This window comes from Amblyomma mixtum, chromosome 1 (genome assembly GCF_055824585.1).
Source record: "Amblyomma mixtum isolate Tamu chromosome 1, ASM5582458v1, whole genome shotgun sequence".
NCBI classification, from domain to species: Eukaryota; Metazoa; Arthropoda; class Arachnida; order Ixodida; family Ixodidae; genus Amblyomma; species Amblyomma mixtum.
The window spans coordinates 205538140-205595457 of NC_143012.1; the positions used below are offsets into that span (position 1 = coordinate 205538140).

Consider the following 57318-nt stretch of genomic DNA (forward strand, 5'->3'; position numbering starts at 1 on the left):
GCAGTACCAACAGGCCAAAACTGCCACGTTAGTGTATTCCGTAACGTGTACTGGCATAGACAAGCACACAAGCTCCCTTTGCATTTCCCCTCCATCTAGGCACGGCCGTCGCGATCGGGATTTCGTTACGCGCCACCAAGGCATGTTGGTAAAGTACTCGGCTACTGAGCCGGGGGATCCGAATTGAACCTCGGCCACGGCGGCCGCGTTTCGATGGGGGTGCAGCGGAAAAGATGCCAGTGTGCTGCGTCATGTCAGCATCATCAGCAGCAGCCCGACTAAGCACATTGCGCGTCAAGGGCCTCTCTACATATTTCCGATTAACCCTGTCGTGTGCCAGCTGTGGTCTCCCAATTCAGTCAAACCAGAATAATTAATTCTATAAAGTGTCAACGTGAAATGCAGGCCGAACTCACCTGAAATCGTGGATCTCGATGGGGAAATAAGGGAACGTATCATAATACCACCCCTCCCAAAAAACATGCATCCCTCTCACAACATCAGGAGAAGGAAAGCCCGCGCGGCAAATATGCACAATAAACTTAAAGACGACAGGTCAGCGCTGTATGTCGACGCTGCCGAGTACAGGCACAAAGAGGCATATGCTGTGGCTAAAGCTGACCACAAAGGAGACTGCATAGCAGCTGCGACCATACCAGCGAAAAGTCCGAAAAAAGCAGAAGAAGCAGCAATAGTATACGCCATATTCATAAACGTATCGCAGGAAAAGACCAAATAAGCGACTCAAAAACTGCGATAAATAACTTCATAAGAGGCAGAGTACATCCCCCGGCCGCAAAACTAATTAGCAAACACCGCCCAGAAACTCATATCAAAATAATATGGCCCCACGCACACTCAGGCCTCCCAGGAAACGAAAAGGTCAACAACATAGCCCGAGAACTAACCGGGCAGGATCACACGTGTTCCCAAACCACGGGGCCAGCTCAGCGAGGGACCATCTACTCACTTTTAGTGAAATCACGACTTTCTATCAAAGAAGCAGGTTGTAATATCCCACTCCCAACCCCACGCTCACGCAAGAACAAGCAACCACTCTAAGGCAGCTCCAACCGCACACATTCCCATGCCTGCAATACTAGCCAAAATTCATACAGATATATACTCTGCAAAATGCAAAAGCTGTGGAGAGTACGCTAAACTTAATCACATCATATGGGCCTGCAGTAAGAACCTTTTCAGCGGAATAACCACAGAGGAGCAGTGGGAGACCGCGCTGCGCAGCTCGGACCTGTGGCAGCATAAGTTGCTCACAGAGAGAGCTGACCAGGTCGCCGAGATCCAAGAGATCAAGGCCACCAAGCGACAGTAGCCCGCCTGCGCCAGAAGGGAGCCTTCCTCTTCAAAGACTCTATAAATAAAGTTTATTCTCTCTCTCTCTCTCTCTCTCTCTGCATAAGAGCCTTTCTCCATTCTGAATGATGTAGGCGTCGCATGACCAACCCGTCGCAGTGCATTAGTAGCTATGTCATTCGGCTGCTGATGCCAAGGACGCGGCATCCAATTCCGGCTACGGCGGCCGCGTTTCGATGCAGGTGAACCGCTAATACTCCCGTCGGCTGGGCGAGGACGACATTGATCTCGAGCCTTCCACTACGTTTCAACAAGACCTACGTTCAATTTTTGCTACGAGACATCTGCATAAATGCAAAGCGGCGCATTGAACGAGTATGAAAAACTGAAAAGGTGCTCGCGCTGTCTCTTGTGTTATCGACCTGGTTTCCTCGCACCCGCAAACATTTCTGCGTATGCCTCCTGTACGGCTTCTTTCACAGCCCATGTGCCGCTTTTGGAATTTCTCCTGCACAAACCACGCCGCCGCTATCCTATAACTCACCGCGGTAACTTAGGGCTGTGTACTTATGTTAGTGAGCCCAAGATCGTGGAATCAAGTCACGGCCACCTTGGCATCACTTCGGTGGCGAGGAACTGCAAAAACTTCCGTGTGGATTTTGATGTGAGTGCGCGGTAGAGAAACCGGGTGATCAAATTAACCTGAAGGAGTTAGCACTAGGTTCCTCAAGCAACCAGACATTTTATTTACATTCTTTCTATGAATTTATTAATCTTTCTAGTAATCTTTCCATTAACAAAACCCTACCTTCGTAATCAATAAATCAATCAATCAATTTTTATAGCATTATCGTGTTGTTTCCGAGCACACTAAGCAAGCCAAGAGAAGGGTTGGGGAGGCATGTGTCTCCTGTACAAGGCGTAAATGGTTGCAACGGTGGGATGCAATCAAAATGGGAAAAATTTATGCATTTCTTCTTTCAGCACCACAAAGATCATCAAGGCTGAACCACGCTAAAGTGATAAGGCCACACAATGCCAGGCCTAAGCATTTCCAAAAATCTTTTTTCCCACGCACAATCGAACAATGGAATCGCCTACCTGCTTCGGTTATTGAATGTGCTATAACAATAATACCTTTGAGCGTTCTTTGCAAACTTCCCTTTTGTAAGCCTCTCCTGCCTGGGCAACACTGCTGCCTGCGTATTTGGGAACAAATAAATAACTAAATTTCAAAATTAAGACAATATAAATAAAAAAATCACCATGGAGCATTTCCTACTACAAAAATACATCGCAAAAAAGTATTATGTAGGCAGATTGATAAACATTAAAAAAAATTGAAATGCAGTGAGATCCCTTCAAGCTCATCTTGTCATTTAAGCAACGCAAAGGTTTGCACTCGAAGCATCTTACGTAACTAATTAGTACGGGAACGAGGTATGAACCAGTTGCACAGTACAAAGTGTAGTGCAAGGTTTACCTTTCGAAGTCAAGTAAGCCGGTATGTCAAAAAATGGTTCTTGTTACTTCGGTTGTTTTTAAAACGACAAACTAATAAGGTGTCGTCGAGTTCACTGACAGGTGTCAGTTGTAATGCGGCGAACTTTCTTTCTGCAGGCAGGTTATATGCAGTCGCTCTTTTCCTGTCAATTCTGTAGCCTTCCTTAGTGTAGCAAAGCCTAGCTGTGCATTGTCGCGCCTTCATTAACCATAATCGCACATATCTGTCATGCAGATCAGGAAATTTATTTATGAATTTTCCCCAGAATACACCGACTGCTGCCTCGGTCAGAGAAAATCTAAAAAATTATCTCGGCCTAACTACCCGCTCTTTAGGGCTCAAATTTTCCACATAGCTGGCATTTGGAGGTGAGTTTTGTTTTATGTTATGTTTGTGTGGAGTGCCTGCCTGAATAGGTCAAAATTAATTGGAAATCTCCACCATCTATGGCGACGGCGAACCAGAACAGCAAACTTTCGCAACAGTGATACTGGTAGCGCCATCACGCGCCTTCCGGACGAATAAACACTCTACCGTACAGGAAAGCAGCAGAGAACCCATGGGAAAACTGATGGGAGAAACGCGAGCTGCCGAGAGTGGGCACTTGCATGTAAACAATGTTTCTTGCGCCCGATCTTGATACAGTACAGCCGATCATGATACTTTCAAACCAAACGTCCAACCGTTTCTCCCCTTTGCGTTCCGCCGCACGGTAAAGCGCTCGTTCCTCCGGTGGGCGTAGATGGCGCTACCATTGCAGTGAACGCTTGCTGTTTTCTTCCGCCCTCACAGCGGACGGTGCAGATTTTGATTTATTCTGGCCGAATCAGGCAATACCCCACTCAATGTAATATAAAATAAAACTGACCACCAAATGCCACTTTAGCGCAAAATTTGAACCCCAGCAAGTGGGTGGTTAGGCCGAAATAATTTTTTTTAGATTTTCTCTGAACAACATAATAATCGGTATGCACATTCAGAGCTCCAGCTAAAGTCTTGAAAACATTGTAATATGCATCTAAAACCATGATACATGAATGTCACATAATGCGACAGTAGCACATCGCAATTCCTAGTGCGTCGCGGGTAATGTGATGCACAACCATTTACATGCTGCGCATGTTCTTTGGCTCAATGTTGGCGGTACACGGTGCCGCATATCGAAGTCGCATACCGAGCGCTAAAAAGTTGCTGTTTTGTTTTGTTTTAGTTTATGTTTTGCCTGTCTCCTCGACTGCTGTGTTCTTGTATTCTCGATTCTGCGCAACGTTTCTTTTTTTTTCTAATGCAACATCACATTTGCACGTCCTACTGGTCAGCAAGCGTGGTAGAGGTGCGGCAGATTCTCTTCTCATAGTTTCTAATGCGATCCCATCCCGTTTACATGCACTGGGAAAGTCGACTTAGACGTCTAGATCCAACCCCGCCTGTAAACACTGCTTGAAGTAAAGGAGTTACATCCTTTACGCACGCTTTTGATAGCTGAAAATGTGCCTCTGAGCAAAATCTGCAATTTTTGTCTACTGCAGATTTTTATGCAAGCAGCAACATTACGGCCGCTGATTTCAGGAAGTACTACAGCAGACCGTGCGCATAGCTTTTCCGCAAGGCATTACCTACGCAATGGTTCGCTATGCCACATTTTACCGGTTTGGAATGTGATTTTTAAACGCCGGCTAAATTCTCTGCTCTTCATTAAAGAGTCTCTCTCTCTCTCTCTTGGAATGTGACTAGGTGTAGGGCCACAGCAGGTGGCCCTCGGAGTGTTCATGAATAACAAACATTAGTCCCACGTGCGAGCTGCAGCAGCTATGCCTGCGCGTAAGAGCAGTATATTTCAATGATTGCTTTGAATGATGCACTCTGTGCGCTCGGACCAGGCTTCCGATGCGCCCAGTTGGTCTCAGGAAGGTTAAGATCACCCCTTGATGTTAGCTACTTCGTTCGCCCATTCTTAAGTGCCTCACTTAGCTCATGCAGGGCATTAACTGCACTACCGGGTGGACAGTAAAGCGTGCACAAAGAAACTGTTTCGCCGTTTAGAAGTCTAATGAAATGTTCGATTGCCTCGCAGTGGTCAACGCCCATTTTAAGTGCTCAAACTTTAATCACCTTGTCGATGAGTCCGAAGATGCCTTTTCCACAACAGTTTCGATCCTTCCCCTAGCAAACATAGCTGTACGGGAATATTTCATAATAACGGTTTTATCAAGACGAGTTTCCGACGCAAGCACCACATAAGGCCAACTGATGTCAAAGAGGGCAGAGAATGTTTATATTTTATTCCTAATAACTCTACACATATTTTTTTAAATAAGACGTAAAGAAGATAGCGCTACCACGGTGGCTAAGTGGTTATGGTAACCGGCTGCTGACCCGAAACATGCGGGTCCGATCCCGGCCGCAGCAGTCATATTTTGATAGAGGTGAAATGCTAGAAGCCCGTGTACTGTCAAAGAACCCCATGTGGTCGAAACTGTTCGGAGCCGTCTCCTACGGCCTCCCTCATAGCACGAGTCACTTTGGGACGCTAAACGGCATAAACCAAACCACATAGAAGGGAGCGATCCGTTTAGCTATGTTCGTCAGCGTGCATTACCTGGCCAAGCGGTTCATAAAATACACACTTCAAACATATAGATTAAGGACAGTGTATAGTAGATGAATTTTATCAGGCTTGTTTATTTTATTACTCTCTTTACCGTATTTCAACTGCTTTGTTTTCATTCCTAAAGTCGCGTAAAAAAATGATACACTTCTCTTCGATTTTTCCAGTTTCTTTGCGTTTGACATAGCGCGTTGTTTATCTTTAAAGGAACCGAAGTTAGCAATAATTGGCTGAAGTGGTTCTTCATTAAGCTTCCTTGGGAGATGTGGCCATTTGATTGCAATATTGTCACACTTCCGAGTGAATGAGCGTACATCGAACAACTTTTCTTCGTGTGCGTGATATAATTCCAGAGCATATATTTTTATCTTTAATGCCATGAAAAAGATAAAGTAGATAGTCTGCTGCGGTTTTTTAATGTCTACACTACGGAGTGCTTCATAGCCTGAGTTGCTTTTGGACGTTATAACCCAAAAAACCAACCAATCAACCAAACTTTTTATTTAAGAAAGTATCCTACGCTACTGAGTTCAACAACATTTTTTTGCAGTGTAACACAGTGCTGCGCATTTCTTCTACCTTGGTTATTGCCTAGTTTTTTTTTTATACGTGCATTGACGCAGGGCATTGAGAATGTATTGTTTCAGCTACATATTATTTCATTGGCGGTCAGTTTTCTCTGTATCTGCTTTTATCACTTAAAAGTTGTTTTGGGACATTCATCAGCGCCGGAATTCAGTTCTACGTCCCCGCATAAAAGCAACAGTACAAAATTAATTGCAAAGCGGCGAATGATAAGTGCTGCCGTTCTAGGCCCAAGCGTCCACTTGGAAACAATGAAATCTGTGACTTGAAAAACCGCATGCTTTTGTATAGCGAATTACTCCATACCATAAACATTTTGAACTTTGGGATTTTATTAACGTGGAGAAGAAGCTGAGATGTTTCTCTCCGAGGAACCTGCCTATATAGCATGACCTTTGGCAGGAAACACGTACATGCTGTAACATACGGACGGTATGATCATAACATTCATTGTCTTTTAAAGTGTACAATATTTTTCGTAATAGCTTAAAATCCCAAACGTAAATAGCGCGCGGGCGTGAAATAGTAATAGCGCGATGGGCTAGAACGCCTTTTTCGCTGTAGTCATCTTCCGAAATTTGAAAAATAATGCGTCATTTTTTTGTGCAATAAAATGTGTGCACATGTTTTTTTTACAACACTGAGATATGCCTCTTTTTGTAAACTAAGTAGCAGTGGGCACGACTCGAAGAAAATAACTCTAACGAACGATGCTTCTGCTGAGCTCGCCCTCATAATTATACCACAGTTTATTTGGCAAAAATTATGTTCAAAGGTTTTTGTCATGCTGAAACAGGTTATAGTTACTTGGCTTCGAAGTTCAACACACGAATCTGCACAACTGATAGTTAGCGCCTTTTGTTTTCCTCTCGTTCCTCGTCGTTTCTCGCATTCTGCGTCAGTTCGTTCAAAGGTGCGAAAGTCACATTTGACATATGTCAGAAGGTAGACCTATAACGTTGGATAACGACAGGGCTTCCCACCTGCACACAAGTTACCAAGAGTACCCTGCCTTTCGCAAGTCGCAAAAAAGTGGGAGAGTCCCGATCACTCTACAGCGTTCTATTCTGTCGCCTAAACGCCCGCGGAAAGCAGCTCGGATAAATTTCTCTTATCTACGCTCTTGAGAGACGGCGTGTTGTTTTGACGACGCCGCTGCTGGTGCAGAATCCTGCAGGCGTCCACGTACTGGATTGGTACAGGTAGACCGCATTTAGAAATAGAAACCCCTCGGAGGTCTGAAGCAGCTGTGCGCTGCTCCTTCGTTCTCTCGCTGTGAAGACATGACGTCATTGCGATCAGCGCCCTTAGTGGAGAGAAAAGCAAGTAGTGTCTTTGAAGCATAGCCTCCGAGATAATCTTTAACGTGTTGGTAATCTCAGAGGACATGCTTGGAGCAAGATCGGACTGAATGTAGCGGCGCGTACTCTGGCGCGCCTGTCACGAGACCGGCCGTGCTGGGCGCGACTGGCGCGGCGGAGAGCGGAGAGTTCATTGCATCCGCCACGCGCTCGTTTATTTCCCCTCAGGCTTGTGTTGACTGCGTTCGAGCGCGCCGACTTGCAACGTTGTTTTCTACTCCGGCTCAAAGGAAATGTGGAAGGCGTGGCGGCAGTCCTGCACGCACAGCGAGCGCAGCGTATACCGCGAAGTGTAAAGGCGTGTGTTGTTCACGCAAGCTTGGCGTAGCACATCGTGTGATCGCTTCATCTATTCTTTTTTTTCGCCACCAATCCTCCCCGAGGAGTCGTCTCCGTTTCCTGCACGCAGGCATCGTCGGCTCCGTAGTGCTGCTTGCATCATGGCTGTCCTGTCGGAAAGCTGCCGAACTGTGTTTGTGGAGCTCGCCGTGTATGTGTGGTGCTACGCGACCAGATTACTCTTTCACCTGTGGTTTTTCTGGAGGAAGCCTCGGCGACTGCCAACTGCGAGTGATCCCCTTCTTCTGCGTTCTGCCACATCTCTTGCTGCTGACATCAGGACTGGGAAGGTGAATAGATCTATTTGAACTATTATCGGGCACTATCTGTTGAAAAAACGGCTTTCTTTAAAAATAAGGTGAGTACTGGACGATGATAGCGAATATCCGGTGCATCACATCGTGTCTAAACGAGCATAAATTCGTCCAAAATTATACGTTGGTGTGCCCACTAGCAAATAAAAGTAAAATACTACAACTTTTAGTTTGCAAGCCACGGATTATCAAGTGATGCGGAATATACATATATTTTGTTCTCGAAATTGCCCATTTGAAGTTTGAAGTTTGAAGTTTGTTTTATTTACATCATAGATGTGGGTAGGTCCGGGTAAAATGTGATCGCAGATCACTTGAGGGACCCCCGACCCCCCTTTACATGGCATACAGCAACAAACATCCGAAGATCGGTCAAACGCAAAACTTTTTACACAGACACAGTTATACCTACAAAATATTTCATACATCATAAAAAAAGAATATACTTAACAACGTTTTGTTGCTTATTTAAAGGCAATTTTAATTTCGCGCAAGCTGCTTTTGGAAATATCGATATTCATGGACTGGAATTGGTTTAATAAGTATGGCATATTGTATCGTAGCATCTGATTGCCGTAGTTGGTGCGACAAAAAGGAATAGACCATTTTTCTGTATTGCGTAGGGTATAAGCCGGTACAGTTTGAGTGAGGCAGGTCAAGTCTAGAAACGCTCGATTATTATATTGCAGAGATTTCTTGTATCTGGTTGCTAAGTAATATCGGTACAAGCTATGGACTGGTATAATTTCAGTATGCCCAGTCCAGCAAGCTTTCGTCGTAATGTTTTGTTTCTTTTTCCTTCGTGCTAAAATTTTCACTGTATGGAGCTGAATCTCACGCGCGCTGACTGCCCAGTTGAGTAATTATTGTATTTACGATTTAGGCTCCGAGGGAAAAGTACGTTTTAGGTGTAGATTCATTTATATTTTGTATGAACTTGTAGAACGGCTTTCTAGGCAGTGCTTGAGTTTGCTCCCTGATATACTTTACCTTTGCAGCGATAATGTGTGAAGGACCATTCCAGACTGATTACGAACCATCTTGTATTTATTTATTTATTTAAGCACACTGTAAGCCTAATTAGTCTCTTACAGCACTGGGCAAAATAATGGGACGGTTATACAAAACATTAGCATATCCAGTATAACATACACAAGATACAAAATATGCAAAAAAAGATGAAAAAGCTACCGAAACTTTGCGCACGTGTTGCTTAACTTTAACTCTTTGGTGCTAATATGCCAGCATTCGAAAACTGTACGTCGCGTGCTTGTAAGGGAGCAGTGCACACAAGCAGTCCCTTTACATTACTGCAAACGAAAAATGACATCTCACTCAGCTTGAAAGGACTCTTGGCAGGTAGGCTTATCAGCGCAAAGCAAAGAAGAAATTCGTCATGATGCAACCAACATTCAAGCTAGTTTCTCAGTTATTAAAATATCGCAGCATTCGACGATACGTCGTTGTGCATACCATTTCAGGCAGTGAATGTCCAGACATTTCGTTTTAATTCGTGACATGCGGTTGGAAATGGACATCTAGAAAGTAGTAGTACAAAAGTATAAACTTGGGCGTGTTGGTGCAGTTGGAACGTGGACAGTGCGTTCATCTTTCATAAAGAAACAAGAAATCTTGAGCCCGGGATTCACGTGAAGCAATCCTACGACTCGTGAACGTCACCGATATGGGAGGTCAGAAGTGAATTTAAAAGAAGGTTCCATTACATTCCGTGTTCCACATTGTCTGCTGGTCCAAACAAAGAATAAAGAGAAGGAAACGCGTTGAAAACCAATCCATGCATTGTCCTTTCGTCCTTGCAGATTACCAGCGTCGACGTGGTCTCGGCGTACATCAGACGCATCCGTGAAGTGCAACCGATCATCAACGCCGTAGTCGAGGCGAGGTTCGAAGAAGCGCTCCGAGATGCCGAAGTGGCCGATCGGCTCGTGGCCTCTGGCAGCATGAGCGTACATCAACTGAAGCAGGAGAAGCCATTACTTGGACTGCCGTTTACAAACAAGAACAGCATTGCCGTGAAAGGTGCTGTATCATTGTGCTCTCTCATGAGAATTCAACGATTATGCATCTCTCTGTCCGCCATGTGTCTGATTGTCAAGCCCCAAAGAGCATTTATTGCACACGTTATAAACTTCTAATTTTATTAATAAGACGTTTAGTTAATTACTGTGTAATATAGTTCTCCAAGCTTTTACCGGCACAAGCATATTCAGTTTTTTCAGTTTATTGGCCTTATACGCAACGTACGGTATGAGAGGTTCAACTAAAGCAATCACGCGATACGGCGTCTTTAATGATTTTTTGTGTATTTTAACATACGTGGCACCATATTCATTAACCGACGGTAACTGGTGGCGTGAAAACAATGACGCCGTCCAATCTGTACTTGTCTATATGAACCAAATTTTTACATCTCGGTGTGTTTATTGTTCGCTAACCTCTACAACATCTGAATTCGCACCAATTGCACTGAAACTTTCCTGGCCTTATGCAAGGTGACATTCCTCTCACGCCTGGTGTTCCACAGGCTACACAACTAAGATGCGCAGCTCGCAGCTGTTAAAACTGCACAGGACTTTAACCTGAAGAACAACTTGGCATTTAGTGACACGATAAATCTACACTCACGTTCAGTAGGCAACAACTACCTTCAAAATCAGCGGCTTCTCTCCTTCGACCCTCTGTTCCGTGCAGGGCTGCGCCAGGACGCCGGCTCCCTGGTGTGGAAAGGGCACCGCGCCGCAGAGGATGCCCCCAGCGTGGCGCTACTGCGCGCGGCGGGCGCCATCCCGCTGGCGCTGACCAACGTTCCCGAGCTGTGCATGTGGGACGACGCGACGAACCTGCTCGATGGGTGCACACTCAACCCGTACGACACGCGCCGGAGTCCCGGTGGAAGCAGCGGTGAGGGCATCTGTTGGAAAGAAACGACACCGGACTGTATTTTTGTTTTGTGCGTGTGTGTGACGTGACAAAAGATCTATGCTACTGGCAGATAATTAAAAAAGAGAGGAAGGGGGCATACCAGCACATTTCTTTTGTACTTCCAGCTACTCTATTGCGAATCGATGTACAGGGTGAATCACACTTAAAGGGAATACGGCTCCGCGTGGCTGCGCACACGTGGAGCACTATTACGACCAAGCTGGTGGCAAACCCGTGCAAAGGAACAGATTACCCGAAGCGCCACGTCGAGGTCCCTCTTCTCGTGCGCCACTCTGCACTGATTCATTAACGAGTTAGAGGTAATGGCACTCCGTAGGTCCGTGGCCACGCGGAGCCGTGTTTCCTCTAAGTGTGATTGACCCTGTACATGGAGCATCTATGCAGTTTTTACTATTTTTATTTATGCATACTGGAGCCTTGATTAGGCTGCGGATCGGTCTGTGCTGGGGCCACCTTTTAGTTGTATTGTCTATTCCGGACGTTCTGGAACATTCAAAGGATCCAAGCAACCGGTTTAGCAGAGGGCAAGAAAAGCCGAGCCGCAAAAGAGATCAATACTGAATCGGTCATCAGCCTCCGAAAAATTTTCGATCTAGCTTATCTAAAACCAAAGATATCGGCAATTAAAAATGGCCATCTGCATTTTCCCTCTAAACTCATAAACTGCAGTGAATCCCACGAAGAAATAATGACAAGCCGAGACCCCGCTCCGCCCACAACAGTGTCACACCGTCAACCCGGCTCGGCTATTTACTTTCTTTGCCGGTTGCACCTTCGCGTGGCAGGACAATATAAGGGAGAGTGGAAGGAAGGTGCTCACTGCCGTCTTCAGCCGGCCGTGGGCCTGCCTCATTCGCGTGCTTCGCCTGCGAACATCGTTGCAGTTTTTGGCTAGCCAATGACAACCCCTTGCCACGGACGTCACACGTGCCTTAAGAATTTTAAAGGGAGACTGCACGAGAGACCGGCCCCGGAATTCCTATTCCGTTGCCTCAAGGCACGGAATAGGAATTCATATTATTTGTAAATTATCGGCTTGCTTTTGAGGGCTTCTACTCGGGATACTCCCTCAATATCCTTTGCTCTAGGTAATAGACGTATTTTATAGCAACTTTTGAAAACGGTTACATGAACCATTTAACGCAGCTACGTATATTGTGAGGTGACACGGGCGGTACACCTGTTATCCACAGGTGGCCTAACACTAAGGTAACCTTTGAGTTTTCGCCCAGTATGAACCATGAAGTTCGCTGCATGGGTCTGTGAAGATTCTCGCTGACGGTTTTAAACACGGCCTTTGGTTTTGCAGGTCTACAGTGATGCATCGGATGTTTGATTTCCACTGCACAGCACGTTTCTCTCTGAAGCTGAAATCATGCCTTCAGGCAAATCAGAAAATAATGCTGCCATAGCTTATAAAGCGTCCGTAGTGGTGGCACCGGCAACGCCAGCTTTGCAGAAAACCAGACTTGAAAACTTTGTGTAATGCATGGTATGATATGATATACATAATGATATAGGATACGATATATTATATGGGGTTTGGTATGGTATGGTATGGTATGGTATGGTATGGTATGGTATGGTATGGTATGGTATGGTATGGTATGGTATGGTATGGTATGGTATGGTATGGTATGGTATGGTATGGTATGGCATGGTATGGTATGGTATGGTATGGTATGGTATGTGTCCCAAACCTACACATAGGGTCATCGTAAACGCGGTAGTGGAGGGTTCCGTATTAATTTAGACTACCTCCAGTGATGACCCTGCACTGACATGGCACAGCTGTCAGCTAGCACAGTTGTTTTCCGCTTCCAATAAAGCATATTATTATGCAGTATCGGGCCCTCCAGCCACCACAGAGGCTCGAGAGACAAATTTTAAACTAGCAAAGGTGTAGTTGACCACCAAAAAGTAAAAATGAGTCAGAAAAGACGACTGGATCAGTTAATGGAATCGCGAAAGAAGTGTAGCCAGATGCAACAAAATCGACATTATGATTTCTAAGAAGCGTTGCAGCTCATACTCACTAGCTAGGTGACAAACTCCTGTGGTCTCAATACCAACGTATAGCTGTTTTGTATTTTCTGCACTGCACCTGACCACAGTCTGGCACTTATGTGCGTTGTACAAGGACTACTACTCCTCTTCATTTCCACGGTGCTCAACAGAATTACAGAGTAGGCATTTTTTAGAGAGGTAAATACTACAGCAGGATTCCTGTAGACTGCACCCGAAATGAGCCTATACAGCCAGAAAGGGCTTGTTCGCGTCTATTTCCTCTCCTAATGATTAAATGCTAAGCTTTCGATTAGAATTGGAGTGGAGGGACTGACCAGGTGCGTTGAACTATATAGCCGATTGTCCATTTATCAGAGGAAGATAAAACTGGGGCTTAACTGGCTGTAATTCCAGTGCAGCGCACGCATTATCGCTTGTCTCTGGAAGGTTGTTTTTGGTAACATAGAGCGGGAGTCCACAAGACGGGAGTACAATGGCAACGAACTAACGAGTGAACAAGAGGGACTTCAGTGCTTCACAACCGACTGACAGACTGACACAAGCATGAAACCTCGGGAACGGAGTCTTCAGCGTTGACGACGTCAACGACGGTATCCAGTCGGCGTTAGCACGCAGTAGCCACTCTGATGGAAAAACTGGTGTTTGAGGAAAGCTAATGGCGCAGTATCTGTCTCGCATATCTCGGTGGAGACCTGAACCGCGCCGTAAAGGAAGGGATAAAGAAGGGAGTGAGAGAAGAAAGGAAGGAAGAGATGCCGTAGTGGAGAGCTCCGGAATAATTTCGACCACCTGGGCATCTTTAACGTGCACTGACATCGCACAGCACACGGACGCCGATAAATCGTTGCATTTGCAAATTTCGCCTGATGACTGTTTCTTCTCAGCCAGCTTGGCGTAAAGTTATGCTGTCGCGCGTTTCACTGCCCTACCTATCACTGATAATGCTCATGATGCCCTTTCCACTGTCACAAACCGCAGGCGGGGAAGCAAGCCTCCTGGCAGCGGCTGGCTCCCTCTTGGGCCTGGGCACGGACCTCGGCGGAAGCGTTCGAGTACCTGCCATGTACTGTGGAGTTTTCGGCCACAAACCGACATCAGGTGACAGTCACCAATTGTTCCTCTCCGCAGTTTTTTAAAGCACTGACTGAATTGGCCCTTTTCTCCCGGTTTCCTGTCGTTGTCGTCCCGTCGGCACGCCCTTTACTCCCAGCATAGGAATGTATCAGCTTTAGGAATACCCGAAGAGACGAAAAAAAGATTTCCCGAGCCCGCAGTAGGTCCTTTAACATCACTATCGGTCCTAGCATTGTAGCTCTAGTTTCGCTAAACCTCCGTCATCGTTTTCACCACTATATAGGTGCCTCAGATAAATGTAACGAAGCTTTTAAAAAACACAGAATCTCCCAGCCCTGTGAGACCAACTGAGATCCGTTGAGTCGCCTTGCCTGGTCTACTCTATCTTTTTGGTTCTCCAAACTTTATTAATTAGTGCAGATTATTGAACCAACTTTTTAAGTAGCTTCCGGAACAAAGTGTCAGTACAGAAGTTGTAGATCGTCTTGAAAATGAGCTGACTGAAAGGTTTTCACCAAGCTACTATTCACGTAAAGTACTCTTTCTACCGGTCTACCATAACTCGCGCAATAAAAAAAGGCTTCCGTGTGGCAACGGTGCCACTTTTTCGAACCGAGACACGTCCCAGAGAAACGAAACCGCTTTTTTTTCTGGAGTGCTGTCCCTGATGAGGCTTCTCAGTCGCACAGGGGCAGAGGTGTGAGCCAATAATTGGTGACTTGATAGCTTTTTTTAAAGCCAATAAATAAAGTTACGTAAATCGCACCTTGATTCAAACAGCGCTGCTAGCTTTTTTTTAAATACGATGCACAATTTATTTCTCTGGTAGAGCATACGCCTCGCATTTGGGAGTTTCTGCGTTCGATCCCCAGTGGCGCCGGGTACCCGCCAGTTTTCTAACGGGTACAAGATTTTCCAGTGCCTGGCTCTCGGCTTTTCTGGGGTGAACTGCTTGGCAAAAGGGTCTTGGACCAAACCGATGCGTTGACGGACCAGTGATTCGCTTCGCCGTCAAGCAACCCTAAATCCACCCACTTGTGCCCCCCCCCCCCCTTTTTTTGTACTGTACCTTTCTTCCTCACACCAATAAGTAAAAAGTTAGGCAGTTAGTCTTCACTAGTTACTAACTTTCAAGAACGAAAAAACACCGAACACTCGGCCACGCGGCTCTTAACAACACTCAGTTGATTTTATTTAGCTAGGACAATTGGTCTTTTTAAAACCTTGGTTACATTTACCTCAGACATCACATATACCTACAGAGTTGCCGATTGGGGGTACGATCATTAGGGTGCACTCAGGTATTCACCCTCCGGTGAAGGCTGTCATAGGCCATCAAGGTAGGGGTGTGTACCCCTACCCTGATGCAGGACTGTATTTGCCCTCTGCCGCGAATCTTCTCAGTCATTCATAGATTGCTGCGGCCGTTTCTGTTTGCATGGCCGAGTACAGGGGGATGCAAAGAATGCACCAGCCTAACAAGACACCGAGAAGAAAGACTTCCCCGAGGTGGCATATTCTCTGCGCGACTAGATCCTATGATACGGATGACAAGGCAAACTCGAGGAGTCAGAACAAGGGACAAACAATTCGTCACTTTGCCCGTCAACGGGCTGTGTGCAAATACCCTCTAGTGCATGACTATAGATTTCTCATACCATGAAATATACATTCTAACCCTCCCATAACCTACACAAAGTTCGTGGTAGCGTCTTGCGGGGCTTCATTATTGTGTTAATCATTTAGCGAACAAGCTAGCTCTGATCAGTCGTCATACCCTGAAGGTATTGTTTTTTTACTCATTCCTAGAGCCTTCTTATGTCATTGTTGCCGTTTACTTTGTCATACGCGGAAGACTTTGATAACCTGAAAGGGACAAGTCCTTGTTCGACAGCCTCTCAGGTACCACAACCTTTCATGCACAAAAATCTGACAGTACTAGCTCGTGAACTAAAAGCCAACGTAACCATTATTACCTATCGAAGAGCCTTCCTGACTCCGCTTGCAGGTGTGGTCCCAAATGGGGGGCTGCTGCCGGACCTCGGAGAAGGCATGGGCGAGTACAACTGCGTTGGTCCCCTGACCAGGTTTTCGGAGGACTTGCCTCTCATGCTCAGCGTTCTAGCAGGACGTTCATCCGATGGCCTCAGATTGTGTGAGCCGGTGCGTATCCATCTTAGCCCCATTTCATTGTGGCAGTTTGCATGATTGGCAGCAAAACAAGATTAGTCCATGTTCGCTTTAACGAGCCTTAGCTCTTGTATATACCAAATTCTGCTTCCGCGAATGAATTTCATTCAGCTTGATCTTGACCTACGTAGGTATTCTTTGTGTGGCATAATCATGTAGGCGATTATTTTGAAAGTATTGCTCGTAACATTAATTCTGTGCCAGAGACAGAGGAAGCATTAAAACTAATATTCGATGCTATACTTCGTGTTTTTGTTACCTAGGCAGCAATACGTATACACCTGTGCATCTCTGCTCCGGTATACCAAATCCAGTTTCTTTCTTTTTTTAAAGAGAGCCTTATTGCAAGTGGCCTTCGTCCGAAAACCCTAAACAATGCTGCGTGATCAAAGTGCACGCGACTTTTATGTGCAGGTAAACCTGGAAAGCCTGAAGCTATACTTCATGGACACAGATGGAAGCCAGTATTTCAGCCGTGTGGCATCCGACGTCCGCGAAGCTGTGCGAAAGGTCAGTTTCCATGAAAATACTGTTATGTGGCATCCATGAATGCTGTTTACCAGAATTTCCTGTCTGGTTCAGCATTGCAGGGTTTGTGTGTAAAGTTCCCTCTCAGAAAGGGCGCAGCCAATTTTAAGCAGTTTCATGCGTTGCCGGCGCAGTGACGCCAAGCCTGCGCTGACGCCACACCCTTCTTGCACTGAAAAAGGGGTAGCAACAAGAGGAATTTGTGAGTTGTGGGCGCACTACAGTAAGCAAGCAAGCTTGTTGAATTGAAAAATTTGATACAATGACGTCTTCTGATGACGACAAAGAATATCGACAAAGGGAGAATGTTGATATGATGTAAAAGGGCTACTAGTGGCAAAGTTTTAGCTGGCGTTCATTTGAAATGATAAAAATGTCATACTGCTTTCTGGCGTAACTAACGCGCTACAGTATACGGATTTAACGAGACAAACGGGGTGCACAGCGCAAGCGCGCACCTTCATGTACAGCGGAACTTGTGCGGTGTGTCTTGGGATACTCTCCTCCAAACAAGACAGTATGCGCCACCTGGGAAACGCTGGGCTTTCTGACGAGCAACAGCTTAGCGTTACTAGTGTCTGACAAAGCAGAAAAGTTTGTGTTGATCAAAGACGGTGACTGCAAATACATTTCGCTAATCGCGATGAAAAAAAATGGCTGTGGCTTAGTTCAGCTAATTCTGGTTTTCAAGCGAAAGCTTTGGTATCACCTGGTTAAGCATTGGTTTAGCTGTGGTTAGGCCTCGCTTGACGTGTAGACATGCAGTCCTGTGCCTAGGCTGGCTGTTAGACATACAGATTAAGGCACGTTTAGGCGTCGTTTAGCATCATTTTATTGCTCCCTATTTGGCTTGATGGTTCCGAACACCGATCGGTGGTCGGTAAAGTAGTGCGCCGCCGTCTCAACACTGGCCGCAGAGTTGGTAGAGGCCTACGATTCCATCCGAAAACAAGATCTGTAGTAGTTACCCACTGGGTTGTCTGAACGTCCGGTTCAGGCATCAAGTCCATACCAAATGCCAACGCCAATGAACACAATGAACGCCGACTGCCTGTAGCTTCAGTGTCACGTGTCTGCCGCAACGTTGTCAATGCCAACGCATGCAGCGCACATTGTCACTACCGCCGCGTACGTAGCTTAAAGCGCAACTGTGGTGTCCACTGTCCCAGGGGGCCAGTTACGCGCCTTTCCTTTACTTTCGAAGCTTCCGCTCTTCGCCGGTTTCGGCTGACCGTTTAGCGTGTTTACGCTCCCTATCGATTGCTAAATCCCTCGCACGGTTGGCAATGTCGACCGTATGATCAGGACGTCGTCTCCGGCTGACTTGCTTCGTCCATAGCGAGACACTGGATAAGCAGCGCGCAGCGGCCGCGGCGACGGCGGAACACGCGACTGCAGCTCATGTGAGACATGCGGTACGTCAATTGGTTACTTACGCAGCTCCGCCACTCCTGTTCAAGGTCATTCGTGCAGACACAGCGAAATTGGCTTGGCTAGGCTAGTAAAGCTTTCGCTTTAAAAATTGCAGAAACCAACTTCAAGCAAATACACCCGGAGCGAGCGAGAAAGTAGGCAGCAGACTTTTTTGCAAGTGCGCGCTTGTCCTGTGCCCCCCGTTTGTCTCATTCAGTGGCTTGTGCTGCGCGTTAGCGTTGCCTCGTGTTAAATTGCACCACACTGTCATTGTTGTTGTTGTTGTTGCCTTGGTGGCATGGCACACACCCACGACGGGGGTTAGGCCATGGTTTAGTGAGGAGAGCCAAAAGAAGGTAAACTGGGTCCAAGCTAATGGTTTGACTTTGATTGCCAAGCTAATGATGTAACTTTGGGTAAAAAATCAGAGGAATTAAGGATAGAATCATTGATAAAAGAGAAAAAAATAGATACAAAATAAAAATTTATTGCAAAAATAAACGGGTGAAAAGGTTAGCCAATAGGATACAAGAAAAAATTGATGAGAGATTTGGCAATGCGGAAATTTTTGATACCATTAGCATTTGCCGGTAGCAAATAGGTAATTGTGGAGGTAATCGCAAACTTGATGCAGTGCGATACCTCTGGCGCTAGCTCCGAAGGAGAGAAGAAGCGGAACCGACAAAGTGAGTCCAATTCGAGTAATTGTAATTTCTAGATACGTCCTTCTCTGATTTGCAAACCTCCTGCAATAGAGTAGGAAATGCTCCGATGTTTCCACGTCTCCACAATGCGCGCAAAGGTTTCAGGGACTGAACCCGCATCTGCATAAGTAAAGATTTAAGCGAGGGATTCTGCACCGCATGAGAGTCATCGCTACCTCACACTGCCGGGATTTACATTCACGAACCTGCCATGGGTAGTTCAGATGTTGGTAGTTAGCGGTAGAGAGCAAGGGATCGTTGCACAGGGTGGTAATACACTGAAAGCGTTGAAAGCGAGACATTCCGAAAAGGATGAGGTTAGAGACGCTACAGGCGACGGGTGCATTGAGAGCTGATTTTAAGTCTGCTGCATCGTTTTGAACAATACCGCAGTGATCTGGGATCCAAACGAAGCGCACCTTTTTCACCCATCCAGAAATGAAAAACTTAAGTGAGCGGCTCAAGAGATCGTCCCGTTTGGACTCCAGTGCCAACAAAACAGAGAGACAATCTGAGAGGAATATCACCTGGGAGACATTGGGGGGGAATCTTTAAAGCAGCCAGCCCAAGAGCCATAAATTCCGCTAGAAATATGGGCGTGTAATCCGGGACTCGAACCGAGTAACTCCAAGAGAAAGCCTCTGAAAAAATGCCAACCGCTGCCTACTGGCCAGCCCCGGACGCATCTGTAGCAATCACAGTGTGGTAGGGGAAAGTGACAAGTTGTTCTGAAAGGATACTAATTAGTGCCCTGGAAAGCAGATGCTTCGTATTAGGTGGGAAAATATAATCAAACGCAATATCCATAGGGGATGTTTCAGAACTTACTCTATGCACAAAGCTGAGATCTACGCCAGTTATCGATAAAAGGTTTTGAGTAAAAACGACTTGACGGAGGCAGAAGCTTGGCCAACGATGACGCGCTGTGCATTGGAGAGCGTCGTCTTCATCAACTTCCATCTGCTCCATCCCGCGGCACTGCCTGCTCACTGTCGTCCTATACGTAGCACAAATCCGTGCTTTCGCTCCGATTCGGATGTACTAAACATACTCTGTAGTCTTTTCGCCTGGGGGCCGTCAACCTCGAGTTGAAAATAAATGAACTTAATTGAATATATGTGAGCAATTCGTAATGCAACAGGCGCCATGCGTTACCAAGCTTTGTTTCAGAACCAGTCTTTCACCTGCAGTTTCGCAGTGCCAGCGTTTCATTAAGAAAGCGTGAAAAATCAGTAACAACCATCTTTCGCAGTTTGCGCTGTATGCCGAAGAGTGCTGCAGGGTGTTGTTGTTCAAGAGCAACGCAGTAGGCGTGGCCAGAGAGCGCGGACAGCCCGGAGTGCAGCGTTCTGCAGGTGTGCATGTGCAGTAGAGGGACGGTCGGAGGACTGCGGCACAGGACTGGGGAGGAGTGACCTTCCGGGTCACCTCTACAAGCGATGTTCACCTTCGTGTTTCGTCTGGATAGTGCTATCATTGCCAGATACATTAATCGTGCTGCGTGAGATGTTAGCCAAGCGTTCCCATTGGTATCTGTGACCACAAGTTTGACTACCTCTTTCTTTCACATAATTTCTTGTAGTGGCTCTCTCTGATGTGGTTTATGCCTCTTTTCTTTATCCTTTATGCATGTTCTTGCCGCGCGTTGCAAAGGCATGTAAAGTGAAGCACATTTGGAAAACGACAATTAGTTGAGTAGAGCTGGCATTCTGTTGGTTGTCGATTGTTTTGCATGTTGGTCTCCGCCATGGACACTGAACGAATCGCCCATCCTGATTGTTGCACTCTACTGTGTTCAGGTCACGCGGCACATGAAGGAAGCGCACGGGCTCGAGCCTAAGCTGCTGGACCTGCCCGAGATGCGATATGGCTTGGTCACGTGGTTCAAGGCTTGCGTCGCCAAGGATCCCACGCCCATGTCCGAGCTCTTCAGGCCCGGTGGCTTCAACACATTCTTCGAACTGCTTCGGCTACTGGTGGGCGCAGGCCGTCACACCCTTGCCACCCTCGCCGCGTGCAAGGTGGCGCCACTGTTCAGTTTCTCTTCGAACGAGAAAGCGAAAGCGCTTCTTGACAGCGTGGAGCGCCTCCGCGACCGCTTTGAGAAGATGCTGGGGGAGAATGGAGTGCTCATAATGCCCGGTGCTACGAACACAGCTCCGTACCATAATCAGGACTTGCTTATGTACGATTCGCCGAGCATGACGGCGCTGTTTAATGTGTTTCAAGTTCCAGCAACAGCCTGTCCAGTAATGAAGGCTTCGAATGGGCTGCCCCTAGCCGTCCAGGTGGTGGCCAGGAGGGGCAATGACCATCTGTGTCTGGCTGTTGCCAGAGAAATCGAGAAGCGCTTCGGTGGATGGGTTGACCCGGGGCGGAATGTTTAATTCAGAAATTTCGGGAAAAAAGTCGCGCTTGTTAAACGGCGGCCAGGAAAGCTCTGCAGGTTAAGACTTAGCAAGTATGTTTTAAAAGTATACCTTGCGGGCAAGTCGGTGAGCAGCGATCGTACACAAGGCACAAACAGACAGAAATAGGTTTGCACAGACACCTAAGACTGCTTACGAGTGAGAAGGCGCAAGCCTGCTCGCTCACTTTGTCGGCGCAGTTGTTGCGCTGTGCGGCGCGTCGTAACCCGATGCCATGAATCCTGAAATTCTACCTCTGCATGGCTTTACGTAGCCGACACCCCGACTCCTTCTGATCTACGCGCTAACTTCGTGAAGGTAGTCGCCGCCCTATCGCGGCCTTCGCCCTTTCGCCCACCGACTGCCCCATCAGATTGCATTCGAATGCGCCGACCGTCTGCATCGGGTCATTCTCTACTTAGAATTCATACAACCCTCTGAATTCTCACACCACAGCTGGCGTATTGGTGCAGCAGCTAGGAGATGATACATGTTGCTCTTCCCGAGCGACTTCACACGATCAATCATGAATTTAACTGCCACCTGCCAGGTAGCATGAGGAAGCCGTATTTTATGGCTATCATCGAGTGTTGACACACACGCACACACATGCCGCTGCGGTGACTCATTGGTTATGGTGCTCGGCAGCTGACCCCGAAAAGAAGCTGGTTCAATCCAGTCCGCGGCGGTCGCATTTTGTTGGAGGCGAAATGCTGGAGTCCAGTGTACTGTGCGATTTCAGTGTACCTTAAATAACCCCAGGTGGTCAAAATACACGCACACAAACAGACGGGTTTTCGCTCAATGGGGCACGTGAGGCCTACGTCCTAAAAAAACTGAGAGAAGGAAGTTAACCCTGCAAGATGCGGACAGAAATAAAGATAGTGAAAAATGAAACAAAATAATACCATGTTGTGCAAATGTGTGGCGGATTGAAAGGCTCCCATCACAAGTATGGCGGCTACATGAGCAACGCGTTCTCACGAGTGGCCAGAATAAAAATTCGTCTAAGCAGCTGCCCTTCGTCTGTCGACTGGGGGTAAAATGCACGGCTGCGAATTTTTATTTTCTCGTCTGTCGATGTTCCTGCTACACCTACACCCCCCGTCCCTCCTGATTCCCCAACAGTGGCCGAGAGCCATCCCTCCATTGTAATAAAGGTTTTATTCATTCGTTCATTTCCGAGGTCAACGGAGGTGGCGTCGGCTGCGCGGTCACATGATCGCGGGTGTGGACAATCCCCAGACGAAGATGGCGAAGATAGCGCGCGGCACGTCTGCGTGTCCGCTTATTCCTCTCACCCCGTAGATTTGGATGTGCTTCCCCTTTGCCTTAGCTCCCTTTCTTCCCTTTGTCATATCTCACCTCCCTGTACTCTTCCCTCCTCTAGCGTAGCGCTACCTGCGCTGCTCCTTACCGGCCTTCGGCAACATGGGTGTGGAGCAATCATGCATTGCTTTGAAGTGTGCCAACCATCACTACCTCCGAACTGAGAACTTGGTGACGACAAAAAATCGCGCTAATCAATGGGCACATAGTTTAATGAAATAATGACATTTGTCGCGGTTTATTTTAATCAGCGGCGACACAAAGCAGATTGAAAGGAGCTGTGCAATAAACAAGCGGTGATCTGGACGATGCACCAATTACTAGGCGCGGTGTGGACGCACTCATTTTACTTGCGAAATCGGCCGCTGACGCCGACACTAGTTTCCCTCGGTTTGGTCATATATAGGTTATAAAAACTACTACTCGGTTACAGTGGTCTTTTTGTGATTTAAATTCGGTACCTTATCAATCAGCGAGCAGAAGATGAACGCGTCTGCAGGCCGTCGAGGGGTAAGGTCGAGTTAATGGGTAAACGGCATGAGTGTGTTTCATGTCTTGTTGCACGTTCTTGTTTTGTTACGCAGATTGATATATATTCTCCGAATACGCAATAAAGCCTGGTTGAATGTTAGCGCTTGGCTGTCTCGTCCTAAATGTTGTGGAAACCCTGAAAATGAGCGAGAATTTTTAACGTTAACGTCAATACCATTTTCGAATGATCGCTGACTCTAGCAAAACGGGCCCAAACTAAATCGGGAGCAGCCACTGATGTTCTGGGCAGTTCCTTAGATCTTCACTTTCCTAATAAAATTGATGATGAGGCCGCATCTCCAGAGTCCTTGGTACCTAGATCACCGACAAATTAAATCAACCGCAAACTCAGCTTAATCATGAGATTTGCTCTTCCCGAGTGGCTACGGGGATTGGAACCTTTGACAACCAATAGTTCATTACTGCTGACTACTTCCGCCATGTCAGAGTGCATGCCAGGCTGATAAAGGCATTCTCAACTTCAGCACTGGTGTTTCCGCAAGTGGTTAAAAATCGCTGGTATGCTGAAAAAAAGCAGTTAAAAACTCAAACTGCCGTTTTCTAGATTCTAGGCAACTGACGCAGAATATAAACAGGAAGAAGTTTTTGCAGTTGGCATTGGTGACCATAGGAGGTTATGGTTAGTTGGCGCGGTAGTCAGAGTTAATTTTCAAGAGTATCCGATCGAAAGGCGAAAAATCAAAAGATAACTGGTTTTTCTGAAGTCTCGCTGTTTTTTTTTTTTCACACAAACTCGCAATTTATAGCCCGTTAATTTCGATGCAATAAAAGCCCTAAATGAATTCTGAGTGCGGATGCATTTCTCGGCACACAATCTATCCACATCGCAAAAAAAAGTCTTCAGTACACACAAAACTTACGTACATAAGCACACTGATATAAACATCGCTGGCACGCAGAAAAAAGGCAATTAAGAAAAACACAAACTGCAGTTTTCTAGATTCTGGACAAATGGCGCAGGATATAAACAGCAAGAAGTTTTTGCAATTGACATTGGTGTAGATATGAGGTTATGGTTAGTTGGCGTGGTCGTCGGAGTTAATTTTTAGAGCATCGTGTTAAAAAAAAACGCGAAAAATCAAAAGACAACTCGTTTTTCTGAAGTCTCTCAGCTTTTTACAACAACAGCACGGAATTCATGGCCCCTCAATTTCGATGCAATAAAAGCCCTACATGAAGAATTCTGAGTACGGATGCACTCCTCGGCACACAATCCATCCACATCGGAAAAAATGTCCGCAACACAAAAGAAAACTTGAAGTACATAAACATACTCGTAAATATGAACGTTATATAACTAGCAGAATACCAGTATTGCATGAAATACTGTTAAAGCGACGAATCTGCGGTCAGGTACGTCCAATTTGCCGGGAGAAAAAAATGCCGGGAGTAGCCGGGAGAAAAAGAAATAAGAAGAATAAAAAAGCACAAAAACAATGTCTTTCGTTGCATCCGGAGACGGGAACGTGGTTTCAGTGTCCACGACATGTATTCTGCAAACACTTAAGACGCCCGTCACAGGTGGCAATGCGCGCAAGAATTGTTCCTGGAAGTATGCACAGCACACACTACATTGTCTCATCAGAAGGTCGAAAACGTGCTCCCCTCAAACAAATTGCACAACGATGGAGCTCAGTGCCTCATAAGCCTATTCTGGGCCTCATACAGATGAAGTGGGATTGGGCGTTTCTATTTTTTATAAATCTCAGTTGCTATATCTCAAAGTATAGGCAGGCATTATCAAAATCGTTTGCTTTTCCGCAGAGGTGTCTGCCAGGATAAGGCGATAAGGTTGATCGGTATTACATCAAGGCTATCTCAACTGCAAAACTGCAAACAATAGCGCCGTTAATCGAAATTAAAAAGATATTTCAAGAGCGACTGCTGAATTCATCAAAGCTTAGTTGGTAACAGAAATTTTTATAGAAGAGGAACAGCGAAGGTTAAGGGGCAGGGGGGGGGGGGATGGAGGGAAAGGCGTGGTGAAGAAAAATACCACGGGATCACTTCGATGCACCACAATTAGAGGTTTTCCGAGCGGGCGGTCAGTCGAAGAAATTGCATTTTTTCTCAGGGTTCATCTTTGCGCCAACGGGACAGTTGAACGAGCTCGCGAAAGCAGCGGTATTGCGTGCAATTTTGTTGCAATCCGCCACGAAGGCGCTCTTGAAGCCCTGTGCAGAACAGGCCATGTAGCAGATGGTCATAAAGAACGCCTTTAAAGGAGAAAGGTCTTTTCCGACAGGAAGGTTGCCGCTACCGCTCTGATCGGCGTCTTCCAGTGCAGCGTATGTGATTTCAAGCGCCGGCACTTCCGGAAACACACTGTCTTCAGCAAGGGTGTTTAGGCACCTGTCCCTTTCGTGGAAGGCTTTTCTCGATTCTACAGACAAAACGCTGTCGACGCTTGTGCTGTTCGGTAGCCAGCGTATACCCACCTCATCTAAAGCCTTAACCAACCTCAACGCCAGCAAGTACCCCAAACCACCGAAAAACATTGCGTTCGTTCCTTCAGTGTAGTATAGGGGCCTGTTGAGGAGGTAGGATGGGACATCCAGGCTCCCCAGGGCATAGTCATATTCGGGATAGGATGGCGCGAAGTTCTGTGGCAGCATACGCGCGTCGTAGTACGCCTGAGAGTCGTTGATATGACGTACTTTCGCGTTTGCAGTGCGTATAATCTTTCGCGCTTGCATCCAGAGTTCGCTGAACGACGCCTCGGTGCTCGGGTAGTCCTTGTAAATTTCCCTAAGCTCCTCGTTTCCCATCAGACTTTCAGGCCACGCTCGCATCTGAACTGACGCTATCTTGTCGCTTAAGACGCGCTTGCTACTGTCGTCTAGCCACGTCGTGTTCTCCACCTTCTTGATGGCTGCCGAGACCAGACTTTGGAACCCAGTGCGAATGGCGTTCCGGTCCCGTTCTTCCATGCGGCTAGAGATGTCGATCGAAAGCACGAGCATCTTGTACGTCTCTTCGACGTGGAAACTGCAGAATAGGGAGCGGTACGTGTTAACCTTGTACTTGGCGCCGAAATGTCTCAGCAGCATACGTGGCTCGGCTATCGGCGCGTATATCTGGACGAATGTCCACGCAAACTGTCGGAGGAGCCGCGGTTCGGAGTACTGGCCGAAAAATTCTCCGACAGTCTTCAAGAGGTCCCGGTTTTTGAGGCTAACGTCGTCACTGACATCTAATTGAGGATCTAGTGGTATGTTTTCTTGAAGAAGTTTGATCCAGGTAGCTGACGGAGTACTGTGCAAGTGATCGCCGATGTTTTCGAGGCGGAAGACAGCCGGGATTTGCCTTTGGGTGAAGATCAGTTGACTCAGCCTCATTAACACATTACCTTCCAGAGTGCGGGTGTCGTTGATGATATCTCCGAGGGTATGTTGGTCCAGCGTGGTATTATCGGTAAGATCGCGGTAGTAGCCCATCCAGTATGCTGTGTAGCTGCTGCTGTCGTTCACAGAGTCAAACTGGTTCCGAAGAAAGGGTATATCTGACGCAGGCTTGAAAGTTAGGCGCCAGTTTCCAAAATCAGGCTGGGCCAGCACGCGGACTTCGAACCACAAGTGGACCTGCCACTTGTATGAAAGTTCGAGCAGTACTCCGAGTGCAGTGGCGTTCGATGGAGACGGCTCCGGCCAGCTGAGTCCCATTTCCCGCATGAGCGCCTGGAACTGCCCCAGGTAGGCGCCACCGTGGTCCTCTGCGCCCATGCAGGACTTGTGCATGCTGAGGGCCTTGTGTGCCACCTGGAACTTGTCCGTGCCTTTGAGGAGCATGGTGCTGAAGTCTGCGATCCGCACGAAGGCGACGTCGTCGACGGGAGTCTTCGAGTGTTCCCTGCGGTCCCCAGAGGGCATCCAAGCGGAACAGACGTAAGCTGAAAAATCCTCGCAAGGGTCGACGCTCTTGTTGAGGTTGGACATCAGAAGATTGGCATGGAAGAGGCAGTCCACCGTGTCGCAGTACTTAGACTGCTTTGCAGGCGCCTTCGGACTCCGGAATGACAGCGCGATAACTGCCGTGGCGACTGCTATGAGCAAAATCGTTCCGACGCATGCGCTAACTTCGAGGACAGCCTTTGTCGTAGGAGTGAGCTGCAAAGAGAAGAAAAGAAGCCCACGCTCCAACTTTAGCGCATTGTATGCGGCAGCAGTATTTTTGTGACGTTCCGTTTATCTTTCATTTCTTTCGACAGGGACGACAGTTATGACAATGTTTACGGTGTGTAAGGAAGCAAGAAACTAATCACAAGCAAAGCATGCTCCACGCCGTCACCTAAAGTTCCCTAATTTGAGAAGAAAAATTCGTTCTTAACAGTTTCTTCGGGTAGCAGTCTGGGAAAACTCGCATTTTTCACCGCGTTATTTTATGGTATTTTCTTAATAATGCTTAAGTCTTCAAAAAACGATGAAGGCCAAAATGCAGCAATTTGTCAACTATTTACCGTTTAATAAATATTTTGTGAGCAGAGATATTGAAGACACACTTCTGCAAATTTGTTATACCCACGATTCCTTCAGAGGTTTTCGCAGCTTTTATGAATGCAAACAATTTGAAAAGGCTGTGATGCAGATGATTTACAGATTATACCAGTGAAGTACATGTTGGTTCCAGTGCTTTCTCACACTTTTAACTTGTGACTTGAATCTGGTATATTTCTTCGACGCATGCAAGTAGTTGAAGTCTCTGCATTGATCAAAAAAGCGACAATATGCGTATCAAACTGCAGGCAAGTTTACGTGTTGGCCGTATTTTCTAAGAGTCCCGAAAAGTTAGTTCACACAAGAATGACTCCCTCCTGTGAAACTCGATTTGGTTTTAATAAGACATCCGAGACTGCGCTACTTCAGTTAAAACAGAATACTCTCACTCCCAGCATCCTACTTCCTATACCGCTAGCGATATGCTAGCATAAATACCCACCCAAAAGTCATCAGTCACACCAATTACAGTGGGCGTTCCCCATGTCAGGATCCTTGGCCCCCCTTCTTTCTAATCTTTATGTTAATAACATTGTTGCCATGTGTGGAAGTTCTAAGTGCAATATAAATGCAGAGGACGCTACTCTGATGCTTTATTCTAAGAGTGTTCTTGACATAATTAACAATGCAAATCTGTTTTGAACGATTTAAAAAACTGGTCACTTAAGAATTTTCCTGAATTAATTGTGACTAAAAACTGTTTTTCGTCCCAAAAATAAAGTTCTTGCTCTATCGGATCTGTATTTCGGCTCCGAACGATTTGTTGTTGTAGAAAGCATTCGTGTGTTAGGTGTCCATTCTACGAGTCAATTGAGCTGGCATGACCATGTAACCACAGTAATGCACGATCAATGTGCATAGATGTTAATTTCCATGTAATGTAAAACTTCTGCCGTATCAAAATATATGTTGCTACCACACTTGAATTACTGACAGCTTGTGTGGGGAGCTACCACTGTAATTAATAAGCAGAAGATTTATCTGCGTCAGAAAAAAGTATTACGTGCAATAAGTAACCAGAATTTCTTCACCCACACAGCCAAACTTTTCGACGCATACATAACTGACCGAGATAAAAAATACCAACTTCCTCCTCAGCTTAGCAAACTTCCGTATCAACACTCGCCAATTTCACAGCAGAGACCCTGAACACTGGTATGTTGAAACATGTAGTACTACACATGGTACACAAACTATTAAAATACATTGCCACGTGCTTTGAACACGCAATCCTGATGTGAACATTACTGAAATTGCACGCAAATCGCTTTTGAAACTGATCTCTATCCCGCAACTATATTGAAACTGCTCCATCACGGATGTTGTTTTTTTGTGCGTATGTACATTCGCGCCTTCACTTGTCTTCGTTTCCTTACTTTTTTTCATTATCATTTGCTGCCCCACACTGTAGGGGCGACTGTCTTGTTTCAATCTTTGTACGGTTTGCATGACTCCTTATTTTCCTGCATTGCTGTCTGCGGCCACGAACTGCATGGGTCGATGGACTCGTCAAGCTGCTCTCGCAGCTTTTAAAGCGAAAGCCTTTCATGGCTCATGCTCGCGGTGTCCGTCCGTGCGCTGGAATCGTGCAAACTGTGGCCCCTACTCCGCGCAGTGGCGCAACCTCCTCCTCTCCTTAGCGACCGGCGCGCCGGTGGGGGGCGCAGCTGTGCATAGGTACGGTGACGTCACAGTGTAGTACGAGCTCGCGCGCGTCGGCGGTGGCAGCTGCACCGCTGCACCGCCTCTCCATCGCCAGACGTCTCGTTGCAGTCGAGTGAGTGAGACGCATGGCTCCGAAGCGGCCCAGTGATTCCGCGCCAAGCGCTTCGGGGAAGCGGCAGTGGGTTGACCGCAGGGCTTTCGCCAAGCACACTTTAGATTTTCCAAAGTGTCTTCGGTAATTTTTACCTTTGGCCCTCCCCAATTGACATCGATAAAATAATTCAATATAAAACTGATAACTATTTACCTCCTATAGAATGAACTTTCCGACCAAAGAGCGTCTAATGAAGCGGTGGTTTTGTTAAAGAGCATCAGCCTCACATTTGAGTTGAATGCCCAACGCCGCCGTGCTCTCCGATCTTCTAATGGCAAACAGATTTCCCCTGGCCTGGTGCTCGGCTTTTTTAGGGTTTTTTGCTTGGAAAAGGGCCTTTGTTGCCTCACCCTTCCTGGATGAAAAATCTATCCGCAAAGTAACGAAATCCGCCTTGTGCGGTAAAGCCCACTGTACCGTTTTTTTTTTCTTGCAAAGTCAGGCAATCGAACGAATTCACACTTGACTAAGGCCGCAGCCATACAATGAAGTTTGTATTCTTTCCAAAGATCGCTTACAGCGGTGACAGTTGAACCTGTACTGCTCTTGAGACGCTAGATAAAGCGTACGAATATGAACTCGCAGTGCCAACTCCAGAGTAAACACGGTAAAACGAACCACCTTTGCAGGCCGAGGCGTTGGAAAACTTTCGAAACTGAATTGGCTCCCTAAAGCGCGCAGCGGGGTTTGAGGAAACTAATTAGCAGACATTGATGAGGAATCTGGGCGCCGGGCCAGGGGACGACACTTGCTCCCATTTTTACAGGTGGGTGGCCAGTGGTGGGTATCGAACCAACCACCCCCAGCAGCCGAAGCGGACGTCCAAACATTGACAGAGCGGACAGAGTTCTCATACAACTACCGGCGCATCAATTAACCACTGTGGCACTGCGACGGTTGTGGTATGAGGGCTCGCCGCGATCAATGAAAGTTATATATTTAGCATGGTTGCGTAGTCGGAATTGGGATAGAATCAGAATTTGAAGAGTTCGGGGAGTGAAGGGCAATGTGCTTAGAATCAGAATGATAAAAATTGCGAGGACACTTTGGCGACTAAAGTGTTGAGAGGCGAAAGCCGAGGACACTATGCCGTGACGACTTCCGGTGGATGTGACGTCACATCGTTCCCGTGGCTATGTTGATACCCAAATTATACATCTTTCGGGGATCTTGTTTTAATTACGCTTAATTGCACATTTTTCCATCTAATATGACACAAATTCGACGTTTTTACGACCATTTAGAGACAATTTTTCACTATGCCATGACGACGTCCGGTGGATGTGACGTCACACCGTTCCCGTGGCTATACCGACGTCCGCGCTATTTCGACATTTTGCCTGTAATTAACTAATTAATCTACACTCAACACACTTTGCTTCTGGGTTCATTTTTTGGTCCTCTATCTGAAGCAAAAATTGGTTCTCTTCTATCTTTTTTAGTTCTCGAGTAAAGCGCGCGTGACACGCTTTGTTAACGGACAACAGTATGAGCCATTAAAGGCTTTCACCTTAATAGGAATTAGAAAAGAGTGGCGACTGAAAGAAGAATGAAGTGGCATTTCCTCCGCATCAATCCAACTGACCACCCCTAAATTTTTTGTTCTATAAGTGCTTTCTATAAAGCGTGTTCTATAAAGCGATGATGTATGAATTAACGGCAGTGGCTTACTGAACAACGAAGCAATGATTGTGCGGTCGCGATATCAGTGAGGCGATGGCTTGATGTTGGGAACAGGTGTTGATCGCCGGATCGGTCTTGCCTAGGAGTCCTTTTCGCAAGCAATTTTCTCTACAAAACTTTGTACTCACAAAATACTCACTACCAGCAGTAAACAGGGTTCGATTTGCAGCAGTTAACCACTGGAACAGCCTACCCTTCTCCCTGAAATGCTCACCGTCTTTAACTTCATTCAAAATGTCGTTATGTTCTTTCATTCGTATCTAGTTTTTTTCTTTTTCTCTAACAAAGAACATCAGTGTGTGGTTTTTCCTCGCGGGGTTGTTATTCCTTTGTTTTCAAAAGATTTTGCTGATGTTGTGTTGATGTTTAGTAACTCTTATTGCGGTTGTAGCTTGTCGCTTCGCTGTAACTAATGTTTATTTCTTGCATAACTTATGTTTACCAAGTACATCTGCTTTCTCACAAGAGGTCTCGCACCAGCTTTCCGCTTTGGGGCTTTTTTCTGCAATACTTCCTCTGTAATACTTCCTCTGATTCTTTCGTAGCCTCAGGGCGCGGTAAGGTGTCCATCAAGGAAAGAGTTACTGCGCCATTGCCTTCCCTAAAAAAAGTTATACACTAGATCTGAAGCAGGACATGTCGCACTTTGAAAGGGTTCGAAGGCGGCCGGAAAGAAAGGTTTCCAAATTGACAAAAGTGGCACGCTCTTAACCGTTCTTTTTGCATTTAATGTTGGGTTTGCGTCTGGCCCAGGCCTTCGCCTTCATCTTTGTTTAAAATTATTTTCATGCGTCCGTCAAATTGCCCTCAGTTCCCTGAATTCCGTTGAGCAGCGACCATTGGGCAAGGACTTACAATGGAAATCGAAACTTACAATGTATGTATCCCGCACACATTCACGCTGTCTGCAAACTCCATAAAGCACATGTGCCGGTTTGGCGTAAACGGACTCTCGCAAAGCGTTGGCCTCGCCCTCGGGGTAAATATTCTGCACTGCTCCTGCAGACTACCCGAATGTTGTCTCTCCTCATGTTCAGTTCTACATCCCCTCGTTCTAAGGTAACATAGCGAGCTGTGACAGCGCCAGGATATGGCTCTGTACCTGTCATCATCTTGCTGGACACCCAAACCGCGCTGTAAAGGAAGGGATCAAAAAGTGAGTGAAAGAAAGAGCGGAAATTTAAAAATGAAAATTTGTTTTTGTGAAATGGAAATGGAAATGGCGCAGTATCTGTCTCACATCTCGGTGGACACCTGAACCACGCCCTAAGGGAAATGATTAAGGAGGGAATCAGAGAAAGTATGTCACGTGGCTGCCACACCAGCGAAGCGCCTCCCCTTGAAGGTGAACGTGTGGCGCCGATGACCTTGTCTTGACTAGGCCAGTAAAGCTTTCGCTTTAAAACCCTAAACACCACCTCAATACACACACCTCTTTCTCTGGGCTTGGGGGCACGGGCATAAAATGTCCACTTAGACGCCCAGTGCTCAACCTCGTGTTCGACCTCGCTGTCAGGCTTCTCCTCCCCGTGGAATACCAACGAGCCTCCTTGTAGGACCCCACGAGAGAACGACCAGCCGCATTACTGCGGTTGTCCTCTGAACGGTGCCAAGGCCCCGCCAGGCTCATGGCTCCCGATGTCGTGGAGTATCCTGCTGGAGACAGCGTCTGCTGACCTGACAGTTCGCCCTGTCTGCTGGAAGCCAGTGACCAATCTGGTACGGCAGTGACGGTGTCCCGTTCTTCCGCACGCAGCAAGGGCTGAATGCCGCCTGGAGGTGGGGGACTCGCCGCCGGCATCGCAGTGGTGACAAGGTCTGGGGAAGGCTCCTTCTGCTTCGGCGAGGACGCTGCAGTAGGAAGTGTGATGAGTGACACTCTGCTAAGAAGGCCGATCAGAATGAAGGGCCATCAGGAACCTAATAACGGTATTCGCGCAGCGGTCTTGAACCACTAAGAATTTATGTATTTCTTTTCATGGTACGAAGTTCTCCGAATATATTTCGGCCACCTGTCAAAAAATTTAATCGGTCTCGTGATATTCTGTCAGTGATTTAATTTATCAATATTCGCAAGAACATAAGGGAGACACAGCCTTGCATAAAAGAATACATTAGCACGAAACAATTTAGAATATGTGGTTGGCGAGTTTATAACTTGACGCATCCCCACCCAGCCACCACTGAAAAACCCAAGTCAACTTTGAAATAGGCTTTTTATTTTGTTTGAGGAGATCTGTTCGAAGCAGCAAGTTTTTTGTTTCAAATGCCGACGCGGCCCGAGGGCTAGGAGGGATACCATGGTGGACGTCATGGGGTTAATTAAGAATACCTCGGGTTCTTCAATGCATGCTGCAGTCTCCCATCACGTTGGTGGGTTCGCATTTCCCCGCCATCAAAGCCCGAGCTTGTGCTCAGCTTCCGTGTGTGCATAGCTTGGGAAAGTCGTGCCACTGTGACCTTCAAGTGACAGTCCGCGAAAAATGTCCGCAACAGACTTTATAGAAAAACAAAGCGCATTTCGGTCACTCGAATACTGATTATCTGCCCGAGTGGGGGGGGGGGGAGGGGGGGAGGGGGCTGTTGCTGAAGAGCCTTTTCCCCAAGCATTGCACTCCAGAAGAGCCGAGCCCCAGGACAGCGGGAAGCTTGTGTTCATTAGAAAAAAAATGGCAGAGGCTTAGCTCGGATATGCCAGGATATACGTAGCGAAAGCGAGCGCAACGACGAGGAAAGCGGTGTGACGTCATACCAAACGGCGGCGGCGGCTCTGCGGCAAAGCGCGCGATGTGACGTCATGCCAGATGGCGCGGCGAGCGCGCGGCGTCCGCCAGCTGCGGCGGCTGCTAGACAACGGCTCAAGGTCGGTCTCTGTGCCTCCTGGGAGTACCGCCCCAGCGAAATCGCAAGTTCTTGGCCAATTTAGCTTTCGCTGCAAAAACTGACAGCCGATTACGATAGACGCTAATACCAAGTTCGAGCGGAGCTCTTCACACGCCACTTGTAGTGGCGTATGTGCGTGCGTAACACGCCATCTGGCAGTTACGCCAGCCACCCTCCGGGATCTTTCGTGGCACATACCCAACAATTCCGGACAAAATCAAAGCAAACGTGCATGGCAACTCCTCCGACACCTCATTGACCCCACACGCACCAAATCAGCAGCACAGCACCACGTGACACGCCTCACACATGAACACATTGACGATCCCGACACCCTTCTAGACACACTTCAAACCATGTACACATCTCCAGGCGGCCCCATACCTCTACCGCACTACACAGGACAAACAAATCCAACACTCGACACCGACATCACGGAGACGGAAGTCAGAGCGGCCCTCCTGACTTTCCGCGCCAACTCCGCACCTGGTGCAGACCAAATCACAAACTCCATGCTCCGTAATCTGGATGACCAATCGATCACCCACATTACGAAATACTTCAACCAGTGCTGGAGGGAGGGTAACCTCCCGCAGTCCTGGCGCCACGCGAAGGTAATATTTATACCAAAACCCAACAAACCACTCACCATTCAAAACCTTCGCCCGATTTCGCTAACCTCATGCCTCGGGAAGCTCCTCGAGCATGTTGTGTTAGCGAGACTCACAAGTCACATGGCGGACAACAATCTCTACCCGCATAGCATGGTGGGATTCCGCCCTCATCTATCCGCACAGGATGCCATGCTGCAACTCACACACGACCTTTTTGACCCGCTTCTTCCAGGTCACACCAAGGCAGCCTTAGCTTTGGATCTCTCCAAAGCTTTTGATCGCATTGAACATCAGGCGATCATGACTGCTCTATCCCCATTGAATGTGGGTGTGCGCACGTATGCCTACATTCAAGCTTTCCTGACTGACCGCACGGCTGAGATACACTTCGGGCCTCTGTCTTCCACCTCCTACACACTTCAGAGTATCGGCACCCCCCAAGGGTCCGTCCTTTCCCCCTTTCTCTTTAACATAACCCTCATACCCCTCGCCCGGAAATTGGCAACTATTCCCCACCTCAAGCACACTCTTTATGCCGACGATATCACCCTGTGGACCACCGACGGCAGTGACGGCGACATAGAGAACACCTTACAGGAAGCAGCCACCCTCACCCAAAATTACGCACGGACCATCGGACTGTCTTGCTCCCCAGAGAAGTCCGAACTGCTCCTCATCCGGCCTAAGAACCACCGCTGTCCCCGCTCCCCCATTGCCATTGCATTGAATGGTTACCCGGTACCTGAGGTTGGCACCCTCCGTGTATTGGGCTTGCACATCCAGAACGATGGCAAAAACACCACTACCCTCAAGAAACTCAAGCAGGTTGCAGGCGCGATATCGCACCTCATCCGCAGGGTTTCGGGACATCATAGAGGCATGAAGGAGCGCGACCTATGTCGCCTCATTCATGCCTTTGTCCTCAGCCGTGTACTGTACACTACCCCATACTTACAACTATCCAAACATGACATAAACGCTTTGGATGCTTTGATTCGCAAGGCATTCAAGGTAGCACTTCATCTTCCCCTCAACACACCCACAGACAGATTACTAGGCCTGGGCCTCCACAACACGATCGGGGAACTCGTGGAGGCCCACCGACAGGCCCAATACATCAGGCTCACAAAAACTTCCACAGGTCGGTATATCCTGGACTCCCTGGGAATCAAAATACCGGCCAACGACTCAACCCTTCTCGCCATCCCACGATCCCTTCACCGAGAGCTTCTCATCAGGCCGCTCCCGAGGAATATGCACCCGTCCCACCATGAGCAGCGCCGCAGAGCCCGTGCGAAGGCACTCCATCGAGCGTACGGCCCCCAGCCGGACGCCGTATGGGTGGACGCTGCCTGCACGGGTGATGAAGCGACAGCAGCTGCGGTGGACTCCTCTTCATCCACCCTCCTCACACTACCTCTCCCTCCAGATACGTCCCCAGAGGCTGCAGAGGAAGCCGCCATTGCACTTGCTATAACCCGCACGGAAGCCCGGTATATTTTAACTGACTCTAAAACTGCGATTCTAAATTTTGCTCGAGGCCGAGTTCATGTCCCTGCTTTTGGCATACTGGACTCGCCCGATGCACCCCCGCCCCGCCAAGTGGAGCTGATATGGGTGCCTGCGCACTCCGGGAATCCCGGAAACGAGGCCGCCAATATTTTAGCCCGAGGTTCTTTAAACCGGGCTCAGGTGGCCTCGGATCGGGGATTCACGAAGGATCGCATGCACTCATTCAGTGAGCTGACCCAGGCATACAGAGCCTCTCGCCAGCTCTACCCCCCGCCCCACCCCTCCCTAGATAACAGACACGCAACACTCTGGCGCAGATTACAAACACATACTCTCCCCTCGCCCCTTACCCTAACCCACTATCATCCCTCCTTCCCCACTCCTGCTTGCGCCCTATGCCCCGAACCCTTCGCTTCTTCCCTCCACATCCTTTCCCTCTGCCCGGCGGACCCTCCCCCGCGGGACCTAGAGAACCTCAAGACCTGGGAGGACTGGGAGACCCTGCTGCACTCGGAGGACGCGGCCGTGCAGACCATCGCCACAGGCCGTGCTGCCAGTGTTATGGACCTCAGGAACATAAACACTTGAGTGCAGTGGGGTCGTGCGGGGACCCTGGGGCGTGCCCCGAATTCCTTTGTAAATAAAGTTTTCTCTCTCTCTCTCTCTCTCATTTCAGCGTGATAGCGTTAAGGGCCCCGTGTCGCAGAAAAGCCGGTGTCGTCGTCGGCGTCGGCGGCGTTGGCCGTGAATGGAAAATCCCAGAAGCATTAATAAATAAAACCTAGTAGGAAAAAATTAACGGCGGCTTAGCTCTGGTTAAACCAGGATGATTTCGAAAGCAAAATCTGCGCGTAGCCATATATTGTTGCGTGAGCTACATTGCCCACAGGCTCGCCATTTCCCGTGCTCTTTCACGACCATACTGCGCATGCGCGAGGATCAAGGTTTGGTATAGTTTATGGGGTTTAACGTCCCAAAGCGACTAAGGCTATGAGAGACGCCGTAGTGGAGGGCTCCTGAAATTTCGACCACCTGGGATTCTTTAACGTGCACTGACATCGCAGAGTACACGGGCCTCCAGAATTTCTCCTCCAAAGAAATTCAGCCTCAGCGGCCGGGATCGAACCCACGTCTTTCGGGTCAGCAGCCGAGCACCATAACCACTGAGCCAACGCGGCGGCTGGCGCGAGGATCAAGTGACGTCACTCCGCACAGCTGGCGTGCCTCGCCGCGCGCTTTCGCCTTCCTTTCCTCAAAATGTTAGGAGTGTAAAACGCTGCAAACGCCAACGGCAATGAACACAATGAATGCCGATCGCCTATGGCTTCAGCGCCGCGTTTCTGGCACAAGCGAGAGAGAGAGAGAGAGAAAACTTTATTTACACAGGAATTCGGGGCACGCCCCAGGGTACCCGCACGACGCCACTGCACTCAAGTGTTTATGTGCCGTAGGTCCATAACACTGGCAGCACGGCCGGTGGCGATGGTCTGCACGGCCGGGTCCTCCCAGCGCAGCAGGGTCTCCCAGTCCTCCCAGGTCTTGAGGTTCTCTAGGTCCCGCGGCGGAGGGTCCGCCGGGCAGAGGGAAATGATATGGAGGGAAGAGGCGAAGGGTTCTGGGCATAGAGTGCATGCCGGAGTGGGGAACGATGGATGATAGTGGGCTAGGTTAAGGGGTGAAGGGAGAGTGTATGTCTGTAGTCTGCGCCAGAGTGTTGCGTGTTTGTTATCTAAGGAGGGGTGGGTCGGGGGGTAGAGCTGGCGTAAGGCTGTGTAGGCCTGGGTCAGCTCACTGAATGAGTGCATGCGATCCTTCGTGAATCCCCGATCAGAGGCCACCTGAGCCCGGTTTAAAGAACCTCGGGCTGAAAGGTTGACGGCCTCGTTTCCGGGATTCCCGGAGTGCGCGGGCACCCATATCAGCTCCACATGACGGGGCGGGGGTGCATCGGGCGAGTCCAGTACACCAAAAGCAGGGACATGGACTCGGCCTTGAGCAAAATTTAGAATCGCAGTTTTAGAATCACTTAAAATGTACCGGGCTTCCGTGCGGGTGATAGCAAGTGCAATGGCGGCTTGCTCTGCATCTTCTGGGGGAGGTGTCTGGAGGGAGAGGTAGTGTGAGGAGGGCGGATAAAGAGGAGTCCACCAAAGCTGCTGTCGCTTCATCACCCGTGCAGGCAGCGTCCACCCATACGGCGTCCGGCTCGGGGCCGTACGCTCGATGGAGTGCCTTCGCACAGGCTCTGCGGCGCTGCTCATGGTGGGACGGGTGCAATGAGCACTCTTCTCGATACGCAGAAGAACCAACAGACTGAGCAGAAGTAAAGAATGCGCAGAACAAGACTGAGCAGGAGCACGAGACTGAACATCGACCCAGGAATGAGCATCGGCCCAAATTGAACCAAACCCAAGTCGAACGGCCTGGAGAACCACAAGGATATAGCAGCAGCACAACACTGCCCACGAAAGCGAATCAGAACAACGGTCCAAGCTTAGGCGTCATTGATCAGCAGTTAATTAGTACTTAGTCATTGATCAGTAATAAGCCGCTAATTAGTAATTTGTCGTTACTTCGTTATCAATTAAGTGTGACGTCATGCATTGCTGACGTCACCAGTGTCGCATAGGAAAAGTGGTGCGGAAAACGCTTTCGCCTCTACGCACTTTAGACAGTCAAAGTGCCCCCTGAATTTTTTTTGTGTGCGTATAAAGTTGTTCCCATCCATCCATCCATCCAACCTTGTCAATGCCTGTAGCCCACATCTCTCTCTCATCACCCCAGGTAAGCACGATCCAGGCGTCCACTTACCCAGGGAGTCATTATGCGGACTTGCTTTCCTTAAAGTGATCGGAGCATAAAACGTGGTCAACGCCAATGCAACGAACGCCCACGGCCTAGAGCTTCAGCGCCGCGTTTCTGGCACAACGTTGCCAATGCCAACGCATGCAGCGCACACTTCTCACTACCGCCACTTAGCTTAAAGCATGGTTGAGGTGTCTACTGTTCCAAGACGACAGTTATGCACCTTCCCTCTGGTTCAGGTGTCCACCGAGGTGTGGGCACCTCGCCTTCACCTCACGCCACTGCCAATTTTATATACACCACAAACCACACAAATGGCGATGCGCAATTGCTACTGGGCATCAGAGAGGGAGAGAGCGAGAGAGGGAGACTGTCGGCGAGGCGATGAAGAGCGCGCGTCGGCGGCGGCTCCGCCGGCGCGTAAGCTGCGCGCCGTGTGACGTCACCCGCTCCTCGCGCATGCGCAGCTTGGCCTTTCCAGAGCTCAGCGAAACGGCTCGGCGAGTAGCGTAGTGTTGCCTTTGCAACAATAGGTTGAGTTGGGGAAACGAACCAGGGACCCCGGAGTGCGAGACGAGCACTCTAACCACTCCGCCAAGCTAGCTCGATGGTTTGAAATGAACAAAGGCTCGTCTAGTGAATACGGTGTTGTCATAGCAGGGTGCTTTAGAGACATGTACTGTGGTATATATTGATGCGGGTAGACGACGACGACAAAGAGCGATGGCACGAGTGCGAAGAGTAGAAGACGACAACGAAGTTCGGACGGTGTTCTCGGTGCCGCTCGCAGCTGTTGTCTATTTGTAAATATCTGTAAATATATTCTTTCCCGCAACATATTTGGTGGAGGTGCGGATTTCCCATAAGTCTACCGACGACGGAACTCCGCAGCAGCCGCCAGTTGCCTGCACTCATCATGACCCAAGACGCCGCCCAGCAAACCTCAGCCCCGGCCATGACATCACTCGTTCTTTCTCCCCCTCGTGACCCTGGGACATTTTCTGGTACCGACAACACTGACGTCGACGACTGGATCAACATGTAGGAGCGAGTGAGTACCTACAACCGCTGGGATCCGACCCTTATGCTCGCAAATGTAATATTCTATCTAAAAGACACCGCCCGGGTCTGGTATGAGACGCACGAAGACCATCTGACCAGCTGGGACGTGTGCAAAGAGAAACTCCGCGAATTGTTTGGACGGCCGCTCGGCCGAACGCTTGCCGCTAAGAAGGACCTCGCCTCCCGAGCTCAATCATCTACGGAGTCCTATGTGTCATACATTCAAGATGTGCTGGCCCTCTGTCACAAAGTTGACGGCAACATGCCCGAGTCTGGCAAAGCCAGCCACGTGTTGAAGGGAATCGCCGACGATGCCTTCAACTTGCTCATATACAAGAACTGCACTACAGTCGACGGAATTATTAAGGAATGTCGACGCTTCGAGGAACCAAAAGCAGGCGTATTAGCCAGCCGTACACACACCTCCCCAACACGGCTGCGACTGCTTCATGTGAAGACCTGCGACACCGGGAAACTCCAGCGCCCCCAGAAAATGTGACCCGCATCATCCGACGCGAGCTCGAAGCTATGTCCCCTGCCCCCCTGCATCTACATGATGGCGACAACCGCTTGCCTACCATCTCTCTGGTACAAGCTGTCGTCCGCCAAGAGCTTGCAAACCTTGGTTTCCAGCCCGTCAGCCCTGTACGGTCTTCACCACCACCCGAAATCACTGCGATTGCTCCTGGACGACCTTCGTACTTCTCTCCACGTCGCCGAAACCCTAACGATTGGCGGACAACCGACGACAGGCCCATTTGTTTCCATTGCCACCGCATTGGCCACATCTCCCGCCACTGTCGAAATTATTGGTCCCGTCGCAGCACATACCGTCCTCTCAGCTCCCACCGCGACGACGAACAGCCCAGCCACTACACGCCCCCTCCAGCCCAGCACAGTGCTACAGTCGACGGCCAGATTCCCCACTCCAGCCGCTCCCCGTCCCCCCTGCGTCGACAGTCTCGTTCGCCCCAACGCCGTCGCTCCTCTCCTGGCCCCTACGGACGCTCGCAAGCGGAAAACTAGACGCTGCAGTGTCTGGAGGTGATGCTGCAGTACAGCCCCAGTCCCAAAATCCTCGATTAGCCCTTCGCGCACACCATAATTTGCTCGCCATTCATGTCGATGGAGTGCCTGTGCGAGGCCTGATCGATACAGGCGCGCACGTATCCGTCATGAGTTCAGCCCTACGACGCCGCCTCCGAAATGTACTGACCCCTGCACCCAAAGCCGTTCTCCGCATTGCCGACGGCGGAACGCCTCATGTTGTTGGACTATGCACAGCCCGAGTGACCATATCCGGCAGCCATACATCCGTTCTGTTCTCTGTTCTGGACCAGTGCCCTCATGAAGTCATTCTTGGCCTCGACTTCCTGTCTGAGCATTCAGCCCTCATTGACTACGCCACTAATGTTGTTCAGCTTGACCTTCCTCTTTCTGCTGAGTCGCCGTCCCCAGTTATACACCGTCTTTGTGCTGTCGACTTTGTCCGTCTACCGCCTAAAGCCGCAACTTACATTTCTTTCTCATCTGTTCCCCCTGTACCTGATGGTCACTACGTAGTCACTCCGGAACTTGACGTCGCCCTGACGCGCAGCATTGCGCTTCCACACATTGTCTTTACAATGTCGGCCAACCGAGCGTACCTTCCGGTCCAGAACTTTGGTTCATCCATCCAACCGCTCCCACAAGGCATCTCACTCGCCACGCTGTGCCCTGCTGCCGAATGTGCGATATCAGTGGTGGACAGCTGCTTACCTTCCACTCAGCAATGCCGGCTGCCTGCGGCCCCATCAACAGTGAACCCAACGGACGACTACGCCGACATGATCGCTTCTGACCTATCGCCGATGCAAGCTTGCGATCTTAGGTGCCTCTTATCATCTGGTTGGTTGGTTTATGGGGTTTAACGTCCCAAAGCGACTGAGGCTATGAGAGACGCCGTAGTGGAGGGCTCCGGAAATTTCGACCACCTGGGGTTCTTTAACGTGCAGTGACATCGCACAGTACACAGGCCTCGAATTTCTCCTCCAAAGAAATTCAACCGCCGCGGCCGGGATCGAACCCACGTCTTTCGGGCCAGCAGCCGAGCACCATAGCCACTGAGCCACCGCGGCGGCTCTCTTATCATCTTTCCGCGACATCTTCGCCTTTGATAGCCGTGTTTTGGCTCGGACCTCTGTGGTGACGCATCACATAAACACCGGTGATTCCGCTCCTCTCCGCAGACGTCCGTACCGAGTGTCCAGCGCCGAACGCACCGTCATAAATCAAGAGGTGGACAAGATGCTCGCAAAAGACATCATCGAGCCCTCGTCAAGTCCTTGGGCTTCACCAATATTAGTAATTATGAGCATAGAAATTACAGAAGCCGCAGTTAAGCGAGTAACAATGTAATACGTTTCCGCTAATTGTCCTCTTCGCTTGGAGGTCCAGATCCCGCTTAATAATTTTTAGTCATCCTCCGCAAAACTATGACGTGGGCTCTGGACCTCCCCGTGAACACCTCCAACAAGCACCTCCTGGGGCTGGGCATGGTGAACACATTTCGGGAGCTCCGGGAAGCCCACTTGACCAACCAATACACACGTCTCTCGAAGACATCGTTGGGTCGCCTCCTCCCTGCCCGACTATACATCTAACTCACCACTCTCATGGAAGAGCGCGTAAGTATTCCATCCCAGTGGAGATGCGCCCTCCACGTGCGCTCTCTTCCCGCGAACATAGACCGTGAGGGCCATAATGGTCGGCGCCTGGCGCGGGCGGAAGCCCTGGCCCCCACTATGGATCCAAACCCGACGTATTCTACGTGGATGCCTCCGGCCCCCACCATGGGGGATGGTACACGGCCGCAGTCGTCCACCAATCCAAAACAGTGAACGGCCTTACTTTCCTAGCCCGTGACATAACACACGCGGAGGAGGTCGCCATTGCGTTGGCTGCATGTGATCGCAATGCAAAAACAATTATTTCCGACTCGCCAGGGGCCTGGCGGAACGTCGAGCAGGGCTGGGTACCGTTCCTAGCCTACCACATTCTCCAAAACAGCGTCTACACCGGGGACGCCGCGCACCGGCGTATAGTTTGGGCTCCTGCTCACATGGGCCTTGAGGGAAATGAGGTAGCTGACGCCGCCGTCCGCGCGCTCTCTCACCGGACATTCCCTTCCGATCCCGACGATCAGGAACTCGAATTCACTCCAGCTTACTCCTTCAAAAACATTGTTTTACTTTATCAATCTAGCCACGGCCTTTATTCCCGCGCATGTAAAGGACTCTCAAAGGCAGAGCTCTCTCACCGGACATTCCCCTCCGACCCCGACGGTCAGGAACTCGAATTTACTCCAGCGTACTTCTTCAAAAAACATTCTTTTACTTTATCAATCTAGCCACGGCCTTTATTCCCGCCCATGTAAAGGACTCTCAAAGGCGGAGAAGCGGCTTCTGCTTCCCATGTATACTTTTACTTTGCTGTACCCGGCAGCTCTCAAACACTTCGGACCTTCTTCCTCGGGCAGCTGTCCGCACTGTGCGAAGAAGACTTCTGACATCTACCATATGGTGTAGGCCTGCCCCTGCAACCCTAATATCCCACCTCACCCCAACCCAACCCGGGAGGACTGGGAGGCGAAACTGCTCGGCTGCTCTGACCTGCAGGCCCAACGGGCCCAGGTCGCGCTAGCCCGGGCGGCTGCTGACGCCACTGGGGTCCCGAAATAGGGATATCCATTTAGTACTTGTGAGGGCTGGCCCCCTCTGGGTAAGCTCGTACCAACGTTGGCTCGTACCTAACCTCCTGAAGTGCATCTGTACATAAATGTTTTCCACCACCACCCCGCCCGTAACGCTATCAAGAGGCGCCCACTAAGGCGACTCCCTCCTCCTCCTCCTCCTCCTCGAAATGTACGCCACTGTCCCAACAGACTATAGCACTGCACGGGCCTCAATCTGAGGCCCAAGCCCGGCCCGGGCCCGAGACCTGAAGCCCGAGCCGGGCCCAGGACCGCGGCTTCAAGCCCGGGCCCGGGCCAGGCCCGTACATTATCGCTCTAGCGAGCCCGGCCCGGCCCGTGAATCCCGGAAAGAAGCCCAGCCCGGGCCCGGCCCGGCCCGTTTCACAGTAACGCTTGAGGTATACTGCTCATTCTGAGCAAGCAGACTGCTACTAGACCGATAAGAAACTGGCCGACAAAGGTTCTGAACCCACAGTTTGGCTTGAAGAAAGTCGGCTCTTTTTAACCCAGAAGGAAGTGATTAAGAGTAGTGCTCGCCAGGCTCGTCTTTTGGACAGTGATCGATAAACTCGGAAGTTCCGAGAGCCAAATAATGAGGGCTGCATACGCGCGTAGTAGGCTACTTTGCAGTCCCCCATAATTTTAGTCAGTTATATTTTGCCACCCGCGAAGTATAAACATTAAAGCTGCCTAGCAAGCTGTGGAATGACATTTTTTTAGTGAAAGCGATCTCACAGGTTGAACTCATAGCCGAACTGGTCGCCTTTCAGCAGAAACGAAAAGTTAAAAGGCTTGAGTATTTCACGATGTGTGTTTTGAAGACTATAAGCTTCCCGAATGTATTTCTAAACTAATGTTCTTCCCGAATGTATTTCTAATAGTGTATAGGTATGTTTTGTGATGACGATCAATCAATGGCAAATTTAGACCGGTTGAATTTTACTCTTACTGGTGGAGCAAAACATAACGTGCAAACCACGTCATAACTTGCAGAGCAAAACACTTGTCATGGCAACCATGCTAAAGAAGCGAGGAGGGATAGATGTGGTTATGAGATGAGATTTACAAACTCTCGCGAGCTTTTGTGGCTATTTCATTTACGAAACGTTCCGGTGCTGATAAAAAAGAAAACCAAACGCGCTTTAGTTTGTGAATTTTCTCACATTAGAAAAATATAGCTGCAAAATAACAGCTATTTTGGGGGGGGGGGGGGGGGGGGGGGGGGGGGGGGCTTAAGGGCCCAAAGGGAATCAGGCTGTGAGAGACACCGATGCAGAGGGCTCCGTGGCACGTGCCAGTTCTGTGGGGAGGTGTCTGACACCTTCCACATGGTTTGGGCGTGTCAATCTAACCCATCTATCCCCCCCAACCCCAACCCCACCAGAGAGGACTGGGAGGCGGCCCTGCTCGGCTGTCAAGACCTAAAGAGCCAAAAAGCCTTGGTTCAACGGACGCGGGCGGCGTTGCTTGCCAATGGGGCCCCGGAATAGGGGCTCCACCTAGTACTGTGAGGGGAAAGGGCCAGTAGGGTCCTACCCCAATCACCTTTCTGTAAAAAAAGTAATTGCCCATAAATGTTTTTCACCACCACCACCGTGTCATTTCGACCACCTGGGTTTCTTCAACGAGAAAAGATACTACCCAGTACATGACTGTCATGCTTGCCGCCTGAATAGAAATGCGACCGCCGAGGCTAGGAGCAAACGCTGGTTCCCCGGCTTAGTAATTAAGCGCCTTCACCACTAAGCCATCGTGGCGTGGAAATAAAAGTCAATGAATAAAGCTTAGTTTTTTTTCTCAGCGCGTACTATAACCCATAGCTCATCCGTGTCACTGCTCTAATGCCGCAGTTGTGTACTTCACTCTGCAATAGTGAATGAATAGTCGGACACCAGCCGTTTCTGTACGGACCCAAGCCCGGCTCGGGTCCGCAGCTTTAAGCCCGAGCCCGGCCCAGGCGCGGCAAAACAAATCATATCTCGGCCCGGCCCGGCCCGCGGGCCGGGCCGGGCCCGGGCTTTCGGGCAGGCCCGAGCCCGTGCAGTGCGCTGCAACAGACAGCGCGCGGCGGCAGCGCCTCCCGCTCGTCTCGTTCGGGCGCAGTGGGGCCGTGCGGAGACGCAGGAATCACGCGGTAAGCGGCGAACAGCGCAGCGCACATCCAAGGGCCGTTCACCAAGAAGCTTGCGGCCTGCTTCCCGTTCAGCCGCAAGCTTAACCCAAGAAACAAGTAACCTAACGAAATGCAACTGAATGAACTTGTGTAGTCAGAAAAATGAAGACAAAGCTTTGCCTTGCCTGTGCTGTACGCAGAGATTGTGCTTACAATCGTAGCCTTTGTTAAACAAGTCGCTGTGGAGCAAATGTAATTCACATTCAGAGCTTTTCATATAATGCTAGTAAGTTGAAATGACATAAGAGAAGTTTATTAGGACTCACGATCAAAAAGGGACACCCGTCCCTCTACAAAAACAAATGACCTCGCGAACGTAGAAGTTTATTAGGACTCACGATCAAAAAGTGACATCCGTCCCTCTGACCTCGCGAACAGATTAACGCTCTGATGCTTTAACCAGTTGCGTTCGCGCACTCGTGCCCCTGCGCCATCATGTAAAGTACTCGTGAGTGCCCCGGCCATGTTTTAGTTTCTACCTAAACAGTTCGTCTTCATCCTTGCGATCGAAGGCTAACATGTCACGCTCGCACGTGATGTCTCACAACCCGAATATATCTTACTCTGCGGTTAAAGTGAAATGAAACAACAATCGACAGGACGCTTACCACGTGTTAACGCGAGTTTCAGCGACAGGTGTTCAGGCGATATGTTGAGAATATGGGAGCCACTTCACATCTGTGGAGTTCTGGGCGAACTTTTCAGTTTCCAACACAGTTTACGCGACGGCGTATACAGCTCCTTCGGTCGAGAGAGAGAGAAAAAAATATCTGCCTCTCCCGTAACCGAGAGTAGAGTAAGCATGAAATGTTTACGGGCCTGATGTCATCTCGGTGGACACCCGAACCGCACCGTACAGGAAGGGAGGAACGCCACCACCCGTTCAGCGCGATGCCTTGCCATTTGAACGCAAGGTTTTTTGAGGAAAGGAAATGGCGCAGTAATTCTCTGCCATCTCGGTGGACACCCGAACCGCACCGTAATGGAAGGGAGGAACGCCACCACCCGTTCGGCGCGATGCCTTGCCCTTTGAACGCAGCGCTTCTCCCCCGGGCCCCTGTGCGCCTGCGCGGCTTTGCTTCGATGCGCGAAGCCCCTAAGAGATCACGTATGACAACGAAGTGTATCGTGGCCACGGAGATGATCGTGGCATTTATGTGCTTTTTGCACGCGTTATTGAAATCGGAAATTATAATTCCGTGCATTATCAAGCGCATAGCGACTGATATCTTGATAAACATTGAGAAGGCACTGGCAGCAGTTATTTTTTGTGACTCCTTCGGAGACCAACCGGCGCTTGCATGCCGGTCGCGTAGGAGGGCTTAGAGAGTCTCGTCAAATCTCGTTAAGTCTCGTTCGGTGCCCGGATGTTCTCGTTTCAGAGCCCCGATGAGTGGATTTCAGTTCCCGGATGATGGCTCTCGGCGTGACGTCACCACACTGCCGACAACGGGGGCTAAAAGCATTTCATGCTTAAAACTTTACTGCGACAGGAATTCGGGGCACGCCCCAGGGTACCCGCACGACCCCACTGCACTCAAGTGTTTATGTTCCTAAGGTCCAACACTGGCAGCCCGGCCGGTGGCGATGGTCTGCACGGCCGGGTCCTCCGAGCGCAGCAGGGTCTCCCAGTCTTCCCAGGTCTTGAGGTTCTCTAGGTCCCGCGGGGGAGGGTCCGCCGGGCAGAGGGAAAGGATGTGGAGGGAAGAGGCGAAGGGTTTTGGGCAGAGGGCGCCTTCGGTCGAAAAGCCGTTGTAGTTGTAGTCAGCCTAGCGCGTCGGAAGTATCATGCCAATCGTTTGCCGCAGAAAGTTCCGGATGATGTCACACGATTCAGCGTTTCGTGCAGCATAAACTTACTGGTTAGAGCCTAGGTTGCGGCACGTATCAAACGGCGACATAAAATGGGGTGCTGTGGGTGTTACCGAGGTATGTGAGATAGTTACTGGGACATTTCCTTTCCTCTAATTCAATTTTCACTTCCTTCACTAAGGCACTCCTTTCTGTCTCTCTCTCTCTCTTTTCTTTCACTACCACCTTCCTCCGTTCCCTTAAGGTGCGGTTCGGGTGTTCACCGAGATGCGAGACAATTACTGCGCCATTTCCGTTCTAAAAAAAATGCGTTGCGTTCAAAGGTGTTTCCAATTAGCAGGGCGTTGCGCCGAACGGGCGATGGCGTTCCGTGGACTCCGTGGCGGCGCTGCAACACGCTGTCACGTTCCACTCCTAAAGGCGAAGCTTAAGCGTCGCGTATATATATATATATATATATATATATATATATATATGCGTAGATGATCCTACGGCAGTCTTGCATTTTAGAGTGCAGCTCTTTGGGGCCCGTTTCTGCGTTTCACAGCATCGCCGTTGCAGTCGCCGTTGTTCATTGCAACCAGCAGTGGGCCCCTTAGTCGCACTTTAAGCTCCGAAACCAATGGAGCGGTAACTTGGAAAGCAAAGAAAAGGCGCATAACTGCCCTCTTGGAACAGTGGACACCTCAATCGTGCTTTAAAGCTAGGTGCCGGTAGTCAGAGATGTGCGCTGCATGCCTTCGCATTTAAAACGTTGTGCCATTTAAGGAAAGGAAGTGAGCATAACTGGCTCCCTGGGTCAGTGGACGCCTGAATCGCGCTTATAGGCACGTGGGGTGATTAGTGAGAGAAGTGGGCTGCAGGCATTGACAACGTTGAGCCAGAAACGCGGCGCAGAAGCCATAAGACGTCCGCGTTCAATTTGTTGATATGCGTTGGCGTTGACAACGTTTTATACTCCGGTCCATTTTAAGGAAAGGAAGTGCGTATAATTGGCCCCCTTGGTCAGTGGACGCCTGAATCGCGCTGACAGGTGAGAGAGATGTGGGCTGCAGGCATTGACAACGTTGGGCCAGAAACACGGTGCAGAAGCCATAAGACGTCCGCGTTCATTTTGTTGATTGGCGTTGGCGTTGACAACGTTTTATACTCCGATCATTTGAAGGAAAGGAAATGCGCATAACTGGCTCCCTGGAACAGTGGGCGCCTGAATCGCGCTGATAGGTTGTACGTGGGGTGACGAGAGAGAGATGTGGGCTGCAGGCATTGACAACGTTGGGCCAGAAACGCGGCGCAGAAGCCATAAGACGTCCGCGTTCATTTTGTTGATTGGCGTTGGCGTTGACAACGTTTCACACTCCGATCATTTTAAGGAAAGGAAGTGCGCATAACTGGCTCCCTGGATCAGTGGACGCCTGAATCGCGCTGATAGGTTGTACGTGGGGTGACGAGAGAGAGATGTGGGCTGCAGGCATTGACAACGTTGGGCCAGAAACGCGGCGCAGAAGCCATAAGACGTCCGCGTTCATTTTGTTGATTGGCGTTGGCGTTGACAACGTTTTATACTCCGATCATTTGAAGGAAAGGAAATGCGCATAACTGGCTCCCTGGAACAGTGGGCGCCTGAATCGCGCTGATAGGTTGTACGTGGGGTGACGAGAGAGAGATGTGGGCTGCAGGCATTGACAACGTTGGGCCAGAAACGCGGTGCAGAAGCCATAAGACGTCCGCGTTCATTTCGTTGATTGGCGTTGGCGTTGACAACGTTTCACACTCCGATCATTTGAAGGAAAGGAAATGCGCATAACTGGCTCCCTGGAACAGTGGGCGCCTGATTCGCGCTGATAGGTTGTACGTGGGGTGACGAGAGAGAGATGTGGGCTGCAGGCATTGACAACGTTGGGCCAGAAACGCGGCGCAGAAGCCATAAGACGTCCGCGTTCATTTTGTTGATTGGCGTTGGCGTTGACAACGTTTTATACTCCGATCATTTGAAGGAAAGGAAATGCGCATAACTGGCTCCCTGGAACAGTGGGCGCCTGAATCGCGCTGATAGGTTGTACGTGGGGTGACGAGAGAGAGATGTGGGCTGCAGGCATTGACAACGTTGGGCCAGAAACGCGGCGCAGAAGCCATAAGACGTCCGCGTTCATTTTGTTGATTGGCGTTGGCGTTGACAACGTTTTATACTCCGATCATTTGAAGGAAAGGAAATGCGCATAACTGGCTCCCTGGAACAGTGGGCGCCTGAATCGCGCTGATAGGTTGTACGTGGGGTGACGAGAGAGAGATGTGGGCTGCAGGCATTGACAACGTTGGGCCAGAAACGCGGCGCAGAAGCCATAAGACGTCCGCGTTCATTTTGTTGATTGGCGTTGGCGTTGACAACGTTTTATACTCCGATCATTTGAAGGAAAGGAAATGCGCATAACTGGCTCCCTGGAACAGTGGGCGCCTGAATCGCGCTGATAGGTTGTACGTGGGGTGACGAGAGAGAGATGTGGGCTGCAGGCATTGACAACGTTGGGCCAGAAACACGGTGCAGAAGCCATAAGACGTCCGCGTTCATTTTGTTGATTGGCGTTGGCGTTGACAACGTTTTATACTCCGATCATTTGAAGGAAAGGAAATGCGCATAACTGGCTCCCTGGAACAGTGGGCGCCTGAATCGCGCTGATAGGTTGTACGTGGGGTGACGAGAGAGAGATGTGGGCTGCAGGCATTGACAACGTTGGGCCAGAAACGCGGCGCAGAAGCCATAAGACGTCCGCGTTCATTTTGTTGATTGGCGTTGGCGTTGACAACGTTTCACACTCCGATCATTTTAAGGAAAGGAAGTGCGCATAACTGGCTCCCTGGATCAGTGGACGCCTGAATCGCGCTGATAGGTTGTACGTGGGGTGACGAGAGAGAGATGTGGGCTGCAGGCATTGACAACGTTGGGCCAGAAACGCGGCGCAGAAGCCATAAGACGTCCGCGTTCATTTTGTTGATTGGCGTTGGCGTTGACAACGTTTTATACTCCGATCATTTGAAGGAAAGGAAATGCGCATAACTGGCTCCCTGGAACAGTGGGCGCCTGAATCGCGCTGATAGGTTGTACGTGGGGTGACGAGAGAGAGATGTGGGCTGCAGGCATTGACAACGTTGGGCCAGAAACGCGGTGCAGAAGCCATAAGACGTCCGCGTTCATTTCGTTGATTGGCGTTGGCGTTGACAACGTTTTATACTCCGATCATTTGAAGGAAAGGAAATGCGCATAACTGGCTCCCTGGAACAGTGGACGCCTGAATCGCGCTGATAGGTTGTACGTGGGGTGACGAGAGAGAGATGTGGGCTGCAGGCATTGACAACGTTGGGCCAGAAACGCGGTGCAGAAGCCATAAGACGTCCGCGTTCATTTCGTTGATTGGCGTTGGCGTTGACAACGTTTTATACTCCGATCATTTGAAGGAAAGGAAATGCGCATAACTGGCTCCCTGGAACAGTGGGCGCCTGAATCGCGCTGATAGGTTGTACGTGGGGTGACGAGAGAGAGATGTGGGCTGCAGGCATTGACAACGTTGGGCCAGAAACGCGGCGCAGAAGCCATAAGACGTCCGCGTTCATTTTGTTGATTGGCGTTGGCGTTGACAACGTTTTATACTCCGATCATTTGAAGGAAAGGAAATGCGCATAACTGGCTCCCTGGAACAGTGGACGCCTGAATCGCGCTGATAGGTTGTACGTGGGGTGACGAGAGAGAGATGTGGGCTGCAGGCATTGACAACGTTGGGCCAGAAACGCGGTGCAGAAGCCATAAGACGTCCGCGTTCATTTCGTTGATTGGCGTTGGCGTTGACAACGTTTTATACTCCGATCATTTGAAGGAAAGGAAATGCGCATAACTGGCTCCCTGGAACAGTGGACGCCTGAATCGCGCTGATAGGTTGTACGTGGGGTGACGAGAGAGAGATGTGGGCTGCAGGCATTGACAACGTTGGGCCAGAAACGCGGTGCAGAAGCCATAAGACGTCCGCGTTAATTTTGTTGATTGGCGTTGGCGTTGACAACGTTTTATACTCCGATCATTTGAAGGAAAGGAAATGCGCATAACTGGCTCCCTGGAACAGTGGGCGCCTGAATCGCGCTGATAGGTTGTACGTGGGGTGACGAGAGAGAGATGTGGGCTGCAGGCATTGACAACGTTGGGCCAGAAACGCGGTGCAGAAGCCATAAGACGTCCGCGTTCATTTTGTTGATTGGCGTTGGCGTTGACAACGTTTTATACTCCGATCATTTGAAGGAAAGGAAATGCGCATAACTGGCTCCCTGGAACAGTGGGCGCCTGAATCGCGCTGATAGGTTGTACGTGGGGTGACGAGAGAGAGATGTGGGCTGCAGGCATTGACAACGTTGGGCCAGAAACGCGGTGCAGAAGCCATAAGACGTCCGCGTTAATTTTGTTGATTGGCGTTGGCGTTGACAACGTTTTATACTCCGATCATTTGAAGGAAAGGAAATGCGCATAACTGGCTCCCTGGAACAGTGGGCGCCTGAATCGCGCTGATAGGTTGTACGTGGGGTGACGAGAGAGAGATGTGGGCTGCAGGCATTGACAACGTTGGGCCAGAAACGCGGTGCAGAAGCCATAAGACGTCCGCGTTCATTTTGTTGATTGGCGTTGGCGTTGACAACGTTTTATACTCCGGTCCATTTTAAGGAAAGGAAGTGCGTATAATTGGCCCCCTTGGTCAGTGGACGCCTGAATCGCGCTGACAGGTGAGAGAGATGTGGGCTGCAGGCATTGACAACGTTGGGCCACAAACGCGGCGCAGAAGCCATAAGACGTCCGCGTTCATTTTGTTCATTGGCATTGGCTTGACAACGTTTTATACTCCGATCATTTGAAGGAAAGGAAATGCGCATAACTGGCTCCCTGGAACAGTGGGCGCCTGAATCGCGCTGATAGGTTGTACGTGGGGTGACGAGAGAGAGATGTGGGCTGCAGGCATTGACAACGTTGGGCCAGAAACGCGGTGCAGAAGCCATAAGACGTCCGCGTTCATTTTGTTGATTGGCGTTGGCGTTGACAACGTTTTATACTCCGGTCCATTTTAAGGAAAGGAAGTGCGTATAATTGGCCCCCTTGGTCAGTGGACGCCTGAATCGCGCTGACAGGTGAGAGAGATGTGGGCTGCAGGCATTGACAACGTTGGGCCACAAACGCGGCGCAGAAGCCATAAGACGTCCGCGTTCATTTTGTTCATTGGCATTGGCTTGACAACGTTTTATACTCCGATCATTTGAAGGAAAGGAAATGCGCATAACTGGCTCCCTGGAACAGTGGGCGCCTGAATCGCGCTGATAGGTTGTACGTGGGGTGACGAGAGAGAGATGTGGGCTGCAGGCATTGACAACGTTGGGCCAGAAACGCGGCGCAGAAGCCATAAGACGTCCGCGTTCAATTTGTTGATATGCGTTGGCGTTGACAACGTTTTATACTCCGGTCCATTTTAAGGAAAGGAAGTGCGTATAATTGGCCCCCTTGGTCAGTGGACGCCTGAATCGCGCTGACAGGTGAGAGAGATGTGGGCTGCAGGCATTGACAACGTTGGGCCACAAACGCGGCGCAGAAGCCATAAGACGACAGCGTTCATTTTGTTCATTGGCATTGGCTTGACAACGTTGTACACTCCGATCATTTTAAGGAAAGGAAGTGCGCATAGCTGGCTCCCTGGAACAGTGGGCGCCCGATTATAGGCACGTTGGATGATAGAGAGAGAGAGAGAGAGAGATGTGGGCTGCATGCGTTAGCGATGACCACGGTGAGCGCGATCTGCCATTAACAGCGACCTGGTAGAGTGGCAGTGTGGTTGGGGACTTTAATGTAGATATAAAGAGAAACAGGAATTTTTTACCACTTATGCGGGAGAACATGCCGTTCCTCTCGCTCGTAATGCCTCCAACTGCGGTGACTACCTCGCAAAATACTTGCACAGACCTTGTCTTTGACAACCGGGCATTTGTGCAGCAAGTCGAGCATATATTCATTTATTTCTCCGACCACAAAGCTTTCTTCATGACAATCAAGAACTGTTAGTGGAGTGTTTCTTGATGAAGTAAAATGTATGAAAAATAACAGTTGTCTGTAACTGTACTTACATACATATCTTGCTCGAATTCTTTGCCTCCATCTACCGAAAAACTGAAACAGCTGATGAGCTGCGCTCAAATTTCGGATTAGGAAGTAACGTAAACGTCGGCAATTTTTTTTTCAGCTGGAAACCATTTAAGAACGCATTTTTTTTTTCATATAATTTAAGATTTCACTGTATATGTGTACATATATCTGTAAGTGACCGTACGACGGTCTTGCATTTTTTTTCTATTAACGTTCTTATGTCGTCAAAAAAAAGCTTTGCCCATTGGTTTTCTATGGAAGTCAACTGTTGGATGCAATAGATGGAAACACTTGAAAAGAAAGATTTATCTACGTATCAGAATAATGGACAATTAGCTTTAATATTACCATAACAGTATCTTTCAATTTTCCAGTTTCCGAAAAGTGTGCCCGATAATGTTGGACATGGCCTGCTACTTAGACAACCGGTTTCGCCGACAACGCCGACGACGACGCGGAACGCTGGAAAGGGCGCATAAGTGCTGAGGTCTAAAACGGTGTGTAGCCTGAAGCACTGGATATCGAACACATCGCCTCTCCAATGCGGCGTGGACCACTAGACCACCACTTTGATCTACGTGAGGGCGTATGAAGGTCTTCACGGCCTAAACAATAAGACGTAAGAGCATTGCGAAAACATAAAACCTTCGTAGCTACGTAAAAAAATAATAACTGTTCATGTCGTTGTGATCCTTTCATGTTTTTGTTTTGTCCTCTGCCGTTCACCGCTCCCTTGCCTGAAGTGGTCCGGGGAAATTACTCATCACAGATTTGAACCTAGGCTGGTACGCAAACCAGACCCGTCAAATAATATGCAGGCAGTCGCATGGAGACGACCCCAAACAAACACGTTCGCACACCCGGGCATCGAGAACCGTATATTCCCGATTACAAGAGCATACGAGTGTTCCCCCTGCTGGCTGAGAGGGTCCCTCGACAATATAATGTGGGAATGCCGAAATTCTACTGGGAAAGCGCAAAATATCCACTGTAAAGAATCCTGGCAGACCCTGCTGCGTAGTTCGGACCCGGAGTTCCATGAGCTCCGCCTTGTCCGAGTGGCTGAAGAGGCCGCCGGGACACGACCTCCCGGCCAGCATCTAAAGCGGTGCCTCCTACCTGCCGGGGGGTGGGGGGGGGGGGGGTGCATTTGTTGATCAATAAAAGTTCGTTTCTCCCTCTCCTAGCCCACTCCCGCCATGTCTTCAAGATCGGACGCCTTTTTGTTACCTTTTACTTTGTCGACCTTGCCGTCCATGGCCTCATTCCGCCGCTCTGCCGCCAATCGCTTCGCTTTGCTTCCGCGGGTTCCTTTACGAAGTGGCTCTTTCGCGGAGGCGCTCCTGGAGGGACGCTTCCCATGGCGATGCTGGCCAGCGCTTTTGTCGGGCGTCTTCCCAACAGGACTCGTGGCTTGCCGTTGCTCAGGCGAAGCTCCTTGGCTTCGAGGCATCTTGTAAGCACCGCTGCATGGCGACCACGGAAGAATATGTAAACCGCTTTGAACTGCATTGCGGTACACGGGAACGCTGCCAACCAATTCGCGAAGTGGACTGGCCAGTACTACTTGTTGGGTACCCTCTCAGTAAACCTGAATCATTAAGGTGTGCGGCTGAGGTTAAACCGCAGTTTGGACGTAGCTTGACAGATTCACTGTTTCCTCAGGGAGATTATCTAACCTATGTGCTTGTTTATTGTTTATAATAAGCTTCTATATTCGGTGATCAAATGGCGGCAATGAGGGAAAGACGTGGTAGCTAGGATTCGAAAAAGTAAAATCTTTAGACAAGTGGTGAACGTTAGTAGTGTTAGGTTGAGAGATACAACTACGCCGGAGTCGTTTTACTGGGAAGAGTTACTTCACATACTGTTCGCCGTAAAAAAGAAAAAAAAAGACACTGTACAGAATGCTTGCGGAGACCAAAGCTCGTCTCTTCTCAATGCGCTTTGAGAGGAGTCATCATCTCGCACTACCCACTCTTTTAACCGCACCAAACAGCTGTTAGTCAGCGCTTGGAAGTGGGGGCATCTTTGCAAAATTAGGAAAGAAGCTAGTCTCAGCATGGGACACGGCTGTTTTAAACTCGTCACGAAGCGCGCGCGGCACCCGGGCAGTTAATAATATCGCCGTTGTAGCAGTGAGCCCGCTGGTGTGACATCTTGTGTAAGCGATGCTAGCCCTGAATGGCGTTCTCGTATTTCTTATCGACCCCCCCCCCCCCCCATCATTCCCACGGACCAGAGAGGCAGGTGCTCACCGAAGGCGCGTCGCGGTGCAACAAGTAAAGGGATGGTCCCAGAGCGCAGAACAAGAGAACCGCAAAACGGGCCAGGAGAGGGATGCTCGGTGCGACTGCTCGGTGGCACGAAATTCTTCTTCTGTTGCGTCACGCAACCGCGCTAGCACGTATCCGAGTCTCGTGGCCATTCCGAGCATTGGCGCACGCTAGGCTGCTCCTTCTTCTTCCTTCTCGAAATGAACCGAGTAGTAGCAGCAATAGAAGACCTTTATTCGACTATAATTTACAGGCCGAGCATGTCGACCGCCTAGGCGACCAGAAGTCGCTGTTCTTCCTCCCCTTCAGCGCCAAGCCAGTCGAGCAAGGTGGTGATGGAGAGAAAGTGGGGGTAGTAACCCGACTGCTGAGCAGTCGGGCAATAGAAGAGGCAATGGGCCAGGCCCGCATAGATACGGGGCAGTTGGGACAGGAAGTGTCTGATCGATAATGATAGAGCAAGAGACGGGACGTAGTGATGACTGCATTCATTTGGATGTGCTGAAGAAGGCGAGCCTCCGGCACCGTGAAGGATGGATGAGTAAGAGGGTAAAGGCGTTTGTAGAGGCGGAGCTCGAGGTAGACCTCTTTTATGGTGCGGTGAAGGGCGTCTAACACAGTCCTCCAAGGGCTTGGCCTAAGGGGCCATCGGTTCCTGGAAAAGTGTGTCGCGGGCGAGCTGATGGGTCAGCTCATTGCCGCCAATCCCTGAATGCACAGGGGCACAGCGGAGGAAAACGATGGAAGGCTGCTGTGCGGAGACCACTCGTACGACCTCCTGTTGGAGAGAAGGGGTTAGGGTGGAGATCTGTAAGTGGTGTATAGCGGCTTGTGAGTCTGAATAGACTGTGTACTCTTCGAGAGAGGGAAGGAGGGCAAATGACTGTAGGGCATGCGTAATGGCGAGGACCTCGAGGGACAATGCTTGCGGAGGGCGTAGACACGGCCCGCAGGTGTGTGTTTCAGGAGCGGGGAGGTGAGGATGGTACAGGGCGTAGCCGCAGAAACCTCGAGGAACCACGAAGGAGCATATCCGTGTAGGCTACACCCTGAGTATCAGAGAGGTGAATGGTGC

General features: G+C 49.5%; 2 protein-coding genes across 2 annotated transcripts; one reads left to right on the forward strand and one right to left on the reverse strand.

Moving 5' to 3' along the window:
- The first annotated feature begins 7468 nt into the window (after positions 1 to 7468).
- Positions 7469 to 23912, forward strand: LOC149370623 (fatty-acid amide hydrolase 2-A-like). The gene is made up of 7 exons (XM_089562442.1): positions 7469 to 8001; positions 9846 to 10065; positions 10738 to 10947; positions 13996 to 14115; positions 16100 to 16254; positions 16696 to 16791; positions 20726 to 23912. Exons 1-7 carry the CDS (start codon positions 7813 to 7815, stop codon positions 21311 to 21313), a joined length of 1578 nt encoding a protein of 525 aa, XP_089418568.1. The 5' UTR covers positions 7469 to 7812; the 3' UTR covers positions 21314 to 23912.
- A 1344-nt stretch (positions 23913 to 25256) lies between these two features.
- On the reverse strand, positions 25257 to 56072 carry LOC149370624 (neprilysin-like). The gene is made up of 3 exons (XM_089562433.1): positions 55198 to 56072; positions 32643 to 33061; positions 25257 to 27321 (listed from the first exon to the last, which is right to left on the reverse strand). Exons 1-3 carry the CDS (start codon positions 55418 to 55420, stop codon positions 25261 to 25263), a joined length of 2703 nt encoding a protein of 900 aa, XP_089418559.1. The 5' UTR covers positions 55421 to 56072; the 3' UTR covers positions 25257 to 25260.
- Between the last annotated feature and the right edge of the window lie 1246 nt (positions 56073 to 57318).

Coding starts and splice junctions, on each gene's coding strand:
- LOC149370623 (XM_089562442.1), top strand. CDS start 7,813: ATGGCTGTCCTGTCGGAAAGCTGCCGAACTGTGTTTGTGGAGCTCGCC. Junction 10,066..10,737: donor GAACAGCATTGCCGTGAAAG/GTGCTGTATCAT, acceptor TGTTCCGTGCAG/GGCTGCGCCAGGACGCCGGC. Junction 16,792..20,725: donor TCCGCGAAGCTGTGCGAAAG/GTCAGTTTCCAT, acceptor TACTGTGTTCAG/GTCACGCGGCACATGAAGGA.
- LOC149370624 (XM_089562433.1), bottom strand. CDS start 55,420: ATGCCTCGAAGCCAAGGAGCTTCGCCTGAGCAACGGCAAGCCACGAGT. Junction 33,062..55,197: donor CAAGGTCGACAAAGTAAAAG/GTAACAAAAAGG, acceptor TTCCTACTGCAG/CGTCCTCGCCGAAGCAGAAG. Junction 27,322..32,642: donor CCCCAAGCCCAGAGAAAGAG/GTGTGTGTATTG, acceptor TTCTCTTTGCAG/CTCACTCCTACGACAAAGGC.